Source organism: Amborella trichopoda, chromosome 1 (assembly GCF_054954075.1).
Source record: "Amborella trichopoda isolate Santa Cruz 75 chromosome 1, AtrichopodaSantaCruz75HAP2 v2.0, whole genome shotgun sequence".
Lineage (NCBI taxonomy): Eukaryota > Viridiplantae > Streptophyta > Magnoliopsida > Amborellales > Amborellaceae > Amborella > Amborella trichopoda.
This window is the reverse complement of record NC_142336.1, coordinates 58327110-58399198: the sequence shown is the minus strand read 5'-3', so window position 1 is coordinate 58399198 and position 72089 is coordinate 58327110. Positions and strand designations below refer to the sequence as shown.

The 72089-nt window shown below is 35.1% G+C and overlaps 4 protein-coding genes across 15 annotated transcripts; 3 read left to right on the top strand and 1 right to left on the bottom strand.

Annotated features, from left to right (window-relative positions):
• The first annotated feature begins 9078 nt into the window (after positions 1–9078).
• On the top strand, positions 9079–17761 carry LOC18440688 (putative clathrin assembly protein At5g57200). Of its 2 annotated transcripts, XM_006850826.4 has the most exons (15): positions 9079–9320; positions 9454–9523; positions 10426–10523; positions 11320–11458; positions 11602–11729; positions 12007–12099; positions 12202–12252; positions 13120–13185; positions 13454–13519; positions 14183–14263; positions 14380–14460; positions 14997–15164; positions 15477–15552; positions 16130–16245; positions 17105–17761. In XM_006850826.4, the coding sequence occupies exons 1-15, from the start codon at positions 9231–9233 to the stop codon at positions 17420–17422; spliced, it is 1641 nt and encodes a 546-aa protein (XP_006850889.1). In that variant the 5' UTR covers positions 9079–9230; the 3' UTR covers positions 17423–17761. The 2 variants fall into 2 exon arrangements, with proteins under 2 accessions (XP_006850889.1, XP_088705220.1); XM_088849094.1 differs by lacking the exon at positions 13454–13519.
• A 10346-nt stretch (positions 17762–28107) lies between these two features.
• Positions 28108–33913, top strand: LOC18440689 (uncharacterized). The gene is made up of 3 exons (XM_006850827.4): positions 28108–28778; positions 30354–30448; positions 33662–33913. The coding sequence occupies exons 1-2, from the start codon at positions 28364–28366 to the stop codon at positions 30419–30421; spliced, it is 483 nt and encodes a 160-aa protein (XP_006850890.2). The 5' UTR covers positions 28108–28363; the 3' UTR covers positions 30422–30448; positions 33662–33913.
• A 4923-nt stretch (positions 33914–38836) lies between these two features.
• LOC18440690 (RING/FYVE/PHD zinc finger superfamily protein) lies at positions 38837–50610 on the bottom strand. 7 transcript variants are annotated; one of them, XM_011627430.3, is made up of 8 exons: positions 50163–50610; positions 41710–41932; positions 41474–41559; positions 41046–41192; positions 40520–40622; positions 39510–39622; positions 39248–39362; positions 38837–39097 (listed from the first exon to the last, which is right to left on the bottom strand). In XM_011627430.3, exons 2-7 carry the CDS (start codon positions 41900–41902, stop codon positions 39270–39272), a joined length of 735 nt encoding a protein of 244 aa, XP_011625732.1. In that variant the 5' UTR covers positions 41903–41932; positions 50163–50610; the 3' UTR covers positions 38837–39097; positions 39248–39269. The 7 variants fall into 7 exon arrangements, 6 of the variants coding, with proteins under 6 accessions (XP_011625732.1, XP_011625733.1, XP_088705199.1 ...); XM_011627431.3 differs by having other exon boundaries at positions 50180–50570; XR_016042202.1 differs by lacking the exon at positions 50163–50610 and having other exon boundaries at positions 41046–41188; positions 41710–41938.
• Positions 50611–54879: 4269 nt separating this feature from the next.
• Positions 54880–65739, top strand: MED8 (mediator subunit 8). 5 transcript variants are annotated; one of them, XR_016042186.1, is made up of 12 exons: positions 54880–55151; positions 56811–56935; positions 58101–58225; positions 58402–58585; positions 58716–58796; positions 59052–59119; positions 60167–60430; positions 62014–62070; positions 62185–62408; positions 62672–62725; positions 65045–65087; positions 65459–65739. XR_016042186.1 is itself a non-coding variant. In XM_011627432.3 (12 exons), exons 1-12 carry the CDS (start codon positions 54952–54954, stop codon positions 65620–65622), a joined length of 1557 nt encoding a protein of 518 aa, XP_011625734.1. In that variant the 5' UTR covers positions 54880–54951; the 3' UTR covers positions 65623–65739. The 5 variants fall into 5 exon arrangements, 3 of the variants coding, with proteins under 3 accessions (XP_011625734.1, XP_006850892.1, XP_088705174.1); XR_016042192.1 differs by having other exon boundaries at positions 58304–58585; XM_011627432.3 differs by having other exon boundaries at positions 62217–62408.
• The last annotated feature ends 6350 nt before the right edge of the window (positions 65740–72089 follow it).

Sequence of the window (72089 nt, the reverse complement as noted above, 5' to 3'; positions counted from 1 at the left end):
ATAGTCACCAAGTCAATGCCTGCACCACCACCACCATCGGATGACTCCATCGACGAGCAAACTCAATCATACAAGAGATGGATGGAGGATGACTGTATATGCAAGAGTAATATTCTAAATGTCACAACCCCGCTCCTTGACCCCTACTGAGGGGCGACAGAGCGCAAGATCGCAACCAAAAGTCACGAATGTCATTCAGGTGGGAGTGGCTCAACGCATTAAAAACACGAAATCGAGAGCAAACCAAAAAAAAACTAAAATAAATCCATAAATCCAACAATTACAATCAAAAGTACAACCAATTCATTTCTTCTCAAATCAAGAGTCTTTACAAGTTCGTTAAGGCACAACTGGCCAAAACATACACAAAATGAGGAATATATCATATCACATAAATCACCAAAACCTACTGTGGAAATTTTGAAGGCAGATTCTCAAACTTCTTAACCTCAAGCTTCAGGCTCATAATTTGCCACCCACCTTGAGCACAGCTGCCACCACCCTTCACTTTACCATTATGAAATTAAGATGGAATGAGCTATAAGCCCAATAACTAGATCACTACCCTTACGTTCATGACTATCAGTATGTACACGATAACATGCACAAGTTTATCAGAAACCGCATTTGTCTTACAGAGTAAGGTCACATATCAGAGTGCACATGAAGGTTATATAAGAGAATCAGAAATAAACTAATGGAGCATTACTTGTATATTACAGTTACAGACATATAATCTTATAGAATACAAAATTCAGACAAACAAAACAGAGTAGTATACTCCCGAAGTAAAAGCTACATCGATCAAGCTAAGCCAATCCTGAACTTGAGACTTCTACCCTCATTCAGGAGGGAAGGCAATGACAAGTGGGAGTCTCACTTCGTAATGCCCTCACTTACGCACACAATCCCCAACGCGCTTTGGGGTTTTCGATAGGTTGCGGCCTTGCAAGACACGACCATCTCTTTATGCTTTCAGGCGAGAGGGGGTTGCACTACTATTGGGGAAATCCAATGCGCAGTGCTTAAGAAAGTTGGGGGGGGGGACCCATCCGGTTATGAATAGTTACCTCCCGACTCCACTCCTATCATAGGAATCGAGGTACAGAAAATCTACTACTAATGGGGGATTCATTGCTTAACAGTCAGAGTAACAGAATAACAGAATCGGAATATCCACTACCAATGGGGGACCCGTAGTGGCCAGAGTCAGAATGCATATATCAGAATTCAGAATATCCACTACCAATAGAGAACCCATTGCATAGTGCCAGAAAATCAAAGTATTGGCCATAATCAAAATGCATATATCAGACTTCATAATTCATAAAATAGAGTCAGAGCTCATATAACAGAATCAGAGTTCATATAACAGAGTCATAGCTCATATAACAGAATCAGAGTTCATATGACAGAGTCAGAGCTCATATAGCAGAATCATAGTTCATATAACAGAATCAGAGCTCATATAACAGAATCAGAGTCCATATAACAGAACCAGATCAAAGTTCATATAACAGAATCAGAGCTCATATAACAGAATCAGAGTCCATATAACATAATCAGAGCTCATATAACAGAATCAGACTCCATATAACATAATCAGAGTCCATATAACAGAATCAGAGTTCATATAACATAATCAGAGTTCATATAACAGAATCAGAGCTCATATAACAAAATCAGAGTTCATATAACATAATCAAAGCTCTTATAACAGAATCAGAGTCTATATAACAGAATCAAAGTGTCGATGTCACGCTTTCTAAAAATTCAGGCAGTGACATCCAAGTCAAAACAAGGCTATAGCTTCCAATTCATTTGGAATTTGAAGATAGTTCCAAAATCAATTTTATGTTAGACACAACTTTCTTTCAAATAGGGTGGTTTGAGCCCAATTGGACCTTATTTGCCTCGTCAAAAGAGCCCAAGATCAGAGACACTTCATCTGTGCGGGGAAGATAGTGACATATCTTTGAAATTTCGGCCATGTTTCAAAATCAAGAGGAAATCCTGAAAATTGCTCAACATGTGAATTAATGATGATTCATAACCGGTTCCAATGGCAGGGTTTGGGCTAAAATGGATGCTTTTTAATCAGTCAAATTCAATGACATCATAGGCGTTAAATCTGTGCTTTTGCTAAAACTGTCCACAGCGACATACCTTCATAAAACGAAGCGTAACTTTCCATCTAACAAGAATTTCAAAATATTTTCTACATGTAACTTTAACCCGTTCAAGGGTCTTTCAAATGGCTCTGGTTTGGCCAAAAATGGACGCCATTTGGTTAGTTAAAATCGATGAACGCAGTGGTAATAATGAAAAATCCAGACAAACGATCTACAGTGACATACCCTCTCATTGCGAATTATAACTTCATTTTTTTAAAAAATTTCAAATATCTACTGCCAATAGAGAACCCATTGTGTAGTGGCCAGAAAAGTAGAGTATTGGCCAGAATCAAAATCCATATATCATAATTCATAATTCATAAAACATAGTCAGAGCTCTTATAATAGAATCAGAGTTCATATAACAGAGTCAGAGCTCATATAAAATAATCAAAGTTCATATGACAGAGTCAGAGCTCATATCACAGAATCAGAGTTCGTATAACAGAATTAGAGTTCATATAACAGAATCAGAGCTCATATAACAGAATCAGAGTCCATATAACAGAACCAGATCATAATTCATATAACAGAATCAGAGCTCATATAACAGAATCAGAGTCCATATAACGTAATCAGAGCTCAAATAACAGAATCAGAGTCCAAATAACATAATCAGAGTCCATATAACAGAATCAGAGTTCATATAACATAATCAGAGTTCATATAATATAATCATAGCTCATATAACAGAATCACAGTTCATATAACAGAATCAGAGCTCATATAACAGAATCAGAGTCCATATAACAGAATCAGAGTTCATATAACAGAATCGAAGTGTCGATGTCACGCTTTCTAAAAATTCAGGCAGTGACATCCCCGTCAAAACAAGGCTATAGCTTCCAATTCATTTGAAATTTGAAGATAGTTTCAAAATCAATTTTATGTTAGACACAACTGTCTTTCAAATAGGGGTGCAATTGGACCTTATTTGCCCCCTCAAAAGAGCCCAAGATCAGAGACACTTCATCTGTGCAGTGAAGATAGTGACATATCTTTGAAATTTCGCCCATGTTTCAAAATCAAGAGGAAATCCCGAAAATTGCTCAACATGTGAATTAAAGATGACTCATAACCGATTCCAATGGCGGGTTTTGGGTTAAAATGGATGCTTTTTGGTCAGTCAAATTCAATGACATCATAGGCGTTAAATCGGTGCTTTTGCTAAAACTGTCCACAGCGACATACCTTCGTAAAACGAAGCCTAACTTTCATTCTAACAAGAATTTCAAAATATTTTCTACATATAACTTTAACCCATTCAAGGATCTTTCAAATGGCTATGATTTGGCCAAACATGGACGCCATTTGGTTAGCTAAAATCGATGAATATAGTGGTATTAATGAAAAATCCAGGAAAGCAGTCTATAGTGACATACCCTCTCATTTGGAAATATAATTTCATTTTTTTAAAGAATTTCAATAGTGGGAAAATATCCACTACCAATAGAGAACCCATTGCGTAGTGGCCAAAAAATCAGAGTATTGGCCAGAATCAAAATGCATATATCGGAATTCATAATTCATAAAACAGAGTCAGAGCTCATATAACAAAATCAGAGTTCATATAACAGAGTCAGAGCTCATATAACAGAATCAGGGTTCATATAACAGAGTTAGAGCTCATATAATAGAATCAGAGTTCATATAACAAAATCAGAGTTCATATAACAGAATTAGAGCTCATATAACAGAATCAGAGATCGTAGTTCATATAACAGAATCATAGCTCATATAACAGAATCATAGTCCATATAACAAAATCAGAGTCCATATAACAGAATCAGAGTGTCGATGTCATGCTTTCTAAAAATTCAGGCAGTGACATCCAAGTCAAAACAGGGCTATAGCTTTCAATTCATTTGGAATTTGAAGATAGTTCCAAAATCAATTTTATGTTAGACACAACTGTCTTTCAAATAGAGGTGGTTTGAGCGCAGTTGGACCTTATTTGCCCCTTCAAAAGAGCCCAAGATCAGAGACACTTCATCTGCACAGTGAAGATAGTGACATATCTTTGAAATTTCGCCCATGTTTCAAAATCAAGAGGAAATCCCAAAAATTGCTCAACATGTGAATTAAAGATGACTCATAACCGGTTCCAATGGCAGGGTTTGGGCTAAAATGGATGCCTTTTGGTTAGTCAAATTCAATGACATCGTAGGCGTTAAATATGTGTTTTTGCTAAAACTGTCCACAGCGACATACCTTCATAAAATGAAGCGTAACTTTCAATCTAACAAGAATTTCAAAATATTTTCTACATGTAACTTTTAACCCATTCAAGGATCTTTCAAAAGGCTATGGTTTGGCCAAAAAGGACGCCATTTGGTTAGTTAAAATCGATGAACATAATGGTATTAATGAAAAATCCAAGAAAACAATCTACAGTGACATACCCTCTCATTTCGAACTATAACTTCATTTTTTTAAAGAATTTCAACAGTGGGAAACAACAAACATTTTACTAGGCTCATGTATCTTTCCAACGGTGGTGGTTTGAGGTCTATCGGACCCCATTTGGCTATTCAGAAGCCTCATTTAAGAACACACATATTCCTAGAATTTCATGGTTTCATTTAACCTGTGTCAATAATGCGTCCCATAACCATCATTTCATAATGACGAGCATGAAAACATCCATTCTTTCACAATGTGAACACACATAACATGCATTTCTTACATAATCTAATAATCACAATGTCATTCTTACATTCATCATTATCCTAGAACAAAAATCCCAAATTTTCATTGAAAAAGGCGTAAGGTTTCCTACATCACATACTCTTCTATCGCTCATTCACGTGCCTAAGGTCCCATACATTCCCATGACTCTAATACAAGGGTAATGGATCCACTTGCCTAGTTAACAATGGGGCCTCCTCCAACCGTTGCTCACAGCTCTCACCCACCCAACAATGGCTGCTCACAAAGTCACTTCTTTCACTTTGTATCTTAGAGAGGGAGAGAGGTAAGAATGAGGGGTGAGGGTGAGAGAAGAGGCTTAAATACTCTCATGTTTGGGGTGGCTGCTCAAGTGTCACTAAGGAGGCTCAAAACAAGTGGCACCCACAATAGCATACATCAAACAAGTGTCACCTCAAACTCATGCATGTCAGTGACACAGCCAGCCCTGACGACAATTTCAACCAGCGCTGTCTTTCAACTTCAACCGGCGCTGGCCACAACTTCAACCGATGCTGCCTTACAGTTTCAACTGGCACTGGCATCTTCCTTCAACACAATCAGTGCTGCCCCTTCCTTCAACACAACCAGCGTTGCCTTACAACTTCAACCGGTACTGGCCTCTTCCTTCAACACAATCGGTGTTGGCCTCTTCCTTTAACACAACCGGTGCTGGCCTCTTCCTTTAACGCAACTGACGTTGGCCTCTTCCTTCAACACAATCGGCGCTGCCTTCTAACTGGTAGAGAAAGGTTGGGTTGTCACACTAAATGCCTTGGCTGACCCGATCTATGACATGTATGCCTTCATTGGCATGACAAGAGAGCTATGAAAACTACTTGAAACCAAGTATTTTACGGAAGAGTCTGGTAACAAAAAGATTTATGATCTTTATAGATTTTAAATTCATTGAAAATAAGCATATTCTCTCTCAAGTATATGAGTTACAGCTTGTAGTCAATGAACTTAAGTATTGTGGTTGTATTTATTTGGACGAATATTTCATAGTAGGTTCTATGATTGATATGCTACCCACATCTTGGAGAGAGTACCAAAAGAAGATGAAACACAATAAAATTGATCTTGATATGATTCAACTTTAAAGATCTCTTCGGATTGAAGAAAAAAATATACTTATTGAAAAGAAATATGAATTCAATTAATTTTCACTCTAAGGCAAACATTACTGAGCAAAAATCAAGTGCTCCATATAACAAGAAGTATTTCTTTCTCAATGTCCATAATGAAAATTATAAGAACCAAAAGTCTGCAGCCAACAAAAATAAAAATAAAGTCACTTGTTATGTATGTGGAAATTTGAGAAACTTTTCAAAAGAGTTCCGAATCAGAAAGGGCTCAAAAAGCCTAAAGACCAAGTGAACTTGACGACTGAAGAAAAAAGTGTAGTAATGGTCACCGAAGTAAACATGATCAATAAAGACAATGGATGATGGGTCGACACTGATGCTATCATTCATGTGTCTAATAATCGATATATGTTTAAGGCTTTTGAACCAATGGGTGACAGTAATTCGGTTCAATTTGGAACCCAAGCTATGACAAATATGCTTTGAAAGGGTACGGTAGAACCAAAGTTTAGTTCATGCAAGGTACTCACTTTAAAAAATGTATACTACGTACCAGATATGCGAAGAAACCTTGTTTCATGATGTATCTTGAACAATTATGGCTTTAAAATAGTCATTGGGTTTGACAAACTCATATTGATAAAAATGATGTATTTGTTGGTAAGGGATACTCATATTATGGGACGTTTAAGTTAGATTTAGTGAATGAAATGAATATTTAACCACAAGAGAGAGTACATACTGTCGAGTCTAATTCCCAGATATAGAAGGAGTACATAGTTGCCAGTCTAAATACCAGAGAGAGAGAGAGAAAGAAGAATAAAGTATAATGTGAAGAACACTTTGAAATGCAGAGAGGAGATAAACATCTAATAACATGTTTGGTTGTTAGGGAGGTGAAGGCAACATCAAGTCTCCAACCCCAGCTAGCTGACCGACCTGCGCAAGAGAAGAAACAACACGTTGAATTTTTAATCCAAAAGGGACTCTTAACATCAATTAATGAGAGAGAAAGAGTCATGCATGTGTGTTGTGAGGGGGTGTGAGAGAGAGATGGTTGGTCTTGTTTTATGGGGGATAGTGAGAGGGAGAGAGAGAGTTTGTCTTGTTTTGTTTTATAGAGAGAGGGAGAGGGAGATGGTTTGTCTCAAAGTAATCAAGATCGGAATTGACTGGTCCCATTGTCAAATGATATTTTGGTTGGTGTAATCCAAAGTAAAAATCAAATTTAGTTAAAAATCGGTTAAAATTAATATTTGACTACTTTTTGCCAGTTTGACTAGTAGAATTTAACCGGTTAAATTAGACAATTTTTTTTGTAATATATTTAATAATTTGAAACTATTAAATATTTTTCTATAAATTTTTAAATTTTTATCTAATGAGTTCGACAACAATTCTGATTGGGCCAAACATAGTAAAGGTTCGCTTGCCAATCCAATTGTAATAACAATGATTTGTCTTGTTCTATATTTATCCATATATTTTACTACTGTTGTGGCAAAAGCTACGATTAATATTTGACAAATAAAATATGAGAGATAAAGCATGAAACACATATCACAATATTTATCTTCATAGGAAGCTTTCATCTTTAAGAGGAAATTGCATCTTATGCACAAAATACTATATCTTCCTCTCTCTTTGGAGGAGCCATCATTCCCATATGGTGACTCAAATAGAGTACATAAAATTTTTACACTTTCATCTCACGCACACACACACACATACACACACACACAGACACACACACACACATATATATAAGATTAGGAGTCTATATATGTGATTTATTTGGGATAGCACCAAATCCAACACCAACTTCTTCATACGTCTGTATTATGTTTTCTTACAATCTAATTACATCTTACGCTCTTCTATTTGACCTATTTCTACCCAATCGGGCTCGTCGAGTTTCAATAGTTTGGGTTTGAGTTTTACCTTTGACCGGCCCGAGCTAGAGTCGACCCTAATCTTACCCGATGGGTTTGCAGTCCTAATTGGTCGAGGATACTAGAGAGAGATTATTTTCTTGGGGTCAATATAAACGCAGATTCACTTGCAAAAGAGGGTGTCTACCAACCATACCATCGTTGGTTGTCACTGTCGTTAGTTAAATATATATTTTTTAATATATATTATTTTATGTACTCTTTGTTTTTTTTAATGAAATTTCATAGTTTAAAAAAAAAAAAAAAAAAAAAGAAGGAGAAGAAGAGAGAGAGATTTTTTCCTATCAAATTCTATTATGGGTTTGGGATTAGGAAACCTATCTTGCACCACCCAAATGCACAAGCAAATGCAACTCTACTAACAATTTGTTTTAAGTATATTAAGGCCAACCAATAACAAGACAGGATGACATGGTGTGGGGGCCCAAAATAGGTGGCAAAGAGATGCCACTTGTCTACTCCAAGAAATCTAGAGAGAGAGAGAGAGAAAGTTATGCCTTTTGCAATATATTACACAGCAATAATTGCTTGAACTTCAAATTATATATGCTGTCTATTACCTAAAATATAACAATAGCGATATGATATATGCTACATGATATATGGTTCTAAATGAAGGAAAATATATGAGCTTTCACATACACTTTAGTCCCTAACGTTTTCAGTTGGCATATTTTTTTTCCTTATGACTACAATATGCACTCTCTCTCTTACTCTCAATTTTTCTTTATTACATCAAAATGTTATGAAAATATTAGGTGGTTTGGACAGGTGTTTACGAGGTATGTCAGTTTTCGAGGCCCTAAACAATTAAAATAAGCAAATAGTATAAAAAAATGTTGTATTAAAATTTGAAAATTTTTGTAATGGCTTGAAAATTTATATTATTTTTAATTATAAAATTCATAACTTCATAGATGAAGTAGATTGAGCGTATCGATAAATATTTATTGAAAAATGTCAATATCTCGAGTATATGTACGGCATACGTTCTCTGCAGTCTTAAATATCGCAACTCTTTTATCTTAGAAAATTTCCCTTGAAGGACGTGGGGTAATTTTGGTCTTATTTTTAAAAGATTGGAGTGTTTTGGTCATTTTCTCTTGCAACAGGTAAGGGAGAGAATATGCCGCGTGCATCGCATATAAAAAGTTAGAGAGAAAAGAGAGAGAGAGAGAAACGAACATGGAAGGACTCAGCCGGGTTGAATTCCGAATGGTTATGGTTGGTATCTAGCCAGAACTACGCGCAGGGAGAGACAGAGAGAGGGAGAGAGAGAGAGGGAGAGGGGCCTTAGAGGGGAACTAGGGTTTTCTTCTCTGCCGACAATGGCGACGCTCCAGAGCTGGAGAAAAGCCTATGGAGCGCTCAAAGATTCCACCAAAGTTGGGCTCGCCAAGGTCAATAGCGAATACAAGGTATAACCATTTCCTCGTTTTACAGTTTCTTTATGTCCAATATTTTCTCATTTCAATTGTGTTGGGAGCTTTTTATTTTCGAATTCATGGGTTTGCTCATTTGCGTTTTTTTGATGTGGTGTTTGGATCAAAGGATTTGGATATTGCAATTGTGAAGGCCACCAATCATGTCGAATGTCCCGCAAAAGAACGCCATGTACGAAGTGAGTAATTTCAAATTATTGTTTTTTGAGAAATATTCTTGATTTGTATTCTTGTCTTATTGAATTTCTTAGTTATTGAATAGAATTTTGCAGATCTAATAATGGGATTTTTAGTTTTATTTGAATGAAGCATTGATCTTACCATTTTACGGACTATTCTTTAATTACAGCTATTTTGGGCATATTTTGTACTTATTATTATTTTTAAAACATGTATTATCAATTTTTTGATAGTGAAATTGGGTTGTAGTGATTATTCTTCTTTGGATGTCAGATTCTTATTTTAGTTTAATTTTTTACATTTGTCAATTGGGTCGTCAGTGCATCTTTTTATTGGGTATTTTGGATTTTTTATTTATAAATTGTCTACCTTTCCCTGTTTTTTTGTTTGGGTGGCTAGTTATAGACAATGGGCAATTCATTTTTTTCATTTTTTTTGTATGTATCCATGATGTAAATATGTTTTATGCGTGTGCTGTTGATGAGTGATGCACCAGCCTGCATGTTACATAGATGGTTGATATCATTTTGTGTCTGAATAATTATTCTCATTTGAGAAGGCACTTTGGTTCTGAAACTTAGAACCAGGACCGAGACATCTGCATTCACACACATATTTATATGCACACACGTGTCTATGTAGGCTGGAACATGTGAATTTCATTTTAGAAGGCAATTTTAATCTGAAACTCTAAAAAATCGAATAAATTAAACTGAGAATTAAATTATTTCACATACCCTATACTTAACATACATACAAATATATGTCGCGCTTATAAGTACATGTGAAATGTGCATGTATTTTGTCACACGGTTTGTTATTTTTTTGCATGCCACTGCTTTATAAATATTTGCTATGATCTCTATTTTTACTTTGATTTTATTGCATGCCTCTTGTCCAGAAATATTTGCTGCAACCTCTATTGTTCGTCCTCGTGCCGATGTCGCATACTGCATACATGCTCTTGCAAGACGATTGGCCAAGACTCATAACTGGACGGTACACATTTACAGACTTAAATTTTTTTTGTTGGATTGAAATTTCCAGTTAACACAAAACTCCTACATAATTTTGAGGTTCAATTTGGAAACCAGTTGTTGGTGGCAATTAGGACCCTTCAGCTTTGACAGTATTTTTTTGATAGCGTAAACTGATTGTTAGCAATCTTGTCAATGCTTTTGATTCATTCATGCCCTATTTGATTGTTAGCAATCTTGTCAATGCTTTTGATTCATTCATGCCCTATTTGATAAACAAGAATCGTGTTTGGTGCAACATGATAACAACCAGCGAGTGGATTTATTTCTGTTGAATTGCTCACATTAAGAGTTCCGGGTGTTATTCTACTTGACCGTTATCTGTACTGAATGCATCCCTCTACGTTATATTCATATCCAAAGTTTTCTCATGATCCACGAGTTATATTGAGTTTCACATGATTTGTCATGCCACTTTTATTTTGGGGTAAGATTAGAGTAAGAAGTATGTTCACAAGGAGCTCTTCTTTTTACATATATTGTATACATTTTCTTCTGTTACTTTGGAGTTTAGAATAATGGATTGCATTATTGCAACTTCTTTGCATTTCTGGGAAGTCAAAGATGAAATAGTGGTTGCGGATGGTGAACAAGGTGTTAATCTTTGAAAAATTGTGAGAAGGATTTATGTTTTGGGTGGGATCCTTGTAGAAAGTTTTCAATTTTACATGTTGATCCACTTTCTTTGTGTTGTTTTTTGTCCAAAACTAATCATCAGATTTCCTGAATTTCAACATGTTCTGTTGGATGTGCCACAGGTTGCATTGAAAACATTAATAGTTATTCACAGGACATTGAGAGAGGGTGACCCCACCTTCAGAGAGGAGCTGCTCAACTATTCCCACAGAGGGCATATTCTCCAACTCTCTAACTTTAAGGATGACTCGAGTCCTCTTGGTATGCATTGTTACTTATCCAGGGAATTATCATGGCCTATGCTTGTCCACCTGTCCACCGTCGTGCCAAATTTTATTTATTTTCAAACAATTAAGCAGCATTATAAATATTGTGTTTTCTTTTTTGTTTTATTTCCTCTGCAGCTTGGGATTGCTCTGCATGGGTTCGTACTTATGCACTGTTTTTAGAGGAAAGATTGGAGTGCTTTAGGGTTTTAAAGTATGATACTGAAGCAGAGCGTTTAATGAAGTCTGTGCAGGGGCCTGCAAAGGTGTGGAAATTTTCTTGGTCCTTTTTGTTCTTTTGATTTCTTTAAATAGAGTATATTATGGAGAACCATATTTCATAATTTGTAATCACTGCCTGCCACTTGTCATGTTCTGTTCTGGTCGGTGCTAAGTAGTCTCCATAACCTTTGATCATTTAATTGGATATGGATGAACCCCAATTGACCATGGTTTCCCATAGATCACTGGATTATGCATGCTTTCGCACACTTTAATCAGTACATTCTTTCCTGTAATGTTGATTTGCTCCTTGTTAAGCAGGGGCATAGCAAAACAAGGGAATTAGGAAGTGACGATTTGCTGGAGCACTTGCCTGCATTGCAGCAGCTTCTATACCGTCTTGTAGGCTGCCAGGTGGTTTTTTTTGTAAATATTGGCCGTAGATTTTCTAAGTGAGAGCAAACTTTATTGTTTTGTTATTTATTTAGTAAGAAATATTGGGTTCGTTTTGGGCAGCCTGAAGGAGCAGCTTTCAGCAATTGCTTGATACAGTATGCGCTTGCTCTGGTATGCTTTCGGGTCTTGGCATGCCACTATGGTTGTTCGTATGTGAATTATTGTTTCATAGTTATTCTGGTGAAAAAGATAAGGTTAACAATAATGAAGATAATCTAGTTCATCTCATGTGACCTGAGAAAAGAAAAATTTGGATCACTTTCTTTTAGCTTATTCATATTGTTTGCATACAATGAAATAGTTGGAACATGAAAGTTGAAGTCTCATCATCCCTAACCCCCCCGCCCCCCCCCCCCCCAAAAAAAAAAAACCTAAGAGAAAAAAGAAAAAACCACAGAAGATAACTGAAACAACAAAAAAAAAAAGAACCCAAAGTGACAAGATTATTAGATCATCATACTTTATAAGTGGTTTCCTTGAGGACTACCAAATTCCATTGATTTTCAACAAGAACACCACTGGTTTTAAAAAAAAAAAAAAGAGGGATTGGGAAACTACCCTGCTATTTTGAGGAAGTGATGGAATGCCAGTTGGGCTATTTTTCCTTCTTATACAATTTCTGGGATGGTTTCCTAGTCGCACTATTCTAGTTTTGCCTGCTCCTTACCTTGAAACTTAACCCAGGAAGATAAACTTATTGAACAAACCATATCCTTTTTCATCTTTCTTCGTGGAATTTGCCATTTTAGACAACCCACAATACCTAAAGCCCAACAATTTGCCCTTTCTTTGAGATGCCTTTTTCAGTTTTTGACTGATGTTCCTCCTATATATGGAAGATGGATTGCTCAAGGATACACAATGAACTTTATTATTAGCTCTGGGGTGATCATATCAATATTTCTATTTCTGATAATATGCTGTTTCTAGATTGTATACCATTATTTACCAACTTGGGTTTACTGTCTTGGCTCGTAGGTTCTGAAAGAGAGCTTCAAAATTTATTGTGCCATCAATGACGGCATTATTAATCTTGTTGATAAGGTGGGTCTTGACCTAAAGGAGCTGCATGGTTTCTAGAGACATCAATTACATTACAAGTTCTGTCTTTATTTTATGAATTTGCTGTGCTTTTCTAGAAGGACATTACACCATGTATATACTGTTTTTGGTTTTGCCGTGCACCAGACATGAGTGGTATGCTTAAGATTTCAAGAAAGGCCAAAAATCAAAAAATGAAAAAAGAAAAGAAAGAAGTAAAAGAGAGCAGAAAAGGATATCAAATTGATGTTTTTTGACCATATTGTTGCAGTTTTTTGAGATGTCAAGACATGAAGCTATAAAAGCCCTTGATATTTACAGAAGAGCTGGTCAGCAGGTTGTGTACCACCATCTATCTTTATACATTTTACATATTGACTAAGACGTTGTTACAAAATGTATAGAACACAAGAAAATGTGGAAAATAAGGAAAAGTACTAGCTTATAGAAACTATGAATATGTGAAACAGAAAAATGATAGCCATAGAGAAGAAATACAATATTACACAGCTGAACTGTTTACAAGGCCACTATTGTGACTGGTTATTTCACCATATGTATGAACCATGAGAAATTCCTGTATCCTAATGAATGGAGCATATCTTTTGTAATTTTTATGAGATAAAGTGTTTCTGCATCTGGTGTCAATATTGGTCTTGTTCAAAGATAACACATGGCATTTATGAATAGAAACCATAGTCATGGGAGTTCTGCTCATAAAGGAATTGCGAGATGTACAGAAAATATGACAAAAGTAGTCGACTGGTGAATCATTAGGTACTGAGACATCAATTATAGGACAATAACTGGAGCTATGACCAGATATATTTCATGTCTGTAATTAAAACACAAAGGCCAATTTTGGCATGGGAACATAAATTTTACTATTTGAAATTTTACACATCTATTATTGGTAAAGTTCTGTGAATATTATCAAGTGCAGATATCTATTCGTTACTTCTTTTCCTAGAGAATAAATAATTGCCTTTCTCATTTCCAGGCTGAAAGCCTTTCCGAATTTTATGAGTTCTGCAAAGGCTTGGAAGTTGCAAGGAATTTTCAGTTTCCTACTTTGAGACAGGTTCATTTCTCTTCATCTTCCATTTACTAAGTTTGAAAATGCTCGTGATCATTGGTGTCGAAGAAAAAGAGCCTCTCTCTCTCTCTCTCTCAATTATTGTTTCCTCATTGTTCCAGCCACCTTCTTCATTCCTTGCAACAATGGAAGAGTATATCAGAGAGGCACCTCGAACCTCTTCTGTTTCAAGAAGGGCGGTGGTGAGTTCACTTGTTGCCGTAATTCTTGTCAGAATTAATTGTTTTATTGGTAGAAGACATTTGTAGTGACAGAAAATTTTGAAAAGTTAGTAATTATTATCCATTGAAAGGAAGTGAAGGAAGACAAAATCATCTAATTTTAATCTTTTCCTGATTTATTTTGCATCTTCGAAGTTGTTCTCCAAGGATTATTTCACTCTCTATACTTAGTCAAAGTGAATTTCTAGAGAACATTTTCAGTGAGTAGGTGGGCCTAAACTGGAGGGAGAGTATTACTATCATTGGATTAGTACTTTGATTTTATGATCCTAAATCCATATGTTACTCTAGTAATCTTGAAATCCAATCACAGTGGTAACTGCAGCAGTTAGTGGTTACTAAACATGTATTTCTTTTCTTTGCTGCTGATATGTCTGTCATATGTGTGTGTGTGTATGCGTGTGGTCTTATGGGAGAGCCCACATATTGAGTTTATTTACGGGGTAATTTTAAAGCTGACTCATTGGTTATTCTCTCTGGACTTTCATATTGATCAGGAGTACCAGGAGCCAAAGCTTTTGACTTTCAAACCAGAGGAGGTTTCTCCTTCTGAAAGTGTTGTAGAATCAGATAATAAACAATTTGTAGAAATTCAGGAAATGCCTCAGCCTGAGGAAGTGGTTGCTCCTGAACCTGAACCACCTGCAGACACAGAAGATCTATTGGTGAGTTTTATTTTGAAAATTTCTCTTTAGTCAAATTATAAATTTGTAAGAGAGGGATGTATGAAACAAAAATCACAACACTGCCAATCTCTCTATCACATATTTTACAAATTTTGTGCCTTCATGTGTTCGTGTGTGTGTGCAATCACAAAATAGTCCCCTTTGGTTTATCGGGTATTCAATAAATTTGTGAAATGATGCATGTGTAGGGCTGTGATAGGTCTATATGTGGGGAGATGAAAGGTCTATGTGGTCTTTTAAGATAATGGAGACAATACTTTCTATGGAAGTCACTCATTTCTTTTTGTGCAGGGTTTGAATGAGTTAAATCCTAATGCAGTTGCGATAGAGGAGAGCAATGCATTGGCTCTAGCCATTGTTCCATCAGGTCAGTAACATGCTCTATCTAGCTAATCTGCTTTATTAGACTATTGAACCAATAATGTATTTTATGTCCTTCTTGGTTGATCTCATCATGTTTGAATTATGAATGTGTTCCTAAGATCAGAGCTCTGATACAGTTGGAATGATTTTTACATAATGGGGAAATATGATAAGAGAATGACAAAACAATCATGGACTTCTAAATGTGCATTTAAAACACTCTCTTGCAAACCCTGCTTCTATGTGGCAGACTGATGAGTGTATGGGACTCTCCCTCCCCACCCCGACCCCCCAAACTGTGCATTTAAAACACTCTGTTGCGAACCCTGCTTCTATGTGGCAAACTGATGAGTTTGTCTCTCTCTCTGTTTCTCTCTCTCTCTCTCTCCCTCTCCCTCCCTTCCTTGGGCTGTTGTGCACATATTGAAAGAGGTTGATTGTTCAGTTAAATAGAGAGAGTGAACCAATTCTTATGTTCAGTTAAATAGAGAGAGTGAACCAATTCTTATCTAAAGTTCACGTGTTTGTATATGCACATGACATGTCTTATCTTTAACTGATGCATAAATTGAAAATTACAGATGGCACAAAACCATCTGAGGGTTTTCTAGGGAATAGTACAGATCCTTCAGGATGGGAGCTTGCCCTTGTTGCTACAGCTAGCAGCAACACCAGTCACGTTACTGAAAGTAAATTGGTACGTGTTCTGTTTCTTTACTTTCAAATCTTCATCCACTTTTATTGGGGCTTCATAAGTCATGAGATTCTTTATCTGGTTGTTGATTCCGCAGGAGTTAGCAAAAATGTTTTTAAAAAGATTTGCATAGTTAATATTTTATATTTATTAAACAAAGTACAAATGCACATCCATGCAAGAATTAGAATTTAGGCATAGCATCCATATGTTGGTAATTTAGGATCAACATTATTCACTTTATAATATTTGAAAGATAAAGTTATGTAGAATTTATGGGTAAAAGTGTAATTGAATAAAACATTGAAATAGGAAATACCTGATGGTTTCCAAGTAACTGTGTTATTCATTCCATGAGAACTTATTCGTTTCAGTTGTACCACATAATCCATTAAAAGGTGTTCCAAGTGAGTCCTTTGAGCTCCATGGTTTCATTTTTCTACTCCCCATCCGTTTAAATTAAACAAAGCGCTAGGTTTAGTAATTGATGCCTCATGACTGCGAGTTGATGGCCTTACTTCCGAGCTTGACATTTTTCAGAACTGAATATTAAATTGATTGAGCTGATATAAGTTGATATGCAGAGTATGATACCAAATTTAAACAGTGTGTCGTAGGGGCTAGCTTTTCTCGACTTTCATCTAGTGGAGGCGAGGGGGGAGGGTGCGTGGTAGTGGTATTGGACACCATCCAAACTGGATTGCAATGGCTATATTTTGTTGTCATTGGAGAGAGAGAGAGTGATCTGGTTTGATCCAAGGCTGTTTAGTAAACTCATTGAATCACCTGTATATAAGAGAGAGAGAGAGAGAGAGAGAGAGAGAGAGAGAGAGAGATCTAACATGTTCTAATTTGTTAACAGGCCGGGGGTTTCGACAAACTCCTGTTGGACAGCCTCTACGACGATGCTCAAACAAGGAGACAGCAGCAACAGCAATCAGGCTATGCAAACAACCCCTTCGAATCACAGGACCCATTTGCCATGTCCCACAATGTGGCCCCACCACCCAACGTGCAGATGGCCCTCATGGCCCAACAACAACAGATGATGATGTCTCCCTATCAACAACCTTCTTACCCTCCTCAAATGCAAATGGGTGGGTCCGCCAACCCTTTCGGGGACTCTTTGTCCACCCTACCCACAAATGCGCCCCCACAAGGAAACCCCAGCTTGCTTTAGGTACAAGAACATTCTTTCATTCATTCATGAATGTGTATTCTCTCTCACTCACTCTCTCTCTTTCTCTCTCTCTCAACCATTCATTGAAAGAGTTAGATGCCTTGCTCTCTTTCTTGAAAAGAAGCCAATAATTTATTGGTAGAATTACAATGGTCTTTTTCTTGCTCAAAAAGAAGCGAATGATTCATTGGTAGAAGTGAAATTCTGTCTCTCTCTCCATTGTTTTTGTAAATTTGTCGTGGTGCACTCACTGCATGATGTGTTGCTGCATTGTTATTGTACTGAGAAACACTGAAGATTTGGTTTTATTGATTTAAAGTATTCATTTTTCATTCTTTACTTTTTCTCTCTCATTGGGCCTGGGCTGTTTTTATTGGACGTTTAAGGATACTTGAATTCATGGACGAATATAATTGGAAAACATAAGAGTATTGAAGAAGATCGCAGTCGAAACAGGAGGAAAATGTGACCGTATATGTGTGGTTGTGGGGCTTTTGGTTTAGTGTTTAAAGCAGTGAAAACACATTGAACTATAAGGTTAAGGCTTTGAATGCCCCCGCTCATAGTTATCCTGATGGGATTGGATCGGCCGGATTGCTAACCTATGCTTTGGTCAGCCTAGGTGAGAGTATAAACTAGTTTTGGTTGAAAACCGGTTGAAATTATTGTTTAACCTATATTGAGCAGTCAAACATACTGGTTTTGACTAGTTAAATGACAAACAAGATTATAATATATGTTATTTTCAGATTGTTGTTTTTATCTTTTTCCTTATTTTCTTAAAATCCAGCTCAATTTGACCAATAGTTGGATTGACTTTGATTTTGATCAAACCCTTCACCACTTTGATGATCGGTTCGATTCTAATAACACCTTTTTATCTGCCTAAAAAATATGCAGTGTTTCTACTTGTATTTAATATAGAACAAATGTTAGCGCTCCCTCAAAAACAAACGGGATTGTATTCAATGAGACAATTTGTCTTTGGAATAGGGAGGTTACAATTACTTACAACAATCTGATGTGAAATCTGATAGTTTGAGAAATTTTTTTTTGAATTTTGAGCATGGTTAATGAATTAAATTCAGCAATTTCACATTCAATGGTCAAGATTTATTGTGACCCCTTTGTAGCAAAGGTAAATGGTTTCATTATATATTTTCTCAAAACGTTATTAGAATTTATATGAAAGAAAGCAATATATTTTTACCCAATAAGAGCAATGGAATTGCGATTTTCTTTTTGATAAATGGAACTGAAATGTTGGATAATTCGGAGTTGGATTGATGTTTTATTCAATGGGCATTTTTTAAAAAAATTATTTTAGTATGCTTATTTTTATATTCGGCATTTGCTGCATTTGATTATAGATAAGCGATACAATTACGTATAAACGAGGAGCTTCTAACTCAAGTTCCATGACCTTCTCACACACACATACACAGAGAGAGAACGAGATTGTCGTAGGCTGAAAGAGGAAGAATATAATTAAGAAAATTGGTCAGCAGATAATCAACAAATGGTGATGAATAAACCAACCAAAATTTGTTTAGAAATTAGGCATTTTATTGTCTTTAAAAGGAGGAGAAAAGTGACACTTATAGGTTGTGCTGTCTACTCCGGTTAGACTTTAAAGCTGGCCGGGAAAAGTTTATATAATTACGTACGCACATCAAAAACCTATCGGACAGGATGTTTTAATGTTGAAAAACCCTCTATTTGATCATCTCGACATCGAGATGTATGAATATATATAAAAAAAAGTTTTTGAGTCTCAAAAATGATGCATCTTGCAACACATTATCTAGACCGTCCCATTTTGAAGATTTTCATATGTTAATAGATCTCTTTGATTTTAACCATGTTTGGAGTTTAAAATTTTATAATTAGATATGAAAATAGATTTTAAGATAATCTTAAGAATTTTTTACAACAAAATTGTTACATGTTATGATAAAATTTGAAGGTGCGCCTTAGTTGGATTGTTTAAAGTTGCAACCTTATAGAAACCACACTCTTCTTTTAATGCACATTTTTTTGTTGAAACAGTGAGAAATCATTGGTGTATTTTTAAGGGAAAATTACAAATAACCCTCAAGACTTTATATGCAAGTTACCCCGAACCAAACTTTTTTCTCACTTTTTATCCCAAAATATGTTTTCTTACCAAATACTCACCCAACCCAAAAAAAAGTCTAAACTATCATTCCTTACTTTTACCTACGCCTCTCTCTCCTCTTTCCCACGAAAAGGCGATCCAGCAGTAAAATGTCGGTTCAGTAAATAACAGTGGCGATCCGGCAGTACAAGTGGCAGTTCGGCACTGATAAAAAACGGTCTAACAATAGGCCCATGCGGTCTGGCACTGTCAAAGAGCAATCCTGCAACAGACCCATGCGGTCTAGCAATAAGCTCAAAGTGTGGTTCTGCAATGTCAAAGAGCGGACCGACACTTTTTTTAGTTTAACGGGGTCCAGCAATGTCAAAGAGCAGTCCGACAGCTCATGTAAGCCCACGTCAATGTCGGGCCAAAATTATATTTTTATATACGAAAAAGGATATTTTCATAAAAAAAATGTACCTTTTTTTCTTGGGGGGTATTTATTAGAAAAGTATATTTTGGGAAAAAAAGTGAGAAAAATGTTTGATTGGGGGTACTTGCATAGAAGGTCTAGTTTTAAAGGTTCTAGTTTATTAACTATTTAATATATATTTTTGACAAAATATGCGTAACTTTTATTGTTGACTAAGAAAAAGAAATTATATCATTAGAGATAACAAGAGAAGGCAGGGAGGCACCACCCCTAGCCAAAGAATTTGCTTCACGATAAACATGGGAGAAAGTAACTGATAGAGATTCAACCAACTCCATAACTTGCAACCATAGGGATCATAGCTCCCTTAGAACTTTCTACTCTTTGTTGTACCATCTAATAACATTCAAAGAGTTCCATTCAATCCAACAATTTCTACCAAGATTCCTATCAACCAAGATTTTCACCTTGCTCAGTAAAGCATTAATTTCAGCAAAATTAGCAGTTTTAATCCCTATCGGACTGGCATAGGAAAATAGAATATTGCCCGAGCAATCACGTAAAACAACACCAATCCCGACTACACTCGGATTACCCAAGGAACTACTATCAAAGTTAAGCTTCAAACTTCCAATAGAAGGCGCAGTCCAAATACTTCGCAGTCTACTTCTAACACACCCAAGAAGGAAAATGCTACTTAGATTGGCCATAACATCAACCTTGGAGACGCCCTACCCCTCTTTTATCACAGACAACCAAGACCAAATCGAAAGTTTGATGTCATTTAATAACCTCTCAAAAGGCAAAGAACTCCCCTCAAAAGTTATTCTATTTCTTTCCTTCCAAACTTCCTAGAGAATGACACCTTTCGATATTTTCCAAATAATTTTTCCAATCTTAGGCAAATGGGAAGTAGAAAATTGTGATATTATCCCTTCAACCGATTGAGGAAGCACCAAATTGATTTCGAGAAGTCCAAAGAGCTAGTACCAAATTCTCACTGTGAATGAGCAATGGATGAAAGGGTGCGCACCATATTCCCCGTCAGCTTTACATAAAAGACAAACATTTGGCGAAATTTTCCCCCTTTTGATCAGATTATCAATAGTCAAAACCTTATTCAAAGCCGCCAACCAAATGAAAATCTGAACTCTATGTTGAATGGGCCATTTCCAAATTTGGACAATCTGAGGGCAAGACCATCTCCACCGATCATGAAAGAAAGAATTGTAACACGATTTAACAGAGAAAACCCCATCACTCTCAATCTCCCAAATCATTTCATCCTCTGCATTCAATGAGATATAGACCTTATCCGGCAACTCCATCAATGCACACCATTGGGAAAGTACCACATTGCTCAAACGACTATAAACAAGGAAGATGTTCTATGACGTAAGATGGCCCTTTCGCTCTATAGCCTCGCAAACGTTCAAATTAGATCCGGTCACTATCCGATATAGATCAGGAAAAACCGACTTCAATGGATAATCACCCAACCACTTGTGGTGCTAAAAAGAAACTTGCCTACCACCACCTATATTCCATCTGAAGTAGCTTGACACCATGGGCCTGTAATTGTAGATAGCATTCCATACCTGAGACACCGATTTACCTCTTCTACCCCCAAGCCAATCATTAAATATGTCTATACCATACTTGGCCAAAAGAACTTGGAACCAAAGGTGATCTTTCAAATGAAAGCTTGATTTTTCAAATGAAAGCTACGCCACCACCATTTACACATCAAAGCTTGGTTTACCAATCTAATCTTTCTAATGCCCTGACCACCTTCTTTCTTAGGGGTACAAACTGTATCTCACATTAGCAAATAAAATTTTCTTTTTTCCATAGTGGAGCCTCAAAGAAAATCCCGCATCATTCTTTCTAACTGTTTAGCAATCGAGGTAGGCATATTAATCAGAAACATTTGATAGACTGGGAGATTAGATAAGCAATATCTCAATAAGGTCACCCTCCCCCCCAAAGACAAATACTTGTACTTCCAGAGAGCTAATTTGACTTGGACTCTTTCAAGTACAATATCCCAGACTGCAATAGTAAGCCTTGAGTCAGAAATGGGAGACCAAGATACGTGAGAGGGAAGGAACCAACCTTACAACCCATCGGATTTGTCAGATCCATTATCACATCCTCAAAGCAATTAATCCGAATTATAAATGATTTATGAAAATTAACTTTAAGGCCCAGTGTAACTTCACAGATTTATATGAATCTGGCTATATTAGAAACCTGAAGGGGCTCCGCATCACAGAAAATAAAATTGTCATCAGCATATTGTAAATGAGAGATAATAATACTAGAGTTAGAAATTTCAAAACCTGCAAAATGACCCAAACTCTCCACCCAACTAAACATCAGACTGAAACATTTAACATAGATCGTGAATAAAAAATGAGAAAGAAGGTCTCCTTGATGCAATCTTCTAGAAGTACTAAAAAAACCAATAGGGTTCCCTTAAATAAAACTGAGAAATGCGCAGAAGAGAGACACCCAAAAATCCAACTCCACTATTTATCACCAAAACCCATAGCCCTAAGAATTTCTAGTAGAATTCTCCATTCAACTCGGTCATAGGCTTTCTCTATATCCAATTTAAGAAGAATACTCAGCTTCTTACTTAAAACGCTAGAATGAATACATTTTTGAGCAACAAATACATTGTCTGTGATTTGGCTATCCTAGATAAAGGCTAACTGAGAACTAGAGGTGAGAAAAAGAAGGACAATTTTTAGTCTTTTTGTCAAAATTTTTGCAATAATTTTGTAAAAACTGGTAAATAAACTAATCGGTCTGATATCTGAAAGACCAGAGATCATGGCCTTTTTCAGAATCAGAGCCAAAAAATTGGAATTCACCCCTTTAAAAATTTGTCCCCTAATCATAAAGTTTCTCACCAACTCTAATAATTTCCCTTTAATCACATTCCAAAATCTATCGAAAAAGGCTGAAGGGAAACCATCAGGTCCTGGTGCCTTGTCTCCTGGCAAGGCAAAAACTGCCTTATGTAACTCCTCACTAGTAACCTCTCTTTCCAGCTGATTTTTCATCTCCATCGACAATATTTTGAAGGGGATTCTATACAAAGATCGCGTAACTTTAACTTCTTTAGTAAAAGCCTTTTTTGAAATGGCTTATCACTGCACCTTCAAGTGCATCATCATTCTCTAAGTCAATGCCAAGTATAGATAAACCAAAGAGGTCATTTGTCTTCTTCTCGCACTGGCAATTTCATGGAAAAATTTGGTATTAACATCTCATTCTTTTAACCATTTAGATCTGGACCTTTTCTTCCAATAAATTTTCTCTGATTTGCGCAACTCCTCCAACTCTTTGCAATTCAAACTACGATCCATGACTAGCTGCTCAAAAGGCACACCTGCCACTTGGGCACAATGATCTAAAGCTTCAATATCTGATAGCATCTCGTCAATTTTAGCCCTAATATCAAATTTGTTGTCACGCTTCCATGCAATCAGTTTATGTTTCATATTTAACAACTTCCTATGCAATTGGAAATCTAAAGTACCTTCCACTACAGTATTTACACAAGTTGCTCTAATCAATTCAACTATCTCTTTCTCCTCCAATCAACCCACATCTAGCCTGAATGGCTTTGGCTCGCCTTTTAACAGTCTCGTATTAAGCATATTAGGACAGTGATCATATGCCAATTTTGACATAGCCCTAGTTGTAGATAAGGGAAAATTTTCCAATGAAGGCTGCTCTTAGAGACATTGATGAGTTTAGGTGTCAGCCCTATTCACAAATCCCATGAGACATTCCATGTGGGCTCCCTCATGGTAGATAAAGGTGATGGATTGGAAGAAAGCTTTGGAAGGAAGATTATGTGTATGGAAGTTTTGATGGCCCCGTAGGCCCCGTTTCTTTTGTGGTTGTGGTTGATCGAGGGACTTGGGAGCAGCTTGAGATCAAAACTGAGTTTTTTGTGTCTGGCTCATTTTCACCTCCAATTGCGGACTTCTTTAGCCTTGCGGACTGGGCCCAAAGAGGATGGAATTTGTCCCATTGGCCTGATATCAAGACTATTAGCTCCATTATAATTGTTCTTAAGCTTCGATCAAAGGAGGAAGTCAATAAAACCTTGTCTCATATATTCTACAGAGTTCGAGGCAGCCTTCTTGCCTTCTTTCATTAGACCTGTGGAAGGGCATTGGATCATTCTTCCTTTATGCAAATGGAATCAGTCTAGGTTAAATTTTGGGGCCTTCCGTTGTCCGCGTGGAATCTGGCTATTATAAAAAAAAGTGCAGGTCGATGTGGGACCTATCGGGATTTGGACTGGGACTCACTTCTTAATCCCATATGTCAATTTGTGCGTGTTAAGATTGGCATATGTGCTGGTTTGTCTTTTCCCGAAAAAATCCTCTTATTCATTAACGATGATTATTTTGAGGTTTCAATTACAGATGATGAGGATTCACATCATTCGAAGAAACTCTTTGCAGCGGATTCGTTAAGGGGAGAGGGGGGGGGGGGGGGGGGGAGGAAGCAGAATGGGCAGAAGGTGCAACCAGAAAAGTTTTTTCAGGTAACTTTAGCCGCATTTGCATTGAAGTAATAGCAGGATTTGCATTCGATTGAGAAATTTGCATTCGAATGAGAAATTTGCATTCGATTCATCGAAGGGATTCTCGAAACGGTTTCTAAAACAAGCTATTGTTTCTCTGACGAATATGAATTCCAGTAAGGAGCATATTGAGGTGCCAGTTTTGGGTAATGTGCGAAAATTTGATGTGCGCTTTCTTTCTTCTTTACACCCACCCTCTGGTAGTCCGGCAGGAGCACCTTATCCATTACAAGGACAAGATAATGAAAAGGTGGCTGTGGCGGCAGGAGAGAGTTCCAAAGTAGGTGGGGCTGACAACCATATTTTTGATAGAGATTACCTGTTAAACGTGGCAATCGTGTCCTCTTCCCTAGGGGAAAAATTCCTTTTTCTTTGTCTTTTCTTTGGAAAGAGATTGAACTTAAAAGGAAAGTGGTTTTTTTGCTAACAAACCTGGTTGCTCTTTTGTGTCTCCTTGCTCAGAAGAAGTTCTCGATGTGGTATGTCCAACAGAGGTTCTCGGCCTTATTTTTGGTGGTTATTGTTAAAGCAGAAGATGTATCGTCTTAACTTCCATCTAGCTACAGGCAAAGGTTTGGGGAAGAAGTCTAGGACTCGCTTTGACCCATTGTTGATTGATCATTTGGCTATCTTGGTCATTGAAGAGGAGGATGCTCCTGCTAATCCACTTCTCTTGGTGAAGGAACCCTTTGTGGGTGATAATTTAAAGGAGAATTGGCGGATTCAGAACCTGAGATTGTTCCTTTGGATGTTGTACCTCAGGAGAAGAACCCGTTACTTCTGCCTGGACCGTGCTCTGAATAGACCTCGCTTGGTAAAACTAAGTCTTTTGATGATTCACCTATGGTGGAAAATTGTTGGATGATATGGCCATGGATGATGTGCCCTTGAGTGTGGTGTTAGAAGAAATAAAGGAGCGTCGTTGAGTAAGGGTTGTTGCTGTTAATGAAAAGGGGACTGCCAAAAGTGGTATAGGGCCCTAACCTGAGTCAGTCTCAGTTTCTAAGAGCTCTGCGAAAGTCACTGTTAGTGACAAGAAGATGAAGGCCGCTCTTAAGGGTAAATCATTTTTAACTATTCCAACTCATGTAGGAGCTTTTTGGAATAAATAAAAAAAATAGTTCATTTAAGGAGTATATTTTGATAAAGGGTGTGGTTTACATAAGGTTGCAACCTTATACAATTAAAGTTTAGAGGACATTTAAACTTTGTCGTAAGATGTTATTTTTGGGTTAAAATTTCTTAGGATGGCCATAAAATCTATTATCTCTAAGTATAGAAATTTAAACTCAAAAAATAGTTCAGATCAAGTAAATCTATAAATACTTGTAAATCTTGCAAATGGATGATTTAGATAAAAAAAAAATTTATATAAAGTTGCAACCTTAAAGTGTAGAATTAAGGTGCACCTTAAAAATCCATCTAAAATGTCATTTTGATGTTGGAAAACCCTCTAGTTGATCATCTCGATATAGAGATGTATAAATATGAAAAGAAAAAAAATATTTCGAGTTTGAAAAATAGTTTATCTTGCAACACAATATCTGGACCGTCAATTTTCAAGATTTTCAAGTGTTTATAGATTTACCTGATTTGAGCCATTTTTTGAGGTTAGGATTTTATATTTAAAGATAAAAATAGATTCGCAAGTCATCCTAAGAATTTCTGACACCAAAATTATATTTATAATAAAATTTGGTGGTGCGTTTTAATTTGATTGTTTAAGGTTGCAACCTTATACAAGATGCTTAGATAATGTGTTACAAGATGCATTATTTTTAGAACTTGAAATCTTTTTTTTTTCTCTGTACCCATACATTTCAAGATCAAGATGATCAATTGGAGGACTTTCTAACATCTAAATAATCAGTGGATTTTTTAGGCGCGCCATTCTTCTAAATATAAGGTTGAGATTTTTTGATTTGATAAATCCCTTTCTAAAATATTAGACTTTCCTTCGAATTTTCTTGGTTGATTAAGGTGAAATCGAAAAGACTTTTATCTTTGTGGATAAATCTTGGAGATTTGATACGTAATGCATCAAATTTTATTGGTAACTTAAGGTGAAATCAGCATCATTAAGTAACTTTTTATCTTTCTTGATAAGTCTTGCAAATTTAGTGTGCAATAAATTATTGATGAGGAAAGAGCCTTTTAATGTTTCATTAGGGTTGATAACCAAGGAAACCCATTTCTTTCCATATATCAAATGTAACTGAGGGTATGGTGAGGTTTGTGTGACGTGCCCAACTTATACTATACAACAATACACATTTTAATTTTTGCTAGAGAACATGGCTTAGTATCGAAAACCTTCCAATGGTTTGGGAATCCATGTGTAGCCCTAATTTTGAAACTAAATTTTTAAAAATAATGCAGATCAAACAAGTCGATAAATATTTTAAAAGGTTTAAATTAAATGGTTCATATAACTCATTAAAAGATGTATTATTTTAGGACTTGAAATTCTTTTTCTATCTCTATATATCTTGAGGTAGATAAATTAATTGAAAAGTTTTCCAACTTCGGAATACTATTTTCTACTATATTTTTCAGGTGAACCTCACTTTTATATTATAAGGTTGCAACCTTATTATTTTTTCCACACATACATAAGTATATATAAAAAAACATTCAAAAAATATGGGTGCAGTTGGCATACAAATGCATCTGTAGCTGTAGAGGTAAGGTGCACCTTCAAATTTTATCATGGTATATAATTTTGATGTAAAATGTGTTTAGGATTATCTTAAAATCTATTTTTATATCTAATTATAAAATTTTAAATTTAAAAAATGGTTAAAGTCAAATAGATCTATAAACATATGAAAATCTTGAAATGGACGGTGTAGATAATATACTGTAAAATGTACTATTTCTAAGACTTAAAATCTTTTTATTTTTCATGGTTATACATCTCGATGTCGAGATGACCAATCAAAGGGTTTTTCAACATTAAAACTACTTTTTTTCGATAGATTTTTGAGGTCGCATCCGTAATTCTATATGATAAGGTTGCAGCCGTTTATAAATTTTTTCCAAAAAAATATTTATGAATGAATTTTATATTATTTTACTCATTATTTCCAAAATACATCAGATGGTCATGATAATATAATAGTACATCAGATGGTCACCATAGTTCGGGTCTGCATTTATTTATTTATTTAGAAGTTTTTCAAAAAAATTATTATATATGAGTGCTGACCTGGAGTGAAAACTGAATATTAAAAGGCTGACGTAGTTTTTGGTTATTCCAGCAAGTTCCATGGTTAGTTTTAGTCATTTGCTTTTATTGAGGCATCCTTCTTGTAGAACCCCAATCCCCAATATTAACCAGAAAACTGTCATTTCTGCACGCCACGCGCACCGCTTAACAGGGGCAATAACGTCATTACACAAAAGTAGGCATCCCCGTCCTTTTTAGTTAGGATGAGGGTATTTTTGTCACTTACATACCTGCCACGTGTAGAACCCATTTATATCCCAAGCGCGCAGAACAACAACTATAAATAGCGCCCTTCGCCCTTTTCTGATCCACGGGCGTACCTTCTTCTCTCTCTAAGCTCACTTTCTCTCTCTAAAAGTTTTCTCTATCTAAACAGGTTCCCTCCCCCTTCTCTCCTCTCTCTCTCTCTCTCTCTCTCTCTCTCTAGGGCTGGGCCTGTCTCTCTCTAAGGCACTTATTTCTTTTTGGGGCCTCTCTCCTCGACCCTAATCTCTCTCTCTCTCTCTCTCTCTCTCTCTGAAAGGGAGGATTTTGTTTCCCTCTCTTCTCTTGTTTTGCAAGAAACAATGGCGAAGATCTTTGCTCGCCCTTTTTTCAGAGAATCGATCTCCTCTCTCTACAAATCCTCTTCTCTCTCGCCTACTTCTCGCCTCATGTGCTTTCGTCCTCGCTCCAACTCCTCCAGGAAGGAGGGTTTGGAATCCTCGCAGTTGATCGAGGTGGATTTGGAAGGAGGAGATGCGGAGGTTGAGATTTTAGGGTTTAAGAAGCTCGAAGATGCCATCCATGGTATAATTGTAAGGAGATCTGCTCCCTCTTGGCTGCCTTTTCTTCCTGGTTCTTCATATTGGGTCCCACCGAGAAAGAAGCAGCTTAGTGTGGTCGAACTGGTGGGTAGATTGGCCAATCCCATGACTGAGGAGGAAACCATGTCTTTTACAACAGCAAGAGGGTGGCCTTCTTCTTCTTACTTTATTGAAGGTATGGTATTTTGTAGTGATTTGTGATTTTTGTTTTTTGTTTTTTGTTTTAGTTTTTATTGCTTTATTGTTATTTTTCTAACATTATTTTTCTATCCTTTTCGCATGTCAATTGTGTTATACTGGTATTCATGTTTGTTAGATTTGTTGAGTTTTTTGCTTTTGTGGAAAAATTGGTCTGACATACAAACCAAAAAAAAAGAGGAAATTTTAGTTTTTCTTAAAGCTAGGTAATTTCTCTCTTCAAGAGAAAATTGTTGGAACATATAAACAGAGCATTTTATTATTCAGTAAACTGTGACTCATGAAGATTCTTTTGGTTAATTGTTTAGAAGTTGAAAGACTTCGAGTTCTTGGAATTCTGAGAAAAAAGGAATAAAATTTGGCGAGGAATAAGGGTAATGCTCGGTGAAAACCTTTTTTTTTTTTTTTGAGAAAAGGTTAACTTTATATATTAAGTATTGTTTACAGCAAAGCAATATAGAAGGTATCCCACAAGTTGGGTGCTTAGATTACAAGAGTGTAGGGGGTAAGATAGGGTTAGACGTATGGTTGGACTGAGTAAAGGAGGCCCAGGAAAGGGGAATGTCAATGAGTGGAATGCTTTCGACGAACTCCAAAAAGGCCCGCATGGTGGCAGTCTGACGACTGCCATTGGACTTTTCGTGAGTCCATCTTACAGCATTGAAATCACCCCCAAGAAGCCAGGGGAGATCGATCGAGGGAGCCAAGGAAGTAAGTTCTGGCCATAGGCTTGGTCTTAAAGAGAGCCAAAATCTCAGGGTTATGGGTGGAGCCCGAACAGCGTTGCGCTTGGCATGGCTGCCAAGGCCCTGAGGGTTCCAGCGGAGGACCTTCATCGGGGGGAGTGTGACGGGAGGATTTCCTGTGGGATCTCCTCTTTTTAGGCCTTATCGAGAAAGCTGATAGCTGGGCGGTCGGCTGGGCCATGCCTATAGGGGTATCCTAGTTTACCCCGGAAAGCAGGTTTGCTTGGTGAAAACTTTGGTAGCTAGGAGATATTGGTTTCATTATAGCCTATTGGTAATTTTTCGCCTCTTTGAATTTCAAGGGAAAGTTCAGTTGATACCCCAAATAATAAAAACCATTCCTAAATATGTTATTCTTATTGGCGGAAAACAAAAAATATGTGTTAGTATTTGAACTTGTTCTCCTGATCTTTAATCTCACCTCTGTCAAAAACTTGCAAACACCATTGCCATGCTTGATATTAATTGTTAACCTTGTTTCTTTCATATTCAGTTCTTTTACTAATATTCAAACTAATGTTCGAGGAACTTTTAAGTGCTTGGAATGCATGATGAGTAATATGTTTAGTAGCAATAAAATTGTACTGAGAAAAAGTTTCTTAATGTGTCTATTCTTTTACTTCATTCTATAGCAGTAAAGCTGATATCAAGATAGTCTGTGTATCGTTTTATTTTAAGTTGTTTACTGTCAAGATAATCTGTATCGTTGAAACTTGCAATATATGCACTTATTTTTTCTTTTCTTGAGTAGGTAATTCATACATTTATTCATTGAGTAATTTATAAATTTGTTCTTTATCATGCAGATTCATCTCCCCATCCTGTTGAAGGGAACTCAAAAAAGACTCCACACTCTGAGGAGGAAGAAGGATAAGTTGATGGTTGGGAAACTGCATTTTAAGTAAGTGAACCGCTTATCTGCTGCTGGTATGAATGAGGCTTCATCCCTTCAGAATGTCTTGATTTATGATTTAGAAATTGACAAAATTGGAGGAAGAATTCACATATTTACAGTAGTTCAAGCCCTAGGAGTAGAGTGTATCAGTAAACCTGCTGGCTATAGGAGGACCTTTGTATGTAGTTTTCGTTCAAGTACATTTAGCCAGACAGGAGGACCTTTGTATGTAGTTTTTGTTCAAGTACATTTAGCCAGATGCTAGTTTGCTTAAACTTTTTCCTCGCCATGCTAGATCATTTTTAGGATAGAGTTGGGACTTATCTGAACACAATTTATCATTTGGGCTGGTTATATAAGTCCAGCTAATGTAGCCCAATGTCTATATAAGAATCAAGGACCAAGAAAAGTATCTCAATCTGTGTTATCCTGCATGTGGATCCTAAATACTGCTATACAGTCTTTATTCGCGAATTGTTAGGTTTTTTTCTCCATAATAGAATTATCTATGTTTGTCGTCTTGCTTGTATGGAACGTTTTTCTCCTGAAGTCTCTTTGGGTCTTTCCCTTGTGGTGTGTGGCGATTGTCATCTTTGTGTTGCCAATTTATTAAATTGGTCAAAAGCTCTTTGATGTGTTTTTTCTTCTTTTTTTCTTGTTTGTGTGTTAACAGTTAAACTCAGAAATCACTAGAAAGAAACCTGCTGTTTTGACTAATTTCTCATAGAAGTTGGATGAACTTCTAACTAGCTTAACAGAGATGACACTTGAAATTTTCCTGCCAATGAAGGAATCTTGAAATTTCTCCTAAATGAGGCCTCATTTTCTCCTAAATGAAGCCTTATTACAGATCATAGAAAGAAATGAAACCTTATTATTTACCGACCTATGAATTCAAAGTATCAAACATGAAATGAACCATATGCATCCTTCTACTTGTTTGGAAATCAACTGAAAATTTAATATTTTGCTCAATCTCGGATTCTGTCTTTGCACATATTGATATATATTGGTACATCTGGTTGTGTTGGATTTTCAAAATAAACTCTTACAATAATTTAGTTTTCTATAACATTTCTGTAAACATGTGCATATATGTGTGCCATTATTGATCAGAAAAATGTTTGTGCACATGTGCCTCTTCCATTTAATGGCGATTCATGCACTTCCTCTGTGTGTCTATGTGTGTTTTTGTAGAGAGAGAGAGAGAGAGAGAGAGAGAGAGAGAGAGAGATGCATAGAAAACTGGAAAAATCAGCCTGAAAGCTTCTTGAAAGCAATGAAGACTTTCTACCGTTCTGACCTCAAGACAGTTCTTTGGATATAATTTATGTCACCACCATCAAAGTGCCGGCTGTAAATGTCAAACTTATTGAACTTTAGCACTAATTTTCAACAGCTTCAGCTTCTCAATGAGCCATTGTTTTTTAATGAAAATGGCCGATCCAAAGGGGCAAGTACATTCATATGTTTTGCTAGCTCTCTATTTCACCCGGCCAAGATTGAGTATACAGGGCAGACTCAAGGTTTTACATGTCATATCCATCATGTTTAAATACAGGGAACTGCCGTAAATTTTTCCATTTTAATATATTATTTAAAAAATGGCCACTCCAAAGGGGCTTGTTTATTTAAACATTTTGCTAGCTCTCTATTTCACCTGGCTAAGATTAAGTATTACAGGGCAGACTCAAGGTTTTACATGTTCTATCCATTATGTCTAAATACAGGGACTGCTGTAAATTTCACCATTTTAGAATATTATTTAAATGCATATTTCTTCTTTCAATTTTTTGGTGTCGCATGTAAATTATGATTATCACATGTTCCATAGTGGAATCTGACCTCCTTTTTTTTTTTTCCTCTCTTTATCAGTTGCTATTTCTCGTTGATACTTAATCATACAAGCTCTTTGCAAAGGAGTTCTTAACCAAATTATGCTTGTTGTAACTGTTAGTTGTTACTTTGGTGACTGGTTGCCTAGTTTTTGGCTGCATGAATCTTGTGTCCTTGGGGATAATTTTGAGCAGATTGCCTATTGCCACAGCTAGGAAAAATAGTAACAGTTTTCTTCTTAATTCATTTTTCTTATGAATTAGTATAACCATTATCGGACAGAGCTGGGTGCATTGCTATAAGTGCAAATTAAACATTTGATCCGACAAGTTCTATAGGAAAATTGTTACTGTTACCTTTGTGGCAAAGTAGTTGGAACACAACTTGTGGCGTCGTGATTTTTATTCCATGATTTGCTTTATTGGGTAATTCAAATACATCCTTTTAAGTATCTTGGAGATAATTTCATTAGTAGCAGGACATACTAAATCATGTTTTATCATGATAGGCTCCGAAGTAGCAAACTTTGCCCAAGTTTCTTAAGTTTTTGTAATCACAGTAACCAACACGGTGAAGCAGGTCTTCATTGCCATGCTTATAAAGAGAACATAAAGTGTGATGATAGAAGCGATCTAGCAAAGGTTTTTAGGGACAAATAGAACGGCTGTGAGAGAGAGAGAGAGAGAGAGAGAGAGAGAGAGAGGGTTTTCACTTTTCACATTAAGAGAGGAACAAGTGGGTCCAGAGCATGCAGAGTTGGCATGGTTTTTGAGACTACAACATAGAAAACCAGTGTTTTAAAACCTGGAATCGGGTTTAAGCTCCCCAGTCATTGTGGTGATCGCTGTCAACCGATATGAAATTTGTTGAAAGATACACAATCAGGGCAATCCAACCCACCTGATCTGATCCAGATCGTAGGGTTATAAAATCCTGTAGAAAACTTAAAAACAAGTGGGCTCCCTACTTAAAATACAGGCACTGATAAGAAAAAACTAGTGTCTTTATTACCAATGCTCTAGGTCTTATGCATGTTTTTGCAAGAATTATGCTGGTTTCCAAATGCGTATGAGTAGGGATGGCAGGATATAAAAGTGCTGAAAACTCAATTGAATCGACTTGGGTTCGGTCGAGGTAGTCGGACTTGTCAAGGCGCTGTGAGTCTAGAACAATGACCATGGGAGGTAGCTGAGTTGGGCTGATTCGCATTATTTTTATAGTTGCAGAGTCCGTCAGACCAACTCGGATTCACCACCCTATTTGAGTCCCGAGCTAATTTGGATTTTTCTTACATTGAGATGCATGAATGTATGCATGTATGTGGGCCATTATGCAATGTGTGTTATACATGCATTCTAATAAAAGTTATGTATGTGGTTGCAGGCCCGTGGACTTGTAGATACAATGGCAAGCAGTGGATGGGGGTTTGTACAGAGTAGATCTGGTTGGCATATATGCGGACTTCCCATCTGCTCTTTGAGCTCACGAAAGAAAGACTTATGTAATCCCTCTCTATGCAAATCTTCTTCCCTCTTGACATCCTTTGTGTAATCCCTATATACTTACGAAGAAAATTATAAAACAAAATAATGTTCTCATTATTGCTTCGGAAGGAGAAAAATGTCTATTTTACAATTTGTGGGCGTGGCTGCATTTGTGGAAATCAATGATCCAATGCTCCTGGTGCTATTCTATATACTAAACCATAGTTATGTATAGTGATGCGGTAAAAATGGGGTAAATTTTATTATAGTAAATTTTTAGAATATAATGGTGAAATATGAGAAAAGATTGCACTTGGAAAATAATACAAACCTTCACTAATTAAAGTTGTTTATCAATTATTCGATTTGGATAAAGATGAGTACTATTTTTCTTTGAAACAATCTATTTTGGGGTATGATGGTAAGTTTTGTTTGATAAATTACAGGTATTTTTCCTAAGGGAAAATTATAAATACCCTTCTTCCCTTACCTCAATATCAACTTTTTACCCCTCTTACCCTCAATATTTTTTACCCATCCTACTTTTAATATTTGTTGTTTAATATATTTTGTTGTACTTTAAGCCTTACCATTATTTTTTTTTGTATTTAAATGTCTTTTTTTTCTTCTCCTGTTTTCAACTTAATTTTTTATATTTCTCTTTCAAACTCTCTATCTGTATTCTCTCTTAAATATGTGGTCCGGCACAACGAAGTGCTGGACCATAAAAATGTGTTAGATCGCAAAAAAAAAAAAAAATAGTTTGTGTTGGATCGCAAATATTATAGGAGTTTTTTTTGCTTAAAAGATGTGGCTTGGCATTTTTTTGTGTCGGATTGAAATTTTTTTGCGGTTTAATAGCGTTTAGTAGCGCATATTTGTGTTGGACCGCAAAAAAAATTCGGTTCAGCACGAAAAAGTGCCGGACCGCAAAAATACTAGGAACAATAGTTTTTTTGGATAGTAGAGAGTTCGTGATGAAAGAAATTTTTTGGGCAAAGTGGAGAGATGTACAAAGAATACTGAGAGAAAAAAAATGTTGAAAAAAAGAAAAAAAATGTTGAAAAAGGAAAGAAAGAGGAAAAAATGGATGTTGGTCTAAATGTTTTAATTATTTGACTGGAGGTAAATACAAAGAAAAATAATGTTGGGGTTTAAGATATAATATAAAAAATATTGGAGGTAGGATGTGTAGAAGGTTGATTTGGGAGAGGGGTATTTATAAGTTTCCTTTTTCCTTACCATGCTACAAGTGACTTGCAAAATTCATTTCTACCCAAGCACCACACAGAGAAATTATATGGAAAATTTGAGGTTGTAAAAAACTATATTTGAGTATAGTGAAGATGAAGATGTTGAGATGGATGAGTAGCAAGACAAAAAGAGATAGATTTCGAAATGAATACATATAGGAAGATTTAAGTATGGCACCAATAGATGATAAGATGAGAGAGTGGATTTAGATAGGCTGGCTATGTGTGGCATGAAATTAGTATAACACGCGTTATGAGGTGTGAGTTAGTTTAAGTGAAAAGCTCAAAGAGGGCAAAAAGGTAGGTATAAAAGTATATGGTTGGAAGTAATGAAAAAAGATATTGAAACTTGTAGTCTAAATGAAGATATAACCCTTAATAGAGCAAAAAAAAAAACAATGGTAGGCCCAAAAAAACAATTGGAAATCATGAAACAAAATATAGAAAGTTATGGAGTCATTGAAAATGTGACCCTTAATAAAGCAAAAGGCAGACTAAGATCCATGTAACCGATTCTAATTAACCGATCCTAATTAGTTGAAAAAAAACATTCCCCAATTAATTGAAAAAAAAGTATTGACGATGATAATGATGAGGCAGTAGTAAAAATAATAATTTCTACATTCTGGCATATTTAATTTGTGAAGAATCATTGATACCATGGGTAGTGTGCTTATGAAACTATGTATGCATGCTTCGTGAATATGCATGATTACACACATACCATGTACGCGAGTATTACATGTAAAATTTAGGAAAACCTTTGAAAGGTTGGAAACAAAAGAGCAGTTATCAGATTTCACATTTGAGGGTTAAGATTGATAATCGGCATATCATTTCACATTTCACATTGATAATGACATTTTCACAAGAAGTCGATTAAGCATATGCTACCTAAGCAGGTATTTACGGACTCATTGAGACATGAACAACTTCAATTTTTCAAAAGATAAACAAATATAGGAATTAAGGCCATTTTTTTTATTTCTAAATAGAGGAATCAGCATTGTGTTTCTTTACAATGTTTTTAGATAAGGAAAATTGTTTCATGCGAGCTGGACCGTATTTTTACATATGCGGTTTAAAAACCGTAAAGCATCCATCTTTATAGGTGTTCCATCTAAAAACAATGAAAACTAACGGTTCAGATGCTTTTTAACTAGAACTATTATTTTTAATTTTTAAAATTTATTTATTTTTTCATATGCATGATCTCCATGTTAGAAATTACATGTCCTTAAATTTTAAGTCCTAAACTCCATCTCAAAAATAGATTTATTAAGAAGCCAGTATTTCTACATATGTAGGCTTTGCCACATAGAAACCAGATCCTTTAAATACTGCACGAATTATACCAAGCCTTAAATCATCCAAAAGAGCATAAATGTAACAGATTTTGCCCCAACATTTTTGTGGAAAATCATCGGAGTTCAGAATACCGTAAAATGATTCTAAAAGTCAGTAGTCTTATAGCTGTGGTATAACCTCCAAAATACATAACTCAAGGGATTTACAGGGATTTTATGGGGCCGATATCTAATACATATCTTTACTTTGCGAATAAATAGTATACAGAAAAAGAAGATCTTTATTTCCCAAAATCTTGGATTAACCATCTACAAAATGGAATTGATTAACCAAAAAAGATACTCAAAACTCATTTTTCCCATTTTTCTTTTAACTATTTCATCTCTTTTTTCTTCGATTTTTTTAATCCTTTAACATCATTGTGTATAAAATTTGGAATCCAAAGGATAATACCTTTCATTTCTTTTTTTTTAATCCTTTAACATCATTGCGTATAAAATTTGGAATCCAAGCGATAATACCTTTCACAGCCAAAGCCGCTTATGCTCCAGTATAAGCCCGTTGGTTTACATAATCCCTTTTTCTTTTTTCGTATAGAGCTTCAGATGGTTCAGCGAAGTTAAATGGAAAAGGTTTCTATACTTCCCCTACCATCCAGCCATCCCAGCCGTCCAATTTTGATCAAGAGAGTCACTCACCGTTTGATCTTAGATCCGATGTCTCAAAGTATTTTATTTTCAGTTTTTTTAATACGAATTATATTAATATGAAAATTGGTATTGCCATCTTCTCATTAGGGCACACCTATAAAAAATTTTAAAATTATTTTTTCGATAAAATATAATGACCAAAATACCCTTTAAAACTTTCAAAAGCATTTTGATCCTTTTATTTTATTGAAAATATTTTTTTTTTTATTTTTCGTTAGTGCGAGTTTAATAGAAGATTGGACGTCTAAAATTTGGTGTCAAAATAGTTTATAAAAAAAATTTAAAATAAAAAAGTGTCGAGACGTGACATTGTGATTGGGGAAATCTTAGCCCTCCATTCATAATGGAGGGTTGAATAAGGGGAAGTATATAAGTTTTATGTTGTAAGGAAGCATAGAAAGCTTGTCCAAGTTAAATATGACATGATTGGACTATATCATCAAATTATTTTGTAAACCAAAAGACAATGTATTCATTATATTCTAGTTACCCTGAGATGTGAGTGTGTGTGTGCATTTGTGACCATCACCCAAGACAATCATGGCTTTTGATTATACAAAGTTCCATTGAGGTTCCCTTGAATCATTTACCATTGACTAATTAGAGGAAATAGAAACTCAATTGATGCAATACTTCTCCCCTTCCAAATAAGGACAATATATATATCATTTATATAGGAAACGTATACAATGAGACCATTTGCTTTTAATTTAGGGAAGTCAGTCATCTTTGACTATTAGATTTGAAATCGGGTAGTTGAGGATGTGCCAATGCAAGTTTTGACATATTTTCATCGATTAGATTTCACATCCAATGGCTAAAAATGATTGTAATCTCCGGGTATAAAAATAAATGGCCTCGTAGCATACAATCTCCTGGTATATATGCATTATTAGATTATACCAATAACTATTATTGTTATATTACTATTATAGTATGGTATAGCCCAACCCAACTCCTTCGGGCCTCACCAGTCTTGGACCTTGGTCAGGGGGTTTGGATCCAGCCAGGTCTGGCTCTGGATCCCGCCCCATGCATATTTGGGTCCGGTCAGGTCCGGGTCCACTGAACCACTTACATCCCTAGTTGTCTCCTCCCTCTTCCCTAGACACCAAAATTTCCCATGCCCTCTTCAAGTTTGTATTCAACTGTGGTGTCCCTATCCCATCTTTCTCCATCTCAGGGCACTGACTTCCTTCTCTTCCTCCTAGTATTAGCTAGCTAGCTTCGAAAACGGTAGGTAAGGTCTTCCTAATTCTTTGTTTTTCTAATTATGGCATCAATATTTAACACTTGATCTAAGGATGCGCAACTCCTATTTGTATGGGAAATATCACTCAGCATCAGTCCCCATTATGACTAAGGTTCCAGAAAAGCTCTGCAAGTTCCTATTCTAGAGAACATGGCATCAAGCTTAACCAAACCATATGCATTTAGAGTTTCATCAGGGGAGAACAAGCTACTTGACAAAGTAATCTTCTATAGAAAACAGACTAGCCAGTTGGCTTTTCAGGTTATGAGCTAATCATAGAATATCACATATCTAACGCTTTCTGTGTCTTCTCCATCAACAAAACACCACTAATTGACAAGTAAATCGGCAGGTGATTCAAATTCCCAAGCCCCTTATTCATGGCTCAAGCACCTCGAATGTATTTATCTAGACCCATTAGAATTCCCAATGAGCTCTTCTGAAACCATTAGTATACCTATAGATGACTCGTTATGGATTTGTTCTCATGGGTTCTTCTAAAACCATTAGCTCTTGGAGTAGGTATAGATGATTGTATGTACACCAGAATATTTCACAAAATGCCAACAAAATTCTCTAAATCATTCGTAATGTAGCAGTACATGTAATACCATTTAGAATTAGAATTACGAAAGCAACTTAATGTAAATAATCATCTTAAAGGCACTGAATAAATGATATACATGTGGAAGATGAGGAATACAACTGAACTGTACTCTTACCACCATGAACATTCCACCTTATTGGGGATCAATCTGTACATGCAAGGGTCTTCAAAAGCACCCCAATAAATAACACTTTCATGAAGCAGACTGTCAAGAAATTTGAAAGGAATTATCAGTCAAGAAAACAAATGTTTTAATGTGGGCAAGTAACAAATAATCGTTATCAATAGCCAAAAAGACAGTATTGGAGACCAAAAGATTGAAAGGCAGACACAAAAAAATGCACAATTTTCTCACATGAAAACTTCATAGAGGGATCTCAGTAAAGTCCCAGCATCCTCAGTTCTGTCACATGATCAGAGTCGAGCTCTGGAGGGTTTTGATTCTCGTCTCGGCTTTCTACCACATATTCCTGATATTAAAACAATCAGAAAATAATGTCTTACTATAAATTATGGGTAGAGAACCTTTAAAAAAAAAAAAATTTGGTGCTAGTGACCCAACTTGCAAAAATTGTAAGTGCATAACCTAATTCAGAAACGAAGTTCTGATTACAGACCTTAGTTAACTCTTGTTTGGCGAGAACATGATAATGGCGTTCGGTGATCCTTTGCCCACAAATTATGGCTATGAAGAATCCATAAAGCAACCCCACGAAGATAACAGCCAAGACTAAATAGCCGCACAGGAAAAGTACATTGAAATAAATTAACAGAATCAACTGTATAGGAAATATGAAATCAATGCTTTTGTGCGTGTACGTGTGCATGAAAGAGACTATTCTTTATCATGGTTAGTGAAATCTTTTGCCATGCTAACAATGAAGTTCTTTTCCTCAATTCAAAATCTTTTAAGGGATGCGGAGGCCATCAACATTAACTACTTTTCAGGAGATTCTGCTAATGCATAAGCACAACTCATTTTAGAAAAAATTGCACATGACATATTAAATTTCCTCCAAGATTCATCCTTCATATAATTTTGAATAGGTGCAGATTTAACAGGTACAAACTATATAAATAAGCTTCTCAGAATTGACGCAGATTCCGCTTATTGCTCTAGTGAGAAGAAAACTTTTCATATGAATAGATCACTCAAGGATATCAATGATACTGCTTCTGACTTTCATAAAAGACTTCTGAGCTCCCATGTCATAAAGTTCAAACTCCTATCAGTCATTTAAGAAGGAGAAACAGTGGAATATAATCTCCTACATCTTTGATTTTAAACATTCAATATAATTTTATTTGTTTCTATTAAAAATGGTGAGTACTCATTAAAGGAAGGTGAAAGGCGATGGGAGAGCAACATCCACAAGGAAATGAGCGAAAAAAGGAAAAAGAAAATTGCAAGACTGACTATTTAAATTGGTAGTTCCATGGGTAGCAGCACTGATTGCCTGGCCTCCCAGGGAAGGTTGGAGGATGTGGTGTTATATCAAAGACAAATATCAGAGTGCATTCATGGATTCAAAATTAAAAGTCTTGCACATTCACTAAAAGAGGGGCTCCAAAAGAAGCATTCATCAAACAATACAAGAACGTGCATAAGATAAAGATTTGAGCATACCTGCTAAAGAATAAAATCCATACGGGTGTTGGGCATAACCAAACATTTCGCGGAGTTGCTCTCCATAGAAGTTGTACACCAACAAGCCCAAGGAGGCGACAACCTATAAGAAGCATTATCAAAAAACAAAGAAGTTGCAAACTTCTCCAAAAAACTCATTCAAGATCAAGAAAGACACAGACTATAATAAGAAGACCTCGATTTACGTTCTTTACATCTACTCCCAATACAGGTAAAAAGAGGATTAATTGCATGCAAGCGGAAAGCTACACTTATATGGGTGTTTAAAGAAGTAATGCTGCATATCCCAAAAAGTAGGCTTTATAGAAGTATTGCACTTGCTACATGAACTTAGGAGTTACTCCCCTCTAACTTGTTATGCCAATTATTTCTACCGATGGTTCTCGTAATCTGCAATATATATTGCAGCTTCTAATCAGCAAATACATCTAGCCACGAACAATTATACACATGATATATTATCCAATGAGAGGCAAAATGTCGATTAGTTTTTTTACAATCTTACCAACTGAACAATAAAGAAGAGGATTGCATGATCTCTGAAAACAAGTAGTTGAAACTTCAATCTCAACCACCACCGATCTGGAGGCACGTTTGCTCGTAATAGGTAAACTGCCTTGCACTCGGTACAGTGAGAAAATGCAAAGCCTTCCTGGCATAGTACAGAATCGCAATACAGCTTATAAGGATTTACAAGCAAAGTCGAAACACTGATTTTAATTTAAATGGAAAATATATATTACATAAGCTTGAGAAAAATGCATTCTGAATCAAAACATGAAAATAATATGGCTGACTATTATGAACCAGACCATCAAAACAGTACAAGTCACATTGCAATCAGAAAAACTCTTCTCTAGATTAAATCCTATTTTATAAGAACTAGCAACATAACTAATTTGGTGGTGAATAGTGTTAAGATGTTATATTTACCTTGGTTGATCTCCAACTATCAAGACAGGATCGGTGTACAAATTTTTGTGTGCCTTTGCAATCGCAAGGGGCAATTAGGTCTTCACCTGCAGACAATACTTAATAAGTTTAGAATCCAACTGTGAAAAATCAGTTTAAATCTGATACTAATTTCATACCATTGGAAAGAATACCACATATAAATAATAAAAGGTTATACATAATGAATCATTTCAATATCGTGACCAGAAACAGACCTTCCACTTCTAAACAAATGCGACATTGAGGTCTGTCTGCATTGACTAAACTGTCATTCTCATCAGCATCAAGGATTTGAAGATCAGAATCTACAAGAGCTATATCACCTGGTACCGATTTAGCTTCTCTTGAAGATGAACCATCTTGGGACGCAACACCAGGACCACATAGAGTGGGTTTTGCATCAGACATATCTTCTGCTTGATCACCATTTGATATCAACTGCATAGAAGATTTGGAAATCAAAACATGACTGTGCTAGATATCACAAAAAATGCAACTGTCTCAAGTTCATTATGTACAGATGATATCGTATCCTTGGGCGAAAATGACCAGAGTATGAATATCATGTCTCATACAAAAAAATCACAAATATGTCACTGAAAAGTATGAAGGAGCTTGATTGCAACAAATGCAAGCACAACAATAAGATCATTAACAGCAGAAGAGGTTAGTGTCCAAATTCCAAAATCAATTGAAGAAGTGCACAAAAGGGTGAAGAGATTAGGGCTAGGAGATCTTAAATTAGAAGGTCCTCTGGGGATGCAATCGAGGTAACAAATGATATATTTCAAGTTCTCACAGAATAGGTGAAGATGAGCTTTGACATGAGATGAGATCTAAAGATGACTTCCCATCTAGAGTTGGCAAATGAAAAGGCGGCAATGCATTGTGAGAAAGAAAGAGAGGGCTTTGCAAGAAAATATATTTGGCCATAAATGAAAATGAAAGGAATTCTCGCATTATGAAACTATTCAAGGATAAGGTTGTGAATTTCGAAAAATGGGGAAGCCATCATAGTATTTAAAAATGCGGACCGCCCAATGCCTAGGTGGCCACCTAGGCGGTCCAGAAGGCCTGCGCACATCACCTAGGCCTAGGCGGCGGTCCCTGGGCGGCCGCCTAAGCCGTACGGCACCTGCCTAGGCGGGCGCCCAGCCCCGCCCAAGGCCTATGTCCCGCTTCCAGCCTAGGGCCTACAACCCACCCATGGGGCGGAAATGACTATTTTTTTTTTAGGTTCTATTGAGTTTTTTCTAAAATAAAAGCTTTTAAGGGTCGGTTTTAGGTTCATTTGAAACCTCAAAAAAAATAGATTTTGTGCTTTTCATTGGATTGAAGTATTTCTCAAAGTTAAGAACAATGGATCCAAATATCACCCAAGTAGATTAGATTAGTTTTGGAGTTTTTTAATCCTATTAGATGGTGTTTTTGACAATTTTAGTACTATAGAACATCTTAGAGGTGGAAGTTAGGAGTTCGAGCAATCAAAGTAAGTCCAAAACTTTACACTTTAGATTACTTGTTTTATTTTGAGATGTTTTCTTCAAGATCTAGTCGAAGTGGAGATTCAGGTTGGAAATATGGATATAACCCGAATCCAAATGATAAAAATTGCATAAGATACAATTATTGTGAAAAAGATACAAAAAGGCATATATACCGGTTTTAGAAACATCTTGCCGGCATTAAGGGGGATGTTGCCCCTTGTAAAAATGTTCCTGAAACTATCAGAGAGGAGATTAAGCAATTTATGAGTTATGTAAAACAAAAACTAGAACAAAATCCTTGTCATTTGAATAGGTCTATTTCTGGTTCTGCTAAAAGAAGTGATCCAGGTTGGAAGTATTGTCGTAACCTGAAACCAAGCGATAAAAATTGTATAAGGTATAATTTTTGTAAAAAAGATACCAATTGGGGTATTAACCAATTCAAGAAACACCTTGCTGGTATTAATGGAATATTGCTTCTTGTAAAAAGGTTCCTAAAGGTATTCGAGATGATATTAGACAATTTTTGAATTTAGAAAAATCAGAAAATGATGAAAATGAGCCTTGTTCTATGAAAATATCTTCTCCAGGTTCTTCTAGAAATGGTGATCCGAGTTGGAAGTATGGTTATAACCCGAATCCGAATGAGAAAAATCGTATTAAATATAATTATTGTGGAAAAGATACTAATGGGGATATTTACCGGTTCAAAAAACACCTTTCCGGTATTAAGGGGGATGTTGCTCCATGTAAAAATGTTCATGAGGCTACCAGGGAGGAGAATATACAATATTTGAATTCAGGAAAGCACAAAAAGATAGAAAAGGGTAGAACAGGCTCCTAAGGCCTCATCTGTACATAGTAAGAGGGAGGTAGAAGAAGATGAGGAGGAAAGGTAGATTCAAAAGAAACAAAGGAGGACGAGCATTATGTTGAAGAGCGAGATGACTCTGATGGCCTCGAATATGATGCATTTGATGAACCTTACCCTACTCCTTTTGATGATGATGATACCTGAAGAATTAAGAGTTGAAGACGCTTGAGTGCTTGACTGATGGTGTTGACTGTTGAGTGTTGACTATTGTGTGACTTTGTGTCCTAGGCTGTAAATTTTCTGAATTTCTGTATATATATATTTTTTTCTTATTTTTAGTTTCTACTTTCTAGTTTCTACTATCTAACTTTTGTGTGTATCAGACAATCAGTGTATGCTTATATCGTTTTACTACTCTAGCATTATATAAAAATATAGATTATGGTCCTATGGATTATCAAAGTTCTCTTGTCCACTTCTCCTCAATTCCTTATTAATGGAAATATTAAATATAGATTATGGATAGAATATCAAAATTATAATATTTGTGGTTAGAATATCAAAATTCTCCTCATTTGTATCAAAATTCGATCTTTTTTCTTTCAACTGGGCTCCCAGGTTCTAGGCGCCCGCCTAGAGCTTTTTGAAACACTGCCTACCAATATGAAGGTTAGCAAACAAAACAGCTCCAATCTCAACATCATGTGAGATGGGATAACTGTGCCAGGGAAAAGTGGCCACTAACTTGATCCAATGCAAAAGAGAAGCCGACAGTTGGGAGGCAATTACATTTTAGGAATTTGGTTTTGTCACACACTACTTAATTTTTCATTTCATAAACCATCAAAGGAAATGGGTACTTTCTCAATCTGATATGGTAAATTCGGAAAGTTCCTTAATAATTCTCCATGTATCACTCCATACTTAACAAAACAAAGATGTAATCATTTATTCATGATATTGCAAAGCTTGTGGGAAATAATCATCCATGCATTCTCTCTCTCTCTCTCTCTCTCTCTCTCTCTCTCTCTCTCTCTCATTGTTTTAGAGAAGATAAAACATGTGAAAGATACATTCAATTTGAAGATTTGAACAGCTAAAAACAAACACCTCTCACTCAAAGTCCAAGCCATCTGTAGGAGAATGAGTAGTTACAGTCCACAAAAATGTAAGTGAAACAATACAATCGAAAGCAACTATTGGATGAGAGGATGAGCGCAAAAGCCCTAAATATGTGAGGAATTCCATGAGGCTGGTGATCGAAGAGGTCCGATTTTCTAGGAACTTTTAAAGAAAGAAGCAAGAGATCAGAAAGCTCAAAAGGCTCTGTGTATTTCAGAGTGTATGTCCTTCTCTCTATCCTCCCTTATAGATAGGAAAACATGGAGTTCAATATTCATGTTCTCAATGAGTCTCTAAGAAATGGCCCTCCCAAAAGAAAAGGATCTGCTTATCGTCACAACAATATGACCGTTTAAAGAAACCGTTTAGAAAATAATTAATTGTGTATAAAATATTCTATTGAGGAAAATTTTATAAAAGGGATAAGCATGAAGTATTTCCCATGGGATTCTTCCTATGAGAATAGGAATGGCAAAATGAGGCCTCATAGCCACATATGCCAACATCTCCCACTCGGCCATGAGAGCTGAGCACTAATATTTGTCATAAAGTTTACTCCCACTTTTAAATGTAACCTTTATGACAATATCTTGTCATGAGGGTTCTCTTATGCTTACTTGGATATGCCTCTCATGACAAATGTCCAAATTTTGCATCAAGAGGATTTTCACTCTAATGTGGATTTGTCATTCATGAAAGCCTTATAAATTAGACATTGTTAAGTATCATTAAGTTAATATGCTTAAAAAATAATTCCACACTTAGACCCTTGCTAATTGGTTTGCCATCATATTAGATGGGGGCAAATAACCTGCAGTCACCTCATTCTTCTCAATTACATCCTGAATGTAATGATAATGCACCTCTATGTGTCTACCTTTGGAGCTATTTGCTCAACTTTATAATTTTAATTGTAGCTTGAATATCAAAAAAAAAATTGAACTGGCCCGTTGATTATTGCATCTTCAAGTCATTTATGAAGCACTTTATCCATATGGTGTTAAGTACAAGTAATGCTACACGCAATATACTATGCTTCCTATATATATCGAGTAACACATCCTTGTTATCAACCTTATTCTTAGCAAAATATGTAGCAGAGTATCCTAAACCTTCAAGCTTATTTGTTTGAAAACAAAATTTAAGATGTTTGGTTCCCTTAATGTACCTTAGAGTTATTTTAATGCATTTCAATGGGCTATGTCATAATTACTTTGATACCTACTCACATGGCCAACACCATAGTTCAAATATGGTCTTGCACATCGTACAATATATATTACGTTGCCAATAGCTTATGCACAAGGAACATTGGGTTTGTCTTGTCCTTCTACTGGACAACCCATCTTAGATAATTGTATTCCCTTCTCAATAGGAATGGATAAGGGTTTACAATTTTCCACTCGGAATCTTTTAAGGATACAGTCAAAATATCTCTCCCCTATCTTTCATCTCAAACCAAGAAGAAAGCCATGACTTGGTCTCATCAATCATTTCCAAGTCATTTCCAGCTACTAGTATATCATCCACGTATAATTAGATACTGTAAGATTACTCCCATTCCCCAAGGCATACACACAATGATCTAGTCTATTCACTTCATATCCTATTTGAAAGATAGCATTGTGAAATGTCAAGTTCCACATCTTGAAGATTGTTTTAGATCATATAAAGACTTATGGCCCTTAATTATGCAGCATTTACATCCATTTGATAAAGTTCTAAGTCATAGCGAGCAACAAACACGAAATTATTCTAGTAAATGATGGTTTCCTTTAATTCTCCAATACAAAATGCAGCATTTACATCTATTTGATAGAGTTCTAAGTCATAGTGAGCAACAAATGCTAAATTGTTCTAGTGGATATGAGCGCTACAATCGTGGAATAAATGCCAATATAGTCGACTCCTTTTCTTTAGGTAAAGCCCTTTGCTACTAATCTAATTATCTATTGAGCCATTAGATTTTAGCTTTTCTTTAAGTACCAATTTGCAATCAATAGGCTTCATATTTAAGGGTAAATCACAAATATCTCATAACTTCATTATTTTAAAGTGAATCAATTTCTTCTCTCATGGCATTAAACCATTCTTGAGATTCTTGTCACGTCATCCCATCATAGAAGTCAAACGGCTCATCAACGTCATCTAAGTCTACAACTATCTATGTCCTCACTCATGTAGACATAAAAGTTATCAAGATAACATGGAGCTCTAAACCTCTTTTCACCACTTAGCTTAGGATGCATTGTTGTTTCAACATCATCATCTTGGTTATGATGTCTACCATCCGTTGTAGGTAGTGGTTCTAAATCACCTATAATCTTAAGAGGATCATCATTATCATCTATAGGTGGACTTTTTAGGCTAAGATCTTCTAGGAACTCAGCATCTTTACTTTCAATGAGACCCTTGTCCTTATCATAAAACCTATAAACCTTTAAACCTTCAGGGTACCTTATAAAATTACAAATTAGTGTTTTATTTTCTAATTCATATCTGCTTTGATGTGCAACAAAAAAATGCGTTGTTGACCCCCATCTCTTTAAGTTGCTCAATTCAGGTCTCCTATTTGTACATAATTCATAAGGTGATAAGGGGTAGAATCTATTGCTTTAGTTGGAATCCTATTAAGCATATACATTGTTGTACTTACTGCTTCTATTAGTGCTTCTATCTTGAATAAGAAGTATTCTAATTTTTTGTTTTCTTCTCAATAGGTTTATGAGTTTATTGCTAATGCCAAGTGGTTCACCCTTCAGCACATATGATAATCTATGTTGAATACGAAGATATTCCATCTTCCTCTTTCACATGCTAAATTTGGTCTCATTTAATTTATCTATTTTTGACAATTTTTCCATCATAATTCTGCTAGCCATGGGACTTGTTAAGTTATATTTGAGCAACCTAATAGTTTCTATGTTCTAAACAAAATTAGATTGTAAAAGAAACTAACTAGAAACCGCCAATAATTACTCAATGTATGGTTTATCCCCATAAAGAGAAAGAGCCACAAATTGCACACTAATCAATGAATATGAATTGTCCTTGATGTTACCACTAAGTTTTTCTAGTAAAAAATTCTTTATGTATAGTGAGAAAAAAACATAGAACAATAATCAAGATCATAAGCAAACTTTCACAAGCCGAACAGATGCTCTCTAGGTTTCACAATAAATATTTATAAAACAAAGTTTTTCACAAATAAAATTTATTTCTTTTCTAGCACTCTAACCCAACCACCATCCCCTTTCACACAAAAATTCATGTTATTTCATTAACCAAAATTCATGGAACTCATTTCACACAAAACAGATAATAAAAAATATATATAAAACAAGAGCAATATCAATCAACTATTATTATTGATGAGAATGGGGAAAACACCCCCCAAAAAAAAAAAAAGGCACAAATAAAGGTCCTAATAAACATGGCATTTTTGTGGGTTTTGGGTGAAAAAGTTTAAAGAAGGAACACCTTTCGGTGTTTCTGTCCTTTGGGTAGAATTTTAAGACAGATGAATTTTCTGAAACAGGAGCTCATAGTGCCCAAATAGAAATGAAAAATTTGAAATTGTGAGTTTTATTTGTGATCCCTCTTCTCCTTAGAGAAGAATAAATGAATATGTGAGGAGCAAACCATACAACAAAGTGGAGAGAGAGAACATCACCTTTAAAAAAAAAAGATCGATCTATCTCTATAACAAAGATCCATCTATCTCTATAACATTAAAAGCCAAAAGGACAGAGGAAGCCTTTTGTTGTTGTTTCTCGTTCGAAAAGTCAAAACATCTTGGGGAAAATGATAAGCTTTTGCCCTTCGTTTATGTGGTCCAAGAGAAAAGGTGAGGAAGATGACTACTTAATTACTTTAGCATTAGAAAAGTGTATTGTAACCCTTTTATACAATATTGATATAAAACCAATGTTAAACTGATGGAACAAATAGCTTTAAAACAAAGAAAATAAGGGCTTGTTTCTGATAAGGTTAGCAGAGATCAAGCATAAGAATCAATACTGAAACAGGGGTATGGCGGAACTTGTAGCAGAGAAAGAACAAGGCTAATAAGTTTGCTCATTAAGATTGACGTTTTAAAGAAGCGTGCAGTAAGATGCAAAGTAATATTAAAACGTGCGATATGTAATTAAGATAAAAAAACTGACTGCAAATTCAAGAAAACTCACAAAGGACAAAAATATAAATACCAAAATAAAGAGGAAGATGAAACCTGGTTCGCTCTAATACCAATAAAAAGTAAATATTGGATGCGAGGATAAAAGCCAGAGCCCTATATCTGAGAGGGAATGCATGAGGCTAGTGGTCCCAGAGCCGGATTTTCTAGAAACTTTTAAAGAGAACAACAAGAGATCAAAAAGCTCAAAAACCTATGTGTTTGTCACTTTGTATATCCTTCTCTCTGACTTCCCTCACATATAGCAAGATATGGACTCCAACATTCCTCTTCTCAATGGGACTTTGAGAAACAGACTCCCAAAAGATTGGGATGTGCTTATCCTCCCAACAACATGACCATTTGAAGAAAACTATTCAGAAAATAATTGATTATGTACAAAATTATAATATTGATAAAAACTTCATAAAAGGGATGAGCATGAATGGCAACGTGAGGCCCATGGCCACAGGGGCCAACAGCAAACAATACTCCCAACCAGAAAAACACTTCATTGCAATAAAAATTTGAGGAAAGCATGGTCTCAGAAAACTCAAAAGTCCTTTCATATTACACCAATCTTAGTGGCAAATGGAAATGAAATTACTGCAATCAATCAACGACAAATCAATCAACGACAGCCCATAGTCGCCCATCAAATGACATTGAATTTGCTCTGCACTGCCCAATCTCATATGGATTTCGAACAAATCATGAGAATGAAATGGAATTCAATTTAACCAGAATCAGTATATGACCTTGATGAAGTTCATCACGATAAGTCACTAAATAAACCTTTCCAATGAACAATGAAACCTTGGATAATCTCATTTATTGTTGTCCATGTCTATTATATATGTTTTGGGAATTTTACTGTTTATGTGAACAAAGAACACACAAAAACAGTAACTCTGTGGAAAAAGAAGGATTGAGTGGAATAATTCTCCATTTTCCACCATTGGAAACTACTACACAAATTATAATCCACAGTCGAAGTGATGCCCAAAAGAATTTGTCGCATGAAAAATTAACAGTAAATTAGAATCTCAATGAAAATAAAATGAGAGTTACCTGGTTTAAGAACTCACATGGCAATGATAATTAGGGTTTGGTTCAGACCAAGTATTTGTAGTGCTTGCTTTCCCTGGGAGGAATGCAAAGGCGGGCTGGACTGGGACTGCAATAATTTTGAATCTATTTATTTAGAGAGAAAAATCATTTATATCTGTGGAGAGAGAGAATGAATTCCTTCCTCAGATAAAATTATGTCAGATAGCATTCATGCATTTAGAGAGAATGTAGAATCGTGAGAATTGAGATACAGGGAAATCATTAATGTATACAGGCTCTAGGGAGTGACTTCGCTCCCTTTTTAGAGAGAGAAAAAGTCAGTGATTTATTTAGGTTTTAGAGAGAGAGAGAGACTGAACGCGGTAGTGTCAAGTCCAATAAAGGTTTATTAGTTGTCGACAATATCCATGAACCTTCGAAATGGACACTTTTGTGATATTTTCACGACAATTCTGAATATACCCCTAATTAATTTTATCCCCACACGTTTAGCGAAAAATTTATATAAAGCCGAGGCTCTAAACAATCAAATTAGAGCCTACCTCAAAACTTTGACTAGAAGAAGTTTTCTTGATGCCCAAATATCCTCAAATTGATCATCTCAACATCAAGATGCATGGGCATAAGAAAAAAATGGATTTCAAGTTTTTTAAATAGTGCATCTTGTAACTCATTATTTTACCATCAATTTTCATGGTTTTCAAGTTTCATAGATATGCTCGATCTATACTATTTTTAAAGTTTAAGTTTTATAATTAAATATCAAAATATACTTTAAGGATATCACAAAGATTTTCAATATTAAAACCATACTTTTCAATACTATTTGAAAGTGGGCTCTAATTTGATTGTTTAGAGCTTCGGATCTATACAAACCACATCCTATATTTTAACCATCGGAAAAAGTTTATATAAGAGTAGCACCTAAAAAATCCATCGGTAAAAGTAGTTTTAATGTTGAAAAGGTCTCTAATTGTTCATCTAGACACTGACATATATGAATATGTAAAAAAAAAGGATTTTGAATTCCATAAATAATGCAACTTGCAACACATTAATTAAACCGTTCATTTCAAAATTATTATATGTTTATAGATCTGCTTGATTTTAACCATTTTTTTAGTTTAAAAATTCATTATTAAATATGAAAATAGATTTTAAGATAATCCTATGAATTTTTACACCAAAATTACATGAGATGATAAAAATTGGGGTGCGCCTTAATTGGATTGTTTGAGGTTGCAACCTTATAGAAATCACACCCTTTAACCATTTAAATTAAGAGATTTGTATGGTAATATCCTTTCGGAAAAAGTTTATATAAATGTCAGTCTCTAAACAATCAATTTAGGGTGTACCTAAAAAATTTCACTAGAAAAGGTTGTTTTGATGCCCAAATATCCTCAAATTTATCATCTCGACCTCAAGATGCATGGATATGAGAAAAAATGGATTTCAAGTTTTGGAAATAGTGCATCTTATAATGCATTTTTTTATCATCAATTTTCAAGATTTTAAAGTTTTCATAAATCAACTCGATCTACACTATGTTTTAAGCTTTAATTTTTATCATTAGGGATGAAAAATATACTTTAATGCTATCACAAAAATTTCCAATATTGAAATCACATTTCTCGATACTATTTGAAGGTGTGCTTTATTTTGATTGTTTAGAGCCTCGGCTCTATACAAATCGCACCCCTTAATTGAAGATAAATGTATGATAATATGATAAATGTATGATAATATCATTTCAAGATATTGTTATTAAAAACTTTGCTTGAAAATATGAATATATATTCATGCTTATTTTTATTATTAATGTTTTTCCAAAGTGCTCTAACTTCGGAACTTTGATCTTTGAAGCTTTTTTACCTTTCTTTTTTTTTTAAAAAAATGCATATTTATTTTACCCATTTTTTAATGGAAAAAGTTTATATAATATTGCAACCTTATAATGTAGAGCTATAGATACACCTCAAAAATCCATCAGAAAATATAGTTTTAATGTTGAAAAACCCTTTGATTGACCATCTCAACATCGAGATGTATGACTATGAAAAATAAAAAGATTTTAAGTCTCAAAAATAGTACATTTTACAACATATTATCTACATCGTCAATTTTCAAGATTTTCGTATGTTTATAGATCTACTTGATTTTATCCATTTTTAAAATTTAGAATTTTATAATTAGATATAAAAATAGATTTTGAGATAATTGTAAGAACATTTTACATCAAAATTTTATACCATGATAAAATTTGAAGGCGCACTTTACCTCTACTACTACGGATGCATCCGTATGCCAATTGCACCCTTTTTTAAAAGAAAAAGGTTTATATAAGGATGCAACCTTATAATGTAAAACTATGGATACACCTAAAAAATCCATTGAAAAATGTAGTTTTAATATTGAAATATCCTTTGATTGATCATCTCGACATTGAGATGTATGACCATGAAAAATAAAAAAAAAATTAAGTATCATAAAAAGTGTATTTTACAACATATTTTCTACACAGTCCATTTTCAAGATTTTCATTTGTTTATAGATCTACTTGATTTTAACCATTTTATATTTAAAATTGTATAATTGGATATAAAAATAGATTTTGAGACAATCCTAATAACATTTTACATCAAAATTATATATTATGATAAAATTTGAAGGTGCACCCTACCTCTACACCTACACCTACGGATGTGGCCGTATGCAAACTGCACCCTTTTTAAAAGCAGGAACTTCTTATTTTAAAATCCAAAGTTCAACGAGCCTTGGATTTTGAATTTTTGAAGTATTCTTTAGAGCCTACTGGAGTGCAACCTTACCTATATGCTTGTTGCACTGTCAAATAACTTTGGATTTAAGAAATGTGAAGTATTCTATGTAGCGAGGCCGTGTGTTTGTTGCACCCAGAGAAAACTTCGAATTTTCAAATTCGAAAATATATAGAACTTAAAAAAAAAAAAAAAAAAAAACTTATATAGAGCCGATGCTATAAAAAGTCAAATTAAAGCCCACATCATAACTTGAACTATACGAGGTTGTTTTGATGCTCAAATATCCTCAAATTCATCATCTCAATATCAAGATGTACAGATACGAGAAAAAAATAAATTTTAAGTTTTGGAAATAGTGCATATTGTAAGCATTTGTTGACCGTCAATTTTCAAGATTTTCATGGATCCGCTCAATCTACACTATTTTTGAAGCTTTAAATTTTATAATTAGAGATAAAAATATATTTTAAGGCTATAACAAAGATTTATGCTATTGAAACTATATTTCTCGACACTATTTGAATGTGTGCTTTACTTTGATTGTTAGAGCCTCGGCTTTATACAAACCGTACCTTTTAAAAAAAAGGGGCAAAAGTTGGTGCAAGCTTTCTATGCTTCCCCTACATATAAAATTTATATACTTTCCTTTATCCAATCGTCCATTATGAATAGAGGGCTAAGATTGCCCTAATCACAATGTCATGTATCTACACTATTTTATTTATTTATTTATTTTTCTATAAATTATTTTGACACCAAAATTTGTACGTCCAATCATCGATTAAACTCGTACCAGCAATATATATATATATATATATATATATTTTAAATAACAAAAATGATCGAAGTATCTTTAAAAGTTTCAAAGGGTATTTTAGTCATTATATTTTATCGAAAAACTATTTTTAATATTTTTTATTGGTGCGCCCCAATGAGAAGATGGCACGTACCGAATTTCATATTCATACAATGTGTATAAAAAAACTAAAAATAAAATACTTTGAGACGTCATATATAAGATCAAATGGTCAGTGGCTCTTTTGATCAAAATTGGACGGCTGGATGGTAGGAGAAACATAGATGTTCCAGGGAAAGTATAGAAACTTTTACCTATGAAGTTAGGGTATTTATGGAAAAAAATAAAAGAATGAAAAAAAGATAGGTATGAGCAAATATCCATATTTTCAAGGGGATGTTTTAACAATGGTAATTTAAATGGATATAACAGTAGTCCTCTATTAATTTAACTTGAAAATCTAAGAAAATTTATTACAATCTATATGGATTCAAGTTTAAAATTCCTGAAAAAAAAAAAAAAGAAAAATCATAAATTGGAATAGTTGAAAAGAATTTTCACAGTTTAAATTATAGGTGTGTTAGATAAATTTCCAATAAATTAATGCTAAGATAGTGTATGCTCTTGGAGTACCATATGTCTTCCATGCACTCAACAGATTTCAAGCTATAAAAATATAGTTATTGTAACAATTTATCCAGACCATTCATTCTCCCAAAAAGAAAGTGCTCGTAAACCCACATGATCCGTATTATTTATTGAGTTTTCAATTGGATTTGTACTATTTATTGAGTTTCAAATTGTATTATTGGTGTTGAAATTGATTTTAGAACCATAATACATTCCGAAAGTGCTTTTTGAACAAAAATACGAGATGAGATGAGGTTTTGTTTTGTTTGTATAAAGACTAGGCCTTCTAGAAACCATATCTTTTATTCTTTTTGAACGAAAATACGAGATGAGATGAGGTTTTGTTTTGTTTGTACAAAGACTAGGCCTTCTAGAAACCATATCTTTTATTTTTTCACATCCATGCATCTCTGAGTTCAAGGTGATCCACTTCAAAGGTTTTTCATTTTAGACCGCAAAATGTAAAATTCGTGGGAATTATAAATTATCGCCTTCTAGCCCGAGAAATATAGAGCCAGAGAGAGGAGAGACAGAGAGAGATTTATCTCAGAGAGAGGGAGAGAGACCTTCCTCACTTCTCATGGCGACTGAGAACGTCCAGGGTCAGGCCCAAGCCCAGGCTCAGGCTCAAGTCCAGGCAGAGAAACTGAACCAGGCTTTACAGCACCAGCTGAATTTGGAGGGAGTGAGAACTCGAGCATTGGACCTCTTCAATACCATCTCTCGTCTCCTTGAAATATTCGATCCCATTTCTAGGGCTAACCCCAATCTTCGCAAATGGTCAGCAATTTCTCTCATTTTTTTAATATTTTATCTGGGAATTTTTTTTGCTCATTTCCTCCCTTTTCCTATATGAATGGTTGGTGAATTACTGAGATATATGCCATCTCTGATGAAGAATGGAGAAGTTCATGGAATTCTGGATATTTGCATCTTTATTTAAGGGGATTGGTGTTTTCATGGCTTTGGTTTCTTAATCTTACTCTTGGTGCCATTTTTATATGGGGTTTTCGTAATTGTATTGTTTTTTCGTGGTTTCTTTTATCATTTGCCTTTTCAGCGTGAAAATTAATTTCGGGTTTGGCTAATTATGTAGATTTTTTGTCGCATTTTATTATTTGATTTCTTTGTTACTGCAAATGCTATTTATTACTCCTATTGCTGCATAATTAGGGTTTTATATGGATGCTGAGTTTGTAGTCAACTTCTGATATGAGTGTTCATGTTAACTTTTACACATTTATTCGTAAAATAACAACTTTTTATAATATATATTCCATTCTCCCTCTCTCCTGCATACATCCATTTCTACTTTCTCTCTAAACTCTATTTATAAGTGTTGTTTGCACATTCATTTATTTGATTTCTATACTCTGGTGCGCACATCCATTTCTACATCAGCTCTCATATAAAAATAAAAATAATAAAAATAATAAAAATTTAATTGATAATCAATGAGAAATTACACAACACAATCATAATAAAAAATTTCACATAACATAATCCTCATAAGAGATTAGTAAAAGCTCAATTGAAATAAGATACTTCTTTAGTCTTCTTAGTCTCCTCCAATGCCTCAAAATTTTCTAATACAATTATCACAAATCACACCTTCTAGTTTACTAATCAAACTTCTTCCCATTTTTTTTGCTGGTACCATAAAGATTTTGAATTTGCTATCATAAATTTATTGTTTATTTGAAATTATATAGAGAGACATTTGAAAGACTTCTTTAAAAAATAAATAAAAATAAGGTTTATTACAATAAAATCATGTTATTCTAATCATATTATTCCAATGACTTATCATATTGAAACCAAAGTCTAATCATGTTAGAAGACATGTGATTCCATGTAAGTGCCAAAGGCATGCAAAATAAGTAAGAAATGGTGTCATGATGACTATAGAATGGTACAAGTTATTATTAGAAAAGCTTTTTGGAATGGTGATGCTGTTATTATTAGAAAATCTTTTTTGAATGGTGTGATGATGACTTTAATTCCGCATTTCAGTGGAATTTTGTGACAAAAAAGAAAGAAACGATAGTTTATAGGTAAATGCTTGTAAAATGTTGGTAATGTATTTCCCATATTTCTTTTGGACATAGCCAAACAGTAGCAATGTACTACCGTAGTTGCATCTAAATACTACCCAGACAGTGACAATCCATTTGCAGGCAATATATTACGTAGTACTGTATTACATCAGTAATATATTTCACAGACAATATATTTTCAAGTATCCAAACGACCCCTTAAAGACTACACTGATTCAAATATTCTTCTTAAAAGTTAGCTAAATTCATGGATGCAGATTTTCATTTTAATCACTAGCTAGATAAACTGATGTGTATGTTAGTGTCAAAAGTTACTACGGTGTAGCCGAAGTTTTTGAGAAGGTTGATATTGTATTAACATGGCACTTATTTAATATCGCAGGCAAGATATTTTAGGGCAATTTTCGATGGTCAATCTCGAGCTCTTTCACATTGTGGAGGAGGTTAAGAAGGTTTCAAAGGCATTTGTAGTACACCCGAAAAATGTAAATGCCGAGAATTCTACAAGTATATACCTATCTCTTCTTTTCTTACAACGTGCAACTATTATTATGTAGTAACTACTTCTCTGTTACAAAATTGTAGTTACCATATAATTTCTATTATGTGCTTTTGGTATTCTCTCTATTTCTTTTAGCATTTTTAGTACTTATTCTATCTGGCATGCCAGAATTGGTCCCTGCTGGATAGGTTATGATGATAGAGAATACTCTGTGCAACCTCACTTGTAATATTTTATATGGCTGTTTTGGAATTTTATAAAAACTATCGGGTTGGACATTGATTTAGGCCATTTTCTGAGGATTAGAGATCCGTTGTCAAGAACTTTAGTAGTTATTTTACATGTACATGTGAAGCATCATTGTAAATGAAATCTAGGAAAAGTAAAGCATTGGCAAGATTCTTTAAGGTATCTAGTCCTAGTGAGTCTTCTTTTATATGCTTTAAAGTATTAAAAGAGGAATATTTTAATGAACAGGTTTGGATTCAATTGGAAAGGAAGATGAGAATATAAGCATAAAAGCGAACTTCAATGCGTAGACCATTACTATATTAGTTTTAAATTACTAATCCTTACAACTGATACTTTACTTTTACTTAACAGATAGTTTAAAAAATCCATAAAAAGGTTGTAATAAAATTAATGATTACAGTAAGGCACTTAGTGCTATTGGTTTGTCAAAAGACACAAGAACTCCATGGCCAGATTTTTTTTTTTTTTTTTAAAGCTAATCTAGGGAGGTCTAAAAGTTAGACTTGGAGGGTCTTGAACCCATGTTCTTTGGGGTCGGCTTATAATACCAGTCAAATGCTCGATGACCACTTTATTGCTGCAGTATAAGATGAAGGCAGACTGGTGATAGAGATAACTTTTATGTCAAGTTTCGTGTGATTCCACAGAACGTTGTCATAATTTGGTCTGGTATTGTTTTACTTTGATTTTGCCATCTGAAACTTGATTACTCCGAGCATTTGGGATGCACTTCATTTTATAGCATTGTGATATTCTAATATTTACAGATTACAACTTTTCTATTAGTTCTCAACAACATTCTAGTCCTCCCCGTTTTCTACAGTTCTTTAATAAATTATGTTTTTTCTCTGCTTAAATATATCCTTCAACCACTTTTGGCAAATTGTCATCAGTGTCTCTAACAACTTTGGATCGCAGTATTACCTGTCATGCTTTCTTCTAAGCTCCTTCCTGAGATGGAGTCTGAGGAGACTTCAATGAAAGAGAAGCTATTGCATAGCCTTTCACACCTTCCAGTATCCACTCAGATTGAAAGGCTAAAGGTACACTTACTCTCCGGACCTTCATTCTCTCTCTGTTATTATTATTTTTGTTATAATTATCATTTCTCCCTATTTCAGTGGATTGCACACATGCAATTTGTCTTTCAACTGTGTAACGAGTGGAAAGAGTAAAAACAATGAGCGCATCCTTTTGTTGGTATTTGTTCCATGAACAGAGCCGAATTGATATGATAGCAGCAGCCTGTGATGGTGCTTCAAAGGCCATAGCTGATGCTCGCAAGGCTTATGGATTAGGATCTCGGCAGGTCCCTTCAATGGTGCCCCCAATTGACAAAGTGCAGGCTGCGAAAATCCAAGAGCAGGAGAAGCTTCTCAAAGCTGCTGTAAATGTTGGTGATGGTAATTTTTAAGTCTTTCTTGCTATCAGTGGTATATTTAATATAGTCTCATTCTTATGTTTCTCTGTTTATAGATTACCTGCTTTTCTTTTTATAATTTCTTTTATTTATTTATTTTTTTGAAATTTCAGGATTACGAATACCTGGAGATCAAAAGCATCTACCATCAGTTCTGCCTGCTCACTTGGTTGATGCACTATCATCTGGAGATGGTATGAAAAGTTTTATCGATCTTTATTGTAAATAAGTTAGTTGTCCCTCTTGCTCTTCATGCTTGTCTATGTCTATAAGTTAGTTGTCCCTCTTGCTCTTCATGTTTGTCTATGTCTATAAGTTAGTTGTCCCTCTTGCTCTTCATGCTTGTCTATGTCTATAAGTTAGTTGTCTCTCGTGCTCTTCATGCTGATCCATCAGTTATCATTCAGCGTCAATTATGGTCAATCATATGCAGTTGAATTTTTTCACAGGTGTCCACCCTAAAAATCCTCAAGCGATATCCACAAATAACATTGGCACTCAGGGAACTGCTATACAGGTATTCTTACTTTCAAGTTCTATATAATATCGCTAATGTTATGGTCATTTTTCCATTTGGATGAATTATTGGATTTCATTAACAGTAGATCTCCTATAGTATTCTTATTTCGCTGTAAGTTAGATCTCCTATAATCAATTGTAGAGTAATGCCTAGAGATACACAGAGACACCTGAAACTTTTAATTGGTTTGGTGATTACCTTTGACGGCACATTTGTTCAGACTTCAGATTCAGAGTCTCTGCATTATATCTTAAGCATAGAGCATTTCTTGGAGTTTGAGGCATCATTAGTTGGTTTCTCCAAGGTTCATATGGTCTAATCATCGAGAGGATGATGCCCACTAGGCTCGACCAGTTTCTACTTCGTGTGGATTGGGAGACTTATCTTTCCTGGATCTTCTCAACAGGACCTCGTCTAAGCTTGTTTTGGATCATGTTTTCATCATGTTGGGAATGACCATGCTGAGTGGCCGGCCTGTTCACCCCTCGATCTTACGAGTTTGTTGAAACATGGTGATCAGCGATTCAGGTGGCGGGATGGTGGTTTAGGATCAGTAAGAAGTGCTGTTAGCATCGATAAAGAAACAATGCTCTTTTAGGAAGAAACTTTTGGATCTAGTTTTAACAGAGAGATAGGAAGGCGATTAAACCTCAGGAGATATAAAATGCTATTAGAAAGTCATAATTTTACTCCTTTTAACCACATTTCGTTTGGGAGAACTCCAACAGTAACAGCATCACAACACTTTTATTTCAACTCTCAAGGATTTCTTAAAAAAAAGAGAAAAAAAAAATATCAAGGATTTCTTGCAGAAGGTTATTCAGAAGCTCTTATATATATGAGAGAGTGTGTGTGTGTGTGTAAACTCGGTTGGTAACTGATCACAAAGTCCGAAAATTCTCCTGTGCATCCACAAATTTCTGCATTGTTCCATTGCATTGTAGTTCCTGAGTAATCATAGATTTTTCGAACAAAATTTTCATTGATATGATCTACTGTAATTAACTATTTAGTTTCTGAATAAACATTCGGCTCATGTTTCAGAATTCGTATACGCAATTTGGTGGGAGGTCAGTCCCATCTCCCTCAGGGGGAACTTCATCCATTGATAATACGTCCGCATCTCCTCTGCCATATGCAAACTCACCTAGGTCAGGAACAGGCATGATGAATGTTCCTTCTCCTCAACAGCAATCGCAACAGCAACAACAGCATCAAAGGCAGAAACTGATGCAATTGCCCCAACATCAGCAGCAACTAATCTCCCAACAACAATTGAGGCAATCTGCCTCACCTGGATTGAGTCAGGTCCATTTATGCTTCTCTTCTTTCATTTTTTTTTTTGATAGTCAAATTTCCTTATTTTAGTTTCAAGTTAGGTTCAATAACTTAGGTTCAATAACTGAGTAATTGGTATAGGTTTCATGATTTCTTATATCATGTGGTAAACTTTTTCTTTCAATTTGCTTACCTTAATCTTAGTTTGGTTAGTTTTTTGCACATGTGAGTTACCTGATTCCTACTGAGTCTTACCTGAGTGGTGGCCACTATACTTTGTTTTGGACCGTTCAATTACAGTGTTCTTCATAGATATTGTGCCCCTATAAGATTAAATTGGAAAATGTCATTTATTTCAGGTATTTCACATTTTTCTTTGTGGAAGCTCCGTTATCTTTTTTCACTTGATTTGGGCATGAAGCCATGAACCCTTCTAAGACGGTGACAACAATGATTAAATGAATGTTTGCGTGTTAATTAATTGGTTGTGTAAAACTTAACAAATTTTTGTATAGACCCATGATTGGTCTTCATTGGTAAGGGATCTGAAGGATGTGGAGGGCAATGAGTCAGTGATTTTTGTGTTCATCCCTCAGATCTGTGTTTATGGGAAAATCTGAAGGTGGGAAAATAAATAGGTTGGCCTTTTGGCTTCATAGGCGTTTTTAGTCTTCGTTTGGTTGATTCCTGCATTGATGGCAGTTTTATGAGCTGCCTGCTCTTGGTGTCTTCTCCTGTACTTTGGAAAGGTCACGTTTTGTGTTAGATTTGTCCCGTAACTTTCCTCATGGGTTTAAAGAAAATGAGGGAAAACTAGTGGAAGGACACTCTTCAGGGGATCAGATAAGGAATTCATGACTCTTTGGTTTCTTAGGCTATTGGTTTTAAGGAAGGAAAAGGTTGGATGATATGGTTCATAGTGTATGATATTTGTAAGGTTCCGTGTGTGCTAGGTCTTATTTTAATGGGCACCTTTATGTAAAATCCCCTTGGAAACGCTCTTTAATGGAACTTTAGCTTTAGGTTGTCATGATCAAGAAACCACATGTTTTGCTTGGTGGGTCAGGAATGCCTAACTTATCAATTTGTCTGGTAAATTACTCGGGGCGCATGTGGCCCATGCCGGATTAATTGTATTTTGGGCGGGAGCAATGAATCTATTTGAAGTGGCTCAGTTTGTACCAGAAAAACCTATGTATGAACAAGGATTAATTTTACTTCCCCATCTAGCTACTCTAGGTTGGGGGGTAGGTCATGGGGGGGAAGTTATAGACACCTTTCCATACTTTGTATCTGGAGTACTTCATTTAATTTCCTCTGCAGTCCTAGGCTTTGGTGGTATTTATCATGCACTTCCTGGACCTGAGACTCTTCCATTCTTCGGTTATGTATGGAAATATAGAAATAAAATGACCACTATTTTGGGTATTCACTTAATCTTATTAGTTGTAGGCACTTTTCTCCTAGTGTTCAAGGCTCTTTATTTTGGAGGCGTATATGATACCTGTAATGGAAGTTGATTAGTAAATGAAAGACCAGTTCTTGTGCGGTATCTCATTTAAGGTAATTTTATATACTGTACACCCTGATAATGGAAAACCTCCTGTTTGCAGAATGCAGTTCCTCAGCTACATGATTTTCAAGTCCAAAATCAGCAGAAGTTTCAACAGGTGAATGTGCTTGCTGTGTTACTGTTTTTCTCGCATCCTAACATTTTTTTAGACTGATCTGTAAATATGGACATGCACTGCATTCATGGTTTTGAATTGGCTTTTTTCCCTAAGCATCTTTATCACAGTTGCATGGGCAACATCAGGCACAGTTTTCTCAGCCACAATCACATCAGCAACTCCAAAACAGGCCACTACAGTCAGCACATATTCAGCATAACATTGGACAAAGTCAAATGAGCCAAGCGAATCAGCTTAGGAGCCATCTAGGCCAGTACACTGGAACCGCAAGTACTGCCTTGTTCAATGCTGCTCAGGCTTCAACGAACTCTCAAATGGTGAGAATTTCCTCCAGTTTGCTTAGTTGCATCAGCAGTTCCTATTTTGTTAACTTCTTTGCCGTTTGAGAATGATCATTATAAATGAACAACCTTTTTGGTTTTTGAGCAAGGAGATGATACAAAAGTTAGAGTCCACCATCAAATGGTCTTTGAATCCCCTTTCTTGTGGTCATTTAAAGTAGTTTCTGCATTATTTCCTCAAATTTTCAAGTTTAGGGCATATGTTCAGCTTTCTGATGTTTCTCAGTGATCTATATCAGATGCCAAATATGCCTGCCGCAATTTCATCACAATCGATTTTGCCAAGAATGCAGGTAAAATTGTGTCTTTATTCTCTTTGAGTTATTGTTTCTTCCACAATATATTTTATATATTCCCTTTGAGTTATTGTTTCTTCCACAATACATTTTATATTCTTTTTGACAATATTATGTGCATGCTCTTGTGGTATGAGCCTTTAGCTACACTCACCTTTTCTCTTAAGTTAAATGTACCTCAAAATGAGCTATTTATTTTACTCAAGGTTAAAGTACAATGACCTGGCATTAGAAATTTACATTCTTCTGTATATTATATATGGGAAAGTATACAATGCGCAACGGTATCCAAATATATTGAAGTGATTGGGGTCATTAACATCCAATGAAATTGTGGACAGTTATGAAGAGATAGTGGGACCCACCAGAATGAGGGCAAAAGCCCACATATAGGGTAGGACCGGTTCTCCTTCCATTGTGAAGAGAGCGAGGTGTTCCTAGATGCACAACATTCTTGTAATCAAGTGGCAATGGGGCTATCCTGGTTCCATTTACTAATCCATGTCGTATGCTGCTAATCATATATCAAGTAAAAGAAACTGAAGAAAATTGCCCGTCTTGACTTGCCGTTCCTTGGTTTTTCTCCCTTATTTCTTGGGGCCTTTTGCACCCAGCTTTTTTTCCATTCCTGAGCTCATTTTCTGTATGCACAAAAAGAAATTATAAAATGGAAGAAGCCCCCTCCAAACACACACACACATGCACGCACGCACGCACGCACGCACACACACACACAGAGGACAACTTAATTAGGCACCTACAAGATAGGCACCTACAAGATGAGGTACTGTAGTGTATGTTGTTTGTGGACACATAGTTTTGATTGATGAGACCCAAAGCTACATCAATACAAAGTTAGAACTCTAGAGGGATGTTCTAGAATCTCAAGGTTTTAAAATTAGCCGAATTAAGTCGTAGTATATAGAATGCAAGTTTAGTAATAATAAGAGTAGAGATGATAAAGTACTTAAGATTGACGGCCAAGAAATACCAAAAAGAGTGCACTTTCGATATCTTGGGTCAATAATTCAGGAAAATGGAGAGATTTAGAAAAGTGTCACACAGATTTAGTTCTGATTGGGCGAAGAGGAGATGTGCAACCGGTGTTTTATGTTATCGCCACATATCAATGAAGTTGAAGTTCTATAGGACAACTGTGAGACCATTTTTCCTTTATGTGGTGGAATGTTGGGCGGTCAAGAAACTAACATACCCATAGGATGATCGTAGCTGAGATGAGGATGGTGAGATGGATGAGTGGCAAGACAAGAAGGGATATAATTCGAAATGAATACAGTCGGAAGAACTTAGGTATGGTTTTAATAGGAGATAAGCTGGGAGAAAGTAGACTTAGGTGGGCTAGCCATTCGTAATGCAAACCCAGTACAACACTTGTTAGGAGGTGTGAGTTGCTTCAAGTGGAAGGCTCAAGAAGAGGTAGGCCCAAAAGGGCATCGTTGAAAGTAGTGAGAAAATATATGGGGACTTATTGCCTTACTGACTGAGTGTATGGCCCTTGATAGGGCAGAATGACAGACCAGGATTCATGTAGCCGACCCCAAATAGTTGGAAAAGGCTATGATGATAATGATGATGATGATGATGATGATGATAATATATATATATATATATATATATATATATATATATATATATATATATATACACACACACTACAAAACGCCTATAGGCGAAAATGAACAGTGATTTCGCCTACCCTCATCACCGTCCAAAGTTCATTTCACAGTCATGATTGTCTGGTAGTGTTTTATTTTTCAATTTTTTTCTACAAATCGTAATGACCTAAAAGTTAGAACGTGTGTTCATAAAAAATAGGCAAATCTATGAAAAATATAAAAATAAAATAAAAAAATGACCAAAATACCCCTGAAAAGTATCGGGTGTATTTTTGTTTTTTTCTCCAATTTTTTTTTTTTATATTTTTATTCAGTGAGTCTCACTAAGATGTACACTCTCCAAATTTCAGATCATTCCAATTTGTAGAAAAAAAAAATGAAAACTGAAATACTACCCGACAATCGTGACCGTGTGATGAACTTTGGACGGTAATGAAGGTAGGCGAAATCACTGTTCATTTTCGTCTATAGGCGATGGGAAGACTTTTCCATATATATATATATATATATGTAAGAGAGAGAGATTTGAAGGTATTTTATGATTTCAAGAATAACAATGTTGTCATGGTCTCTATTCCATTATGGTATTGAATATTTTATATGTTTTTTATATGCTAATATGTGACAGTTATGAGGTATTTAATGACTATCATCTTATTTACTTTTCCTTGTTTTTCAGTTAGGGCAGCGGAGTCATCCATCGCAAATGTTGAATGAGCAGAGTAAATAGACCTCCCCTTCTCAACTTTTTTTTTGTGCACATATTATTCTGCAACTTTCATAAAGAACCTGTGGTAATTCTGCAAATTTTAATGCGAAGAACATATGAATTCTTGTACTATTTTGTATTTCTGCATTAGGCAATGAAGCTGCAATGTTGTAGAACTGAGATTTAATAAGACTTAAGAAGTGTGAAATTTTTTCTATTAAGCTTGCCATTTGCCAGGGTTTGATATTTGCATGTAAACAAAACCTTTATTTTTTTATAAGTAAAACAAATCCATCGAAGTTTAACTTGTTCATATAACAAAACCCATTACTAACAAATACTAAACATATGATTTACTATGTCTTCTTTTCTCTTTTCTTGCAGTGTTTAATATGGGAGCCACCAATTCTGCAAATATGGCTCAGATGCAGCAGCAACAACAATTTGGGGGTGTTCTAACCAATACTCAGAATCTGCAACAAGGTCTTGTCAACCTTCAAAATCCCCAAAACTCAAACTATCCTCAGCAGAGGCAACCACAACAGTAGTTTTGTCTTCTTTCTTGAGACTACAAGTTTTTTTATTTTATTTTATTTTTCCAACTTTTTTCGTTGCATAATATGATATTTAAGTTATATGAGTTTGGATTACATTTTACCCAAAAAGACCGAGATTAGCCATCTTCATTGCTTTGAAACTCATTACGGACTTGGTCCCTACTTGGAAAAACAGATAGGGCCTGTCTTCCTCATTGAATTACCCAAAGAAAAGAAAGAAAGAAGACTTGGTCCTTAACAAAACCAAGTTGACATGGAATGGGATTTGGACCTAGCCAGTTGCCTAGGCCATTCCACAATTTACCACATTTGTAGAAATGTTGTAATCATATCGACATAGACACCATATGAGGGGAAAACTGTCCATGTGGCACAACCGACATATAAAGTATATGAGACCCTTATTCATAGCTATCTGATTGGAATGGATAATAACAAACATAATGTCACAAGCAAGTAAGTTCTTGAGTGTCTGATCTTAATTAGACGCCTTATTGTTTATTTTATCGATCATTTTACAGTAAAATTTGGGGCTTCACACCTAGAAATAAGAAAAAAGATATTTTTTATGAAGATCACCAAAATATACTTAGATATTGTAGGAGCTTTCTGGTCGTTTTTCAATCAGTCGTTTTTTTTTGGGGGGGGGCGGGGGGGGGGGGGGGGGGCGCGCCACAATAAGGTGTGGACATGCTATAAATTTTGGGGGGGGGGGGGGGACTGGGTGCGCCACAATAAGGTGTGGACATGCTATAAAATTTGTGTGGGGGGGGGGGGTGGGGGGGGGGGGCGCTGCCACAATAAGGTGTGGACATGCTATAAATTTTGTGTAAAATTGATTTATAGAAGGACCCGGTTTCTATGCGGCCAAGCCTATATATATAGAAATGCGGGTCTATTAATAAATCTATTTTTGAGATGGATTTTTGGACTTAATTTTTAAGGACATATACTCTCTAACATGGAGATCATGAATATGAAAAGATAAGTAAATTTTAAAAAATAAAAATAATATTTCTAGTAAGAAAATATTTGGACCATTAGTTTCCATTGTTTTTAGATGGAGCACCAACTACTTACATCCATATTTAAGATGGATGCTTTACACTTTTTGAACCGCATATGTAGTTATGCGGTCCAGCTCGCATGAAACAATTTTTCTTTATAGAAATATGAAAATAAGATATTATTTAGGTGTGACATTGTCGCAAAGTATATGTTTTATCTGCGAGTGAAGCCTCATGTAAATTTCTCTTGTATATAAAGGAAAATCTCCAATAAATATGAAGTTTTTATCTTGCAAGTATCGCCCACTTGGACGTTTTTTTGGCCAAAAAATGGTAAAAATGTGTTGAAATATTTGCAGAGCTAAGGGAAGGAATTTTTTTTTGTGGGTAGTAGTTTAGTAGCAGGAATCGAACTTGAGATGCAGCACTTCACATCAATTGCTGACCACTCAAGCTCAAGTCTGATTCCTAAACTAAAAGGTATTCTTTATGAATTCAATTCATTTTCCACCAATTCTTCCTTCCTTTTTGATAGGTGATTAACATTTATGCCCCTTTTTGCATCCAAAAGAGAGCATATTTTATGAGAAGCCTCATGTAAAAATCATGAGAAGGATAGGGCCAGTCTCAAAATGGTGCCTAGATGATTTCTTCCTTTTCTACTATTATAGGATGAGGGGAAACTTTTTTTTTTTTTAAGTGCTGGCTTTTATTGAATATTCAAAATTCAGTGGCATTTTCTACACGCTGGGGGGTTCTGAAAACGATGGAGATGAACGTGTTGCACTTATGTTCGGAAGATGATATATATTTATAGGAAAAGCAAGATGATATATATTTATAGGAAAAGTATAGAATAAGATTATTTATCTTAAATACAAGGTGGTCACAATTAATTGCGACCATTGGATGTGAAATTGGATGGCGGTATTTATTTCATTGACCAAGCTCAAACTTCAAAAGACTTTGTGACATATCTAAGCTATTAGATTTCACATCGGATGGTTGGAAGTAATTGTCACCTCCTAGTATCATAGGTAAATAATCTTATTGTGTATACTGCCTTATTAATAGTGGGTATAGTCTTATTGTGTACACTGCCATATTAATATTGGGTAGTTACATCAGTAAAAATCGAACTTAAGATGTAGCGTTGCCAATCACTAAGCCCAATCTTGATTGCTGGTGGAGGAAGATAACAGTTAATTGGGATGCTTGGATGTCGAAATAAAATCGTTCTATCAAGGGTAGATTTTCTAATTTCAAGATAGTGTGGCTCATCATCTAAACCTAATAAGCATGGTTAATTTGATTGTATCCACTAATACAAATTAGCAATTATATATCAAACAAGACAAAATAATATATATATATATATATATATATATATATATATATATATATATATATGGAAAAAACGGGGACTAGCCCACTAGCTCATAAGAACATATGATCCCAACGTATCAGATTAAATTTAGGCCGATCTGATGATCACGGATGTACAGTAATGTTTGAATTTTATTTATTTTTCTACAAATCCAAATCACTTGAAATTTTAGGTGTGTGTTTATCAAAAATAGGTGAATCTTTGAAAAATATCAAAAATTTTTGTACATGAAATAAATAGATCAAAGTACCCCCAAAACATTTCAGAGGGTATTTTGGTCATTTGTTTTTCACAAATAAATTTTTTTTATATTTTTATTAAGTGCGCCTTGATGAGAAGAACACACGTCTAAAATTTCAAGAGATTTGGATTTTTTTTTTAAAAAAATAAAATTTAATCACTACCGGATATCCATGATCGTCAGATCGGCTCAGATTCAATCTAAGCCGTTGGGCTCATATGTTCATATGAGATAGTGGGCTAATCTCAGCGTTTTCGATATATATAACTTTAATAAATATATTTTTTGATTATATATTTTTAGAAAGGGATATTACTCTAAATAGTTTGGAAAAAAGTCCTGATAATGATGAATTTTAAAAATGGATATTATTTATTATGTATACCCTATTTACTTCCTTGAGGGTTTTCTATGTGACCCCACCCACATATATGGTATATGTGACCTCTGGTCTCAACCGTCAGATCTGAGTAGATGGTTGAGATAGCTTGAGTCACAATGTCACAAGCTAGCATTTAACCGTCAGTTCTTGATCAAATGACTCATACATTTTTTATTTTTTATTTTTATTCTACAAATAATTTTGAAGCAAAGTTTAGGACATGAATAGATCTAACAGGGGCACACATGATAAAAATAATAATAATAAATTTCCAATGATGAAAAATTAACAGAATACCCCTGAAAAATATTTGGTTATTTATTTTTATAGAATATATTTGTTTTTTATTTTTAAAAAATTGTTTCATGTGAGTTGGACCACATTTCTACATATGTGGTCTAGAAAGTGTAAAGCAACCATTGTAAAGATGAATGCAAGTAGGTGTTCCACCTAAAAATGATAGAAACTAATGGTCTAAATGTTTTCTTACTAGAATTATTATTTCTACTTTTAAAATTTATTTATTTATTTATATTCATGGTCTACATGTTAGATATTACATGTCCTTAATAATTAATTCTTAAAGTCCTTCTTAAAAATAGATTTATGAAGATGCCTGCATTTCTACATATGCAGGCTTGGCCGCATAGGAACTGGGTCCTTTATTTTTTTCATGTTCATCCTAATTTAATGGTGGGACGGCCAAGATTTCATCCAAACATATTTTGTATAGAAAATGAAAAATAAAACCATGGTTGAGGTAAGTACCATATAATTTATATGTTGTTGGGGTCGCATAGAAACATTTCCCTCTCCCATGCTTTTAACTGTCCACCACAAAGGAGAAAGATGCAAGACACTTTAAAAAGACGCAAGACACACTTTAAAAACCTCGGAGCAACTACGATTGCGCCGCATAGACACACTTTAAAAAACTTACATTTTTAAAACATTTCTCTCCATAACTTTATTATAAAAGTATTTAATATTACCTAATATAATAAATAAATTAATGCACTGAAGTGTTGTGTTTGAGTGATCACTTTTAAGTAGTGTTCTAAAAATCGTCCAAGTCGACACGGGAATTAGTTACCCTGTATTGATTCTTGTGTAATACCGGCAATCGCCCGATTCTAGATAAGAATTACCGATTTTGACCGATTCTAGATGAAGTCGATTCTTGTGTAATACCAGCAATCGCTTGATTTTGAATCGATGAGCGATGGGTGAAGTCGATTCTTGTGTAATACCGGCGCTGATAAATAGCGAGGGAATCGATCACCCCGTGTTGATTCTTGTGTAATACAAGCGTAAATAGTGAGGGAATCGGTCACCCCCGCTCGATTCTAGCAATCGCCCGATTTTGAATCGATGAGCGAGGGTAATACCGGCGCCGATAAATAGCGAAGGGATCGGTCATCCCGTGTCGATTCTTGTGTAATACAAGCATTCTTGTGTAATAGAAGCATAAATAGTGAGGGAATCGGTCACCCCCATTTGATTCTAGATGAGAATCGCCAATTTGGTCACCCCCGCCCGATTCTAGATGAGAATCGCTGATTTTGAATCGATGACATCATAAATAGGATGAGGATGTTTTGGTAATTTAGTTTGACGTTACGGGTCGGCACTAAGGACTGTAGGTGTACTTCCGCACCTCTTCTTCATCACGTTAGCAATAAGGGCATTAAAGAGGCATTTATAGCTTTGAAAATTTGTCTAATCCTTCGATGTGGGATTTGAGCTGAGTGATATAACGTTGAAACGTTATTCAATATAAATATTGTTATACCAATTTATTCAACAACCTGCAATGGGTTGCCATGGTTAGCATTTGTGGTTCTTCTTCGGACGTCCCAAGGTCGAAAAAAAATTTATTGTATTAAAAACAAATAAAACAAAAAAAGTAATATCATCAAAATAATAAGGGTGCGGTTTGTATAGAGCTTAGGCTCTAAACAATCAAATTAGAGCTTACCTTCAAATAGCGTCGAGAAATGTGGTTTCAATGCTGAAAATCTTTTTTATAGTCTTAAAATATATTTTCATCTTTATTTATAAAATTATAAGCTTCCAAAATAGTGTAGATTGAGAGATCTAAGAAAACATCAAAATCTTCAAAATTGATGGTCCAAAAATGCGTTACAAAATCCACTATTTTGAAAACTTGAAATCTATTATTTTTCTCATGTCCATGCATCTTGATGTCGAGATAATCAATTTGATGATCAAGGAAAAAATATGTTTTACTTAAAAACAGTAACACAACATCTTTTTTTTCTTGTAAAAAAAAGGGGTAACAAAACAAGTATTTCTTTACAAAAAAATAAAATAAAAGGTATAAAAAATAAAAGGTATTTTGACAGCATCATTTTCTTGTAAAAAAAATAAAAAGCAATACAACAAGCACAAAAAAAACAAATACAACATCTTTTCCTTTTTTCTTGTCAAATAAATAAATAAAAGGTAATACAACAAGTATTTCTTGTCAAAAAATAAAAGTTATTTCTTAATACAACAAGTATTTTTAATACAACCTAGGAATAAATGATCTAATTACAATTTTTATTTTTATAACATGGTAATCTTTAATATAAATTTAGGAATATTAATTTTAAGATAGGGTTCATACAATGATACCATTTGAAATCTCTCTTTGTCTCGACTAACAATCTCTTCCACTAAATTTATTCTAAAAATCTAAAAAATTAAATTTTTTTAAAAATAAAAGTGTTATTTCGAAAATTGGTACGCATTCTAAAAATTAATATTCCTAAATTTCTACATTGATAACCAAATATTTTATTTTTTATTAATTTATTTGCATTAAAATCATGTAATGTACTATTTTTCTTACATTTGTCAATAATACATTTTAAATTAGATGATATTATAAGATATTTTGAATTTTTTATTATTTATATAATAAAATAATTATAAAATATAAACCAACCATTTTAATTTCAGTATATAATATTGTAGTTAGTTAGGTTGTAATAATTTTGGATTATAGTTAGTTAGGTTGTAATAATTTGGGTTTTTTTTTTTAGCTGATTAGGGTTGTTTTTTGCCATTTCGAGAATTTAGTGGTCATTTTTTCATCAATTTAATCCATTCTTTATTGTAGTCTATGTATGATTATATACTTTATCCCTGATAATTCTATGTTTTTTATTTATGTGATGTAAATTTAATGGTTAACATAATCATACAGGGAAAAAACATCTCAATATTCGCAAATCGATAAAAAAAATGAAAGTTAATAATGTAAGACCTAGATTTCTTATTGGATTCCTAAAAAACAACATCTATAATGAATTTAATAATTCATTTGAATTTTTTTTCGGTAATCGAACCGATTCGGTCGATTCCCAATCCGGATCGCCGATTCACCGATCCGGATAGGTTTTTGAGTGCCCGATCCGGGGCACCGATCTGTTT

Excerpts from the sequence above, each read along its gene's own strand:
- LOC18440688 (XM_006850826.4), top strand. The coding sequence starts at position 9,231 with ATGGCGACGCTCCAGAGCTGGAGAAAAGCCTATGGAGCGCTCAAAGAT. Across the intron at positions 9,321-9,453 it reads AGGTCAATAGCGAATACAAG|GATTTGGATATTGCAATTGT; the intron begins GTATAACCATTT and ends TTTGGATCAAAG. Across the intron at positions 13,520-14,182 it reads ACAGAAGAGCTGGTCAGCAG|GCTGAAAGCCTTTCCGAATT; the intron begins GTTGTGTACCAC and ends TCTCATTTCCAG.
- LOC18440689 (XM_006850827.4), top strand. The coding sequence starts at position 28,364 with ATGGCGAAGATCTTTGCTCGCCCTTTTTTCAGAGAATCGATCTCCTCT. Across the intron at positions 28,779-30,353 it reads TTCTTCTTACTTTATTGAAG|ATTCATCTCCCCATCCTGTT; the intron begins GTATGGTATTTT and ends TTTATCATGCAG.
- LOC18440690 (XM_006850828.3), bottom strand. The coding sequence starts at position 41,938 with ATGCAGTTGATATCAAATGGTGATCAAGCAGAAGATATGTCTGATGCA. Across the intron at positions 41,560-41,709 it reads CATTTGTTTAGAAGTGGAAG|GTGAAGACCTAATTGCCCCT; the intron begins GTCTGTTTCTGG and ends TATTGTCTGCAG. Across the intron at positions 41,193-41,473 it reads ATAGTTGGAGATCAACCAAG|GAAGGCTTTGCATTTTCTCA; the intron begins GTAAATATAACA and ends GTACTATGCCAG.
- MED8 (XM_006850829.4), top strand. The coding sequence starts at position 54,952 with ATGGCGACTGAGAACGTCCAGGGTCAGGCCCAAGCCCAGGCTCAGGCT. Across the intron at positions 56,936-58,100 it reads AAATGCCGAGAATTCTACAA|TATTACCTGTCATGCTTTCT; the intron begins GTATATACCTAT and ends TTTGGATCGCAG. Across the intron at positions 60,431-62,013 it reads CCTCACCTGGATTGAGTCAG|AATGCAGTTCCTCAGCTACA; the intron begins GTCCATTTATGC and ends TCCTGTTTGCAG.